At 33.5% G+C, this 71,406-nt stretch overlaps 6 protein-coding genes across 16 annotated transcripts in view; 3 read left to right on the top strand and 3 right to left on the bottom strand.

Moving 5' to 3' along the window:
* The window catches only part of U2af38 (U2 small nuclear riboprotein auxiliary factor 38), a 2,169-nt gene extending 1,160 nt beyond the window's left edge, over nt 1-1,009 (bottom strand). Inside the window, exons 1-3 of the mRNA XM_076763030.1 lie at nt 511-1,009; nt 342-429; nt 61-127 (exon numbers count right to left, since the gene is read on the bottom strand). Coding sequence (XP_076619145.1) covers nt 61-127; nt 342-429; nt 511-554 — 199 coding nt within the window. The 5' untranslated portion in view covers nt 555-1,009. The remainder of the gene's footprint in view (nt 1-60; nt 128-341; nt 430-510) is intronic.
* Nucleotides 1,010-4,689: 3,680 nt separating this feature from the next.
* Pll (serine/threonine-protein kinase pelle) lies at nt 4,690-7,808 on the top strand. Of its 2 annotated transcripts, none has more exons than XM_076762588.1 (4): nt 4,690-5,011; nt 5,084-5,707; nt 5,789-6,228; nt 6,428-6,592. In XM_076762588.1, exons 1-4 carry the CDS (start codon nt 4,897-4,899, stop codon nt 6,455-6,457), a joined length of 1,209 nt encoding a protein of 402 aa, XP_076618703.1. In that variant the 5' UTR covers nt 4,690-4,896; the 3' UTR covers nt 6,458-6,592. The 2 variants fall into 2 exon arrangements, with proteins under 2 accessions (XP_076618703.1, XP_076618701.1); XM_076762586.1 differs by having other exon boundaries at nt 4,691-5,011; nt 6,310-7,808.
* Nucleotides 7,809-8,234: 426 nt separating this feature from the next.
* Nucleotides 8,235-32,425, bottom strand: LOC143340520 (scavenger receptor class B member 1). Of its 3 annotated transcripts, none has more exons than XM_076762583.1 (11): nt 32,132-32,425; nt 29,208-29,306; nt 24,621-24,712; nt 24,375-24,535; nt 23,907-24,051; nt 21,593-21,793; nt 15,433-15,593; nt 15,033-15,319; nt 14,209-14,327; nt 12,525-12,650; nt 8,235-9,953 (listed from the first exon to the last, which is right to left on the bottom strand). In XM_076762583.1, exons 2-11 carry the CDS (start codon nt 29,239-29,241, stop codon nt 9,663-9,665), a joined length of 1,617 nt encoding a protein of 538 aa, XP_076618698.1. In that variant the 5' UTR covers nt 29,242-29,306; nt 32,132-32,425; the 3' UTR covers nt 8,235-9,662. The 3 variants fall into 3 exon arrangements, with proteins under 3 accessions (XP_076618698.1, XP_076618699.1, XP_076618700.1); XM_076762584.1 differs by lacking the exon at nt 32,132-32,425 and adding an exon at nt 31,745-31,765; XM_076762585.1 differs by lacking the exon at nt 32,132-32,425 and adding an exon at nt 29,626-29,644.
* A 9,381-nt stretch (nt 32,426-41,806) lies between these two features.
* LOC143340519 (HEAT repeat-containing protein 5B) lies at nt 41,807-54,199 on the top strand. 4 transcript variants are annotated; one of them, XM_076762579.1, is made up of 35 exons: nt 41,807-42,210; nt 42,448-42,625; nt 42,710-42,921; nt 42,999-43,146; nt 43,209-43,319; nt 43,390-43,573; nt 43,859-44,019; nt 44,087-44,336; nt 44,414-44,557; nt 44,634-44,884; nt 44,972-45,083; nt 45,181-45,433; nt 45,515-45,624; nt 45,710-45,873; nt 46,136-46,168; nt 46,463-46,537; nt 46,618-46,893; nt 47,023-47,304; nt 47,383-47,572; nt 47,786-47,955; nt 48,029-48,350; nt 48,429-48,695; nt 48,770-48,951; nt 49,032-49,277; nt 49,370-49,589; nt 49,676-49,936; nt 50,013-50,175; nt 50,252-50,367; nt 50,455-50,739; nt 50,996-51,232; nt 51,336-51,487; nt 51,561-51,774; nt 51,883-51,897; nt 52,021-52,166; nt 52,250-54,199. In XM_076762579.1, exons 2-35 carry the CDS (start codon nt 42,494-42,496, stop codon nt 52,424-52,426), a joined length of 6,261 nt encoding a protein of 2,086 aa, XP_076618694.1. In that variant the 5' UTR covers nt 41,807-42,210; nt 42,448-42,493; the 3' UTR covers nt 52,427-54,199. The 4 variants fall into 4 exon arrangements, with proteins under 4 accessions (XP_076618694.1, XP_076618696.1, XP_076618695.1 ...); XM_076762581.1 differs by lacking the exon at nt 46,136-46,168; XM_076762580.1 differs by lacking the exon at nt 51,883-51,897.
* A 254-nt stretch (nt 54,200-54,453) lies between these two features.
* LOC143340522 (prostaglandin reductase 1) lies at nt 54,454-56,411 on the top strand. 3 transcript variants are annotated; one of them, XM_076762591.1, is made up of 5 exons: nt 54,454-54,557; nt 54,636-54,826; nt 55,260-55,554; nt 55,644-55,920; nt 56,012-56,411. In XM_076762591.1, exons 2-5 carry the CDS (start codon nt 54,721-54,723, stop codon nt 56,351-56,353), a joined length of 1,020 nt encoding a protein of 339 aa, XP_076618706.1. In that variant the 5' UTR covers nt 54,454-54,557; nt 54,636-54,720; the 3' UTR covers nt 56,354-56,411. The 3 variants fall into 3 exon arrangements, with proteins under 3 accessions (XP_076618706.1, XP_076618705.1, XP_076618704.1); XM_076762590.1 differs by having other exon boundaries at nt 54,454-54,566; XM_076762589.1 differs by having other exon boundaries at nt 54,460-54,572.
* A 4,054-nt stretch (nt 56,412-60,465) lies between these two features.
* Nucleotides 60,466-63,313, bottom strand: Ada2a (Transcriptional adapter 2A). 3 transcript variants are annotated; one of them, XM_076784403.1, is made up of 3 exons: nt 63,010-63,272; nt 60,830-61,010; nt 60,466-60,708 (listed from the first exon to the last, which is right to left on the bottom strand). In XM_076784403.1, the coding sequence occupies exons 1-3, from the start codon at nt 63,074-63,076 to the stop codon at nt 60,534-60,536; spliced, it is 423 nt and encodes a 140-aa protein (XP_076640518.1). In that variant the 5' UTR covers nt 63,077-63,272; the 3' UTR covers nt 60,466-60,533. The 3 variants fall into 3 exon arrangements, with proteins under 3 accessions (XP_076640518.1, XP_076640516.1, XP_076640517.1); XM_076784402.1 differs by lacking the exons at nt 60,466-60,708; nt 60,830-61,010 and adding exons at nt 61,059-62,644; nt 62,728-62,825 and having other exon boundaries at nt 63,010-63,313; XM_076784401.1 differs by lacking the exons at nt 60,466-60,708; nt 60,830-61,010 and adding an exon at nt 61,058-62,825 and having other exon boundaries at nt 63,010-63,313.
* Between the last annotated feature and the right edge of the window lie 8,093 nt (nt 63,314-71,406).

Here is a 71,406-nt window from a genome sequence, read left to right as displayed (position 1 = left end):
TTAGCATCAATTTTTTCCCAACAACTATGTGTGAAACTGTACCACTAGTATTAAACTCACAATGAGATCCATCTGCACTTTTTGCTGAATTTTGAGGGTTTACATAAAGATTCTGTAATAAGCATGTCTGAAACAAACATGTCTCTATGTTAGTTTATTCAACCACATTAAGAATATATGTACAATCAATAATTTTCACTTTTCAAATTTCAATTATTGATAAAAGTTTAAGAATAAATAAAAGAAAATATAAAACGAGATGTTTAAGAAAAATAGATCTATAACTTTGGAGTAGTTTTACAGAAATAAAAAAAATAAAAGGTTAAGGATAACTTTTTTACCTGACTGAAAGTTGGTTTATTATGAATTCGTGAGCATCGATCTCCATGTCGACAGGCACCGATTTTGAAATAAAATGAACAATTTACTCTGTAAAAATGAAGAATCGTAATAGTGTTGAGATTTAATATGAAAAATTCAAACACGTACCAATTAAATAATAAAACTTACTTGTCTTTTTCAGTACCAAAAATTGATGCCAAGTATTCTGCCATTGTTTATTTTTTCTTGGTATTTAAAAACAACGATGTTATGGTTTCTAAAGCGTGCAAAGAGCCGCTTTGCCACAACATATACAACGTTTTGCGTGCGACTCCGATTTCAAAATGGCGTATGCGGTGTTATAAAACGCTCACTTAATAACTTTGCTAGTGATTATTGAAGATTCAAAATTTTTCCCTTAGAGGGCATACAAATTTATTGTTCTGTAAAACTTCATTATACATATATGTATGCGATTGCGTGTGTAAAGCGAGTTCGTATTGGAAATATCATAAAATGACAGACATCAAGAAACCAGAAAATTTATGGTTCCAGATAGAGAGCGAAAGCTGTTTCAAAATCTGATTGGCAGTATTCTAAATTGTAACTACAAAACCAGCGTGGCCAGATTTGGTATCATTGAGTGCATCGACGGCAACACTAGTAACGACGAACCTCCTTAGCATCTAACGAAGCCGTGGGAAAAGCCTACATATCCTACGCACGAACCATATTACGTGAGCTTGGCAATTCGCGCAACTTCGGGAAATCGAGAAAGAAGGCCAGTGCGAGCCTTTCCTTCTTGATTTTGAACAGCTGAAGTCCGTCCTCGCGTCAATAGCACAATTTCGAATCTAGAATACCCAGGTATTTTTACGTTCCAATCCATATAAGCACATATATATAAGTAAACTCCATAATGAAAAAAAATGTACACGGAAATACACGTTTTAAGACTCCCTGATCATGATTTAACTGTTGAAAAAAAAAGAAATTATTTTTATTATTCCTATGAATGAGCATATGTATACATATGTATGTTATTAATACGATTGAGTATAAACAGATGATTTTGCTCATGTTCATGTTCAAAGGAACCAGAGTTGTTCGTTCTGATCGCTATTTGCGAAAGATCTTTGTTCAGTAAGAGATGTTCAAGAATTGTTCCGTACCAAAGTTCTTAAGTACCAGAGTTGTTCGTAACATGAAAAATATGATTTTATTCATCTTGAAAGAAACCAGAGTTGTTCCTTTTGACAGCTGTCCTTGAAAGATCTCTAAATCAGAATTTGACTATGCTGCGTAGGTGCCACTCTCGCTTGACCATCTTCGATCTTAATTGAAATTAGATTTGTTACTGATTACAGTTACGTCCAGCCAGTCGCAGAGTTTTTACAGGAATGACTTAGAAGCAAGCGTGCCCATATTTATAACTTCGACGTCGATGAGTTATCCCCACCGCCGGGCTCCGTGCCAATCAGCAGCGAGTGGCTGCGATTGGTCGACAGTTGCTACAGAAATTGTATAAATACCACGCTCCACTGACGCCCGCGACAGTCATTAGTTAACCATCAAGCAAAACGGATCAAGAAGTAAGCTCAAAATTTTCATTGAAGATTCCCATTGATTCAAGATCGAAGATGGTCAAGAAGATGCTAAATTGTCAAAATGCTGCAAGCAGACAACTCGGGGTTCTTTCAAGATGAAGATTGAAAAAGACATTTGTTGGAACAACTCTGGAACAAAACTTGAACATGGTTTATAGGGAACAACTTTAATAATGAGATTCAACATCTCTAATACGAAATAACTCCAAAATAAAATTGAACATGATATATTTGCCTATATGTATAGGCAAAAAAGATACAAATAAAAATTCAATGAAATATTAAATAAACATTCCTTGTTATAAAATTAAAGAATTATTATTTAAAATAATAGAATACTTAGAAAATACATAAATTGTTTGAAAATAATTTCTAAAGTCTTACTTTATAACCTATATTCAAATGATTTATTTGCAAAGTTTTGTATTATTTCAAATAATAATGCTTTAATTTTATAACAAAGAATGTTTATTATTAGTCCTTTCGTAGACCAAACAGTCTTAACTTATACCCTTAACCCCACTGGAGACCACTGGAATCGTCAGCGGTACTCGATCGCAAATTTTTTGTTTCAGTGAACCACTAAGTTCTGCCCACTGGTAACTATTTGTCGACAAGAAGCAAATCTGCACCCTTCCTTCGTATTATAAGTATATAAAATTTACCAGTTTATTTTATTTGATTTTTAAGTGTTAATTAATTCTTTATCTATGATTCTTTTCTCATTTCAACATTATTTATTTAATCAGTTTCATTGTGTCGATATTTATTACATTGTATGAAAATACTAATGAAATATTGTGTTGTTTCATGTATCATGGTTTTCATTTGTATACTAATATTTTACTAATATACTTTCATTGATTATTTTGCTATTTTTACTTTTCACTTTCATTTTGTGAATTTTTGTCTGTTCTACTGGTATAGGTAACTCTTTGTTGGATTTTGTTATTTCTGTCATTAATTAATATTTTTATTTTGTTCATTTGTTATTTTTAGGGTGTTAATTAATTCTTGACCTATGATTCTTTTTCTATTTCAGCATTATTTCTTTAATCAGTTTAATTGTGTTGATATTTATTACATTGCATGAAAATACTAGTGAAATATTGTTTTCTTTTATGTGCCATGATTTTTATTTGCATTTTATATTTGAATCTGCGATTAATTAGTACTTTTATTGTGTACATTTGTTACATTTGACATTTATTTTTAAGCCGATTAGACATAAACCTCATCACGAATTTTAAAGGTAAAATTCTTTTTATTTTAAAATCCTCCAAAATATTCGCATGGAATTTCAGGGCAACATTTCTAACCTCACATTACATTTTCGGAAAAGAATTTTTTTCTCGAAAATGCGTAGGGCTCCGGGGGTATGTCTGTTAACCAAAAATGATTGTAATTGACCCCCGCAACCGAAAATAATTTTTTCAGAATGATTTGAAATATTTTAATTTCGCCGAAAAATTTGTCTACCTACTCGAATTTTTTTCTCGAAAGTGCGTAGGATTTCGGGAGTACGTCTATTAACCAAAAATGATTGTAATTGACCCCCACAACCGAAAATATTTTTTCCAGAATGATTTGAAATATTTTAATTTCGTCGAAAAACTCAGCATTTTTTTTTCATTATGATACATTGCTTATATACGTATGTGTGGCGGTCAGATTTTGGCCACACAGCGTTAGTTTTCGCTTGCTGACTCGTTTGGTTGGCTGGCTCGAGTATTTAAATTAATCTCACTATCTATTGCTTGAATTAAAGAACTGTAATTACATTCCACAAGACGGTAAAATCAGATGTAAACGGAGATAATTATGTGACCAAAATTTCATTGGTCTGTTATGTTGACCTGATGCTTTTGTTTGTAGGTTTAATGCACAATGATTTGGAATATTTTTATTTTTGTTACTTTATTTAATATTTTTTCTTATTAACATAGTGCATATATTTTTTGTTCAGTATCCCTGCTGTAATTGTAATACAGTGTTCTTAGATGTGTTACGCATTTGCATGACGTAGGGTTTATGTACATACAGCGGCGCGACGGGAAATTGCTGGAACTGGTTTTCTCACCATCGAAGCTGCGATTTGAGCGAGGGAGATTCAAACGAAATCGCGTATTGTAATGCGTAGTATTATTGTAGGAAATTCAACGCGAGGAAATCCAGGCACAAACCGAGCATTTGTAGACCGTTGACGATACTTTGTGCATACAATGTAGTTTTGACCGTTAGAGGTAGGCTGTATGCTTGTGGCGCGGATATGTGTGTGTGTGAGAATCGCTCGGTTGGCCATGTCGCCGGTTCTCGCTCGAAGGATCGGGAATTCCATGGCACGCGCCGAAAACTTGGCAACCGGGGAAAGGAAGAAACAAACGCCGATCGGGACGACTGGATATATAAGACCGAGCCCGCGTGGCCGGGGCTCTCTCAGTCTATACGAGCTAACGTGTTGCGCTAGAGAACGTTTTTCAATCGCTACTTAGAGAATCTAAAGAACAATACTGAATAAAGTTGTTAAAGTATTTTTAACGTATTGAGTTGTTTGATTTCCGCGCGCCTCGCCGAGCAGAGCGGTTCAGCGCTCCACGGGCACCGTCCCACGACCCTATTTCCCTACATCACCGACCACGTGATCGCGGTACAGATGCGATTCAGGATACAGATTTTTCAGTCAAGTGTCCTGACCGAGTCAAAATGGGTATCATATATAGGCCCATATTTGACTATATAGAAAATAATTATATTTAATAATATGATATATCTATATCTATAATAATAATATACATCGTTTACAGTGTTACCACATCGGTGCACCCAGTGTCCGGTCTGGTAACACTGTAAACAATTTATATCTAGTGACTTTAAACGAATGTATATTTACGTTTAGTATGAGTTGTATGTAATAATTTTCCTTACACAAGTATAATTGTAGTTTATAAGGAAAAATCTGTTATACAATATGACTTCATCAAGCTGCCCAGATAAAATCAAATATATTTATCAATTACCATTTTTCGAACGATCGGAATTTTGCAAAATACTTAATCAAAATGACAAGTGGGAAGAGCTAGCTGGTATATTATAGAGATTAAACATTTAACATTATTCACGTATGTTTCAATATATTACTAATAGTTTTGCTACAGGAACATGGATGGAATATGATGTATTGACAATACAATGTTTGCGAAAGGAAAAGAATCCAACCGACGAATTGTTAACAATGTGGGGCCATCATAATCATACAATATTGGAATTGTTTGTTTTATTATCTAGAATGCAACATTATCAATCTATGGTGCCTTTAAAACCATTTGTTGAAGTTAAATTTCATAAGTTACTTTATAATGGAGAAGGTAACCTTCAGAGAGTTCTAGGGAAACGACTCAATAAAAATACTAAAGATTTAAAGATAGGCACACAAAATTTTAATCAAGTCGTACCACCAGAACCAAATGTACCAAAACTTATTATTAAATCAAACACCAAGGAAGAATCTCTTAAAATATTAAACCAACCTATGCAAGCTATGCAAATTGGAATTTCTCCAAGTAATTCCAATAACTTACTTGTTGCTTCTCTGGCAGCAGGCTATCCTTTGCCACCTTCTGCACATAATGAATCTAGTAATGGAAAACATAATGATATAACTATTCCTCGCACAGAAGCGACCCTACCACATGCTACTTATAATGAATTATCCATAGCTACAAATGAATGGAATAAGCATAATATACTAGGAAAAGGTGGTTTTGGAACTGTATATAGAGGTATAGGAAAAAATAAAACTATGAATTTATTTAATCATTAAGTTTATTATATGTACAGTATATCAGTTATCTATTTTATAGGTACTTGGAAAAATACAGATGTTGCTATTAAAAAGATAGAAAAAAGAGGAGTTGATTCGGATGAAAGTTATATACTACAGCTTCAGCAATCACTTAGGGAAATAAAGATTTTAAATTCTTGTCCACATGAAAATATTTTACCATTATACGCATATAGTTTGGATGGTAGAGCACCCTGTCTTGTATATCAACTAATGAAGAATGGATCTTTGGAAGACAGATTATTAGTGAAACAGAAAAGTCAACCATTAACATGGATACAGCGTCACGAAATTGCTAAAGGAACTGCTCGTGGTTTACAATATTTACATACAATTGGAGGAAAGCCCTTGATACATGGGGATATAAAAAGTGCTAATATTTTACTTGACAAAAATTTTGAACCCAGAATTGGTGACTTTGGCTTAGCAAGAGAGGGCCCTGAAAAAGATTCCATAAAAGTAATTTTTTCTGTTTAAGAAACATGTTGCTATGAAGTAAATTTGATAACCTTTACTATTTACTTGTAATATTTTTTCTAGGTGAGTAAAATTCATGGTACTAGACCATACCTTCCAGAAGAATTTTTACATGGACGAAAATTATCTACAAAGGTAGATACTTACAGTTATGGTATAGTTTTATTTGAATTGGCTACAGGTTTGCCTGCTTATGATGAATCCAGGTTAGAAAACAAATTTCTGAAAGATTTTATTGACAGCTGGGAAGATAGAGATCTTCCTTTATTAATTGATAACAAAGCAGGTGAGAAAGACAAACAGGTTTATAATAATTTAATGGTTTTGGGAAAATGGTGTGCTAATCGCATGGCACAAAATAGGCCTGAAATGGATTATGTATTTAAAAAATTGAATGATTTATAATTTTATTGTGCTTTTATTTCTACTATAAATTGTAGGAAGATATTATTTGTTGTTAAAAGTGCATTTAGAATATTGCATACCGTGTATAGTTTGAGAATATATAGGATGAGTTATCAGATATTACTGATATTAAAAACAAGCAAGTTATTCCGGGCAATAAAGTTAGATGGGACACCCTGCACGCACACACCCATAAACACGAAAGTATATAGTCATTCTTGATTTTCGTTTTATTTTGGCATGTATTTAGAATCACCTTTAGAAGTTTCTGATATCTATCGTGTGAAACGTTTGATATATTCTGATAGTATGTACTCTGTAAATGATATTACTTTTGATATTGTAATATGTATTTTATTGTTACATTATCACATACGTTTTTATTTAACAAGCTATTACCGATTCCTATGGAATTCTTCTCTGTAATTTTGTCAAATTGCATGGCTTGTGTTAGTTTTGTCGTCGGCATAAGTTTTACTTCATGAGTTATACATAATTTGTAAATACTCTTTTTATTTGTACTTTGTGTAAGCAGATTTTATTTCATTTTGTAGTATTTACACTTAAACTGTAGAACTATTCACAGAAATGTATGTATTTTGTATATAATAAAAATATTTTTTAAATAAACATCGACATTGTTAAATAAGTATACAAAATATCTGTAATCTTATGTATTTAAGCATAAGAATACAAAGAGCGTAAAAGTGATGGTTTTAGTAGTTTTGAGTAGAAAAGAATTGGTATAAGTATAAAATGTTTTTTTAAATTTTTGTTCAAATTATCAATTGTATCCCAACTCTTTTTTTTTGGATATAGAAAATTATGTAGATAATTATGTTCTATATTGATATTCATTAAGGATTTAAGTAAACATGAAAGTAATTTAGGCTGTATAAAGACATGTAAGATTAAAACAAATACGTAATAAACTATATTTTAAATTTTTATTATGAAATTTTAATCATCAGTATATAGACATATAAGTGTATATATTTTTTCTAAAATTTGTACAATATGTAGTTTTAATTTCATATTTATGTCTCTATACAATGATAAATTGACTACATAATATGAATGACATTATGGTAATGAGGAATGTAATACAACAATAAAATGAAATATTGTATTACAATTTTTTTTTTTTGTCTATATGTTGGATGATAAATAAAAATAGATGCAATGTTTTATAGAATTATAAAATACAGATTCCTTAAAAAAAAGCTTAAATATTATTCAACTTTCTACTATTTATTTAAAATACTATTTATTTACACACTATTTATTTAAAACATTTAATATATTAATGATAATGTTATTATGAAACATACTGAGTGTGTTTTTTAAACAAATCATATGGTATAAAAAAATGATAATAAATTAAAAATAGCATGATATACAATTTGAATTGCATTAAAAAAAATCTTTAAACTATACTACTATAAAAACTTTCCAAACTTTTGTTCAGATTTCATTAATTGTAATGTGTACTCTAAATTATAAAAGATTAACCAAAAGTTAGAGTTATATTTATCTAAACATTTCCCTCAATGTTTACTTAAAATATTTGTGACATGGAAAACAATATTTGAAAGTATTATATTTTATAAATTTGAAGTATATTCTTATATTTTTAACACGATTACTTTTAACAACTAATCCATTTAGTAGTAAAATAGAATATTCAATTGATTTTTTATATTCGTTAAAAAGTCGAAATTTTTCAATAATATCTTTGTTGAAAAGTAAATAAAATACAAAATGCACTAATACGTATAAAAATGTTTCGTCCGAATACTACAAGGAAAAACGGAAATTTGTCAAGACAATTCAAATTTCGATAAGCAATATCAACGAAAACAGAATGTAATTACATCAATGATCATTACTTTAAAATTTTTTGTTCTTGCGATTGCATAATTAGTAATACATATAAGTGAAGTCTTTTCTTTTCAACAAACTATAATATTCGTCTGTTGTACCGTTACATTCGAGTATATTGCTAATAATATTCGTTTTTTCTTCAACTTATTGTATAATACATGAGCATGTAAATATGTTTTGCATTGATTATGTTAAGGATGTCACAAAAGAACGAGACAAGTCAAAATATAAAAATTTCTCATTTTAAAACAATTATATCTTGTAAACGAGATGTCAGATTGCAAATTAAAAAAATTCCAATCTTGTTCGATACGAGAAACTCTTGTTTCAGTTAGTCCCATACAAGTAGTTACATACATATGTACCTAGATGGAGCATCCAGTAATCTGTCAAATGTACACGGAATATTAAAACAAATGTTCGTAAACTTTGAGGGCATATATTACTTACTAAATCACGTAATACGTAACTACGAAGATACGAAGCATGCGTGAAAATGGAAGGACATTTTACAGATATCAAAAGTTTACGGTAAGATAATTTCTTCTTTCAAAATCGTACACGACGAAATCATTTACGTTATTAAGATCGGAAACCCTACTAACTCTGACAACATTGTTTCTTTCGATCTATGTCCTCAAAGTTTAAATCCATCATTAACGTTTGTGCGACTCTTCCCGCCTAAAACAAGGCGATGTGGAGTAGTTTCAATTATCCCAACTTGACAGATGCGATCGAATGCGTTTAGGTTATCATTAAAAAAACGAAAAGAAAAGTAAAATAAGTTGAAATATTATGAATCAATCGGAATCAAAAAAGGGTTGAGGCACACGGTAATAACGTCCTGGGAGAATAATATCGATCCACAAAGGGAATATTTTTAGCACGAAACCCTGAATGTGTACCGTAACGTAGAATACACCTTATACCTCCGTATTCCGAGTCTGTTAAAAGTAGTCGAGAAACACCGCGAGAACAAACGCGTACAAGAGCTTACGTCTATCTCATTATTATTATTTTGTCTTTTTTTTTATTTAAGGAATGCAAAGATATTTTTTATTAATTTTAACGTTGTAACACTTTTGTACGACTTTTAGCTTCGATAGATACTTGCGAGAGACAGTCGATTAACTAAACAGATCGGTTTTTGACGTGATCTTTTTGATGGCCGGTAAAATACGCATTGTCGTGTATTGGCCGTAGTTCAACGGTATCCTTAAATCGGTGCTGTCCCTCCTCTCATATAGAAGCGGTGTTTGTTGTTGATTGATGGTCCTCACCATGATTGGTATTGATGACACGATCATCGTGACCCCTGCGATCGCCAGTAACCACATTATTACTGTCTCTGCTATCGGAAGCACATGAATGGCCAATCTCATGATAAGAAGTATGTCGTCCGGCACCGTAAGTATAGTCTGCAAACAAATTTTTAACGATGCAGTGGTTTCTATATTTATAATTATACAGTCCTGCTATAATGTCTAATCGTGGTTTTGATCGTCAAATAGGTCATCCGCCATGACAGAACAATTCCACTTCGGTGACTTTACGAACCTGGCCTCTTTCCCGACTTCGACATTTATCTTATAACGTGTCCTTCGGGGTTTTACCGACTTTGTGATGTGTAATGTACAACAGTAGACAGTGTAATGTAAACTCCGCCAAATTGTTATAAGAATATTTCTATGGTATACAGTTGCTGTAGTACTCAGCGACGGTTACAAGGGCACAGACATTCAAACCTCCCCTTGGCGAAAAAAATCAATTATCTGAATTTTAATCCCTTCAAGCGTTTTTCGTTTTGTTAAACATTCATTAAAATTGTAATACTTTGCTATTTATAATTTCTGGGGATGAGATTTTTGAATCCTAAAAATAATTTGGTCGTTTCACGCGGATCTTCTCTTAATGTATGGAAATATGCAAAATCCGGCATTTTATATGCACAAAAAAAAAATAAAGTCTCTTTCAATGCTGAGAGCGCATAGGGGAATCGGCAACTCGAAATGCATTTGATCCGAAAAAGGACGTCGAAATATTTGCATTTCAAGTAAAGACGTAGAGGTGTCAAGGTTAACTTCGTTTCTTTAAAAGGAATGTTGTATCATTCGTAAGCAAGTTCAATGACTTGTCACACAAGTTCGTTGGAAATCAGATGCGTACAGTGAAAAAGACCTTGAAAGCGTACCGTCTACCAGCACATTGCTTAATAGGTGGTTCAAATTTCAACTTAATGGGCGATAATATCGTTTCGATATGGCCTTGAGACCTTTACACGCCTTCAGTGACCTTGTATCGTTGAACTGGAACTCACTATAAAACGTTATTTTACCAAAATTTTTCTTAGTTTAAATAAACATGCCTTTGAACTGTGAAGATTATTTTAATCATTTTGACTTTTGATAAAAATTGATAAAAATAACATTGCATAATTCACACGGGGCCGTTGTTAGAATATCCGTATCACTGATATTGTTTAAGGATTCAAGATCAGGATTCGTAAGGATTTATTTTTATTAATCGTGTTTGTTAAAATTTATATTCACGTAGTCATCGAAATGGTTTCGTGTAGCCAATTTCAGAGACTTAATGCATTATTGATTCAACACTGTTAATAAGAGCAAGGTTTACTGGATCAACCTTAATAACGAGCCCTCCAGAAAAATCTGGACGAACAGTCAATTTACTTTTGTAATCTCTTTTATATGAAGCTCGAAACCTGGTTCGATTTACATAATAAATTACGTACAGTCCAGGACAAAAAGATAGCAATTGTAATCAAGTTTGAATTTGCTTACTTGATAAACTTTCAACATAGTTTAAAATGTGACGATTCTTCTTTTTCATAACACAGATGGTTGTCTTATTAATTCCATATACAAGGTGTTCGGCCACCCCTGGGAAAAATTTTAATGGGAGATTCTAGAGGCCAAAATAAGACGAAAATCAAGAATATCAATTTCTTGACTGAGGCTTTGATAAAAAGTTATTAAAAAATTAAATTAAAAAATTTCAAATCGTTCTGGAAAAATTATTTTCGGTTGAGGGGGTCAATTACAATCATTTTTGGTCATTAGACATACCCTCGAAATCCTACCCACTTTTGAGAAAAAAATTCGAAAAGGTGTGAAATTTTTCTACAAAATTAAAAAATTTCAAATCGTTTTGGAAAAATTATTTTCGGTTGTAGGGGTCAATTATAATCATTTTTGGTCATTAGACATACCCTCGAAATCCTACGCACTTTCGAGAAAAAAGTTCCTTACCGAAAATCTAATTTGAGGCCGGAAATAGTTCCCCGAAATTTCATGCGAATCTTTAAAACGTCATAACTCCTGAACGGATTGGACGATTTTAATGTTTAAAAAAGCAAACTACGCGTATTTTGATGGAGAATATGTACAAATCGCAAAAATATTCGAAAAGTTGGTCCTTGACCCCGCAAAATGAGAAAAACCCCATAAAAATGGTCCACTTTTCCAAACAGCCATAACTTCTGCAATAGTGAATATATTTCAGTGAAACTTTTTTCTAAGGTAGAGCTCATGGGTGCCTACAAAAAAGTATTAGACAACTTTTCTGTAGGGTGTCAAACAAAATTATGAAAAATCAAAAACGAATTTTTGAGAAAAATCGACAGGGGGTAGGTGCCCGAATTTTTAGGCGAAAAAAAAAATTTCAAATCTTTCTGAAAAAATTATTTTCGGTTGCAGGGGTCAATTACAATCATTTTTGGTCAATACACATACCCTCGAAATCCTACGCAGTTTCGAGAAAAAAATTCAATACGGGCGGAACTTCAAACGTTAATAACTTTTTAACGAAGTCTCCAGCAACAAATCAGTATTCTTGATTTTCATCTTATTTTGGCCTCTAGAATCTCCCATTAAAATTTTTCCCAAGGGTGGCCGAACACCTTGTATAACTGTTAATATTCTTACGATACAAATTTTCTAATGAATGAAAATATAATTAAAGGTACTCACCAGATCGCTCCAGAATAATGGTATCGTCATGTCGTTGAAAACCTTGATTTTGGGGTTGTATTTCGTAGAATACATAACCAGGTTGATCTGTATTCTCGAGTTAACTTTCATTGGGATGCCAATCGTCTATGGAAAAGAAGGCAAAACGTAACCGATTAGTCATTGATTCGAAAAGATCAAGTTCGAATCGGATGGTCTTTTCTGAGTCGACTGAAATTTCTGAAAACGATTTGCAAGGTCGACGTTGTCGATGATTGGTAATGGTTAATGCTCCTGGTTTTACAGGCAGTTAGTTGTTATCGGTGTCCGATTAGGTAACTGACAGACTTCGACTGGCTTTCAAATGCGTTCTTCTTGCATATCGTGTTTTTGCTTGTGAAATGTTTAGCAATACGGCGGGTTTCTTGTCGCGGAGAATGTGATCTTGATAAAAATCCTGGGCGACTTCAAGCGTTTGCAGCGGTTTACGTTTTTTAAAGTATACGAACAAAAACCGAGTTACGCATAAAACGACAACGTACGACCAGTTTCACATTAATTCCCTGCTATTCGCAACGAAATATTTTATTGTGATGTATGAAATGTCAGGGATTAAGAGAAAGATATGTATTTCAGATTGGGCATTCGATAACACCGATTCTATCAATCTTTTCTCAGAAATTGAAGACTGTAATAGATATTTTCTACGCCGAGAACGTCAAGAATTTTGAAAAAATTGATTTGGTTAATAGTTAACGAGTAGGTTTGCTATAAAAGCAAATTAACCGTAGTGGAGTAACTCATCGTAAAAGCGGGTTAACTGGATCATTTTTCAACGGAAATTTAAGGTCATTGATATATTTTTAAATGGCAATTTATAATTTTCTTTCGATATCTTTGTAGATCAGGGGTGGCGAATTGGAGGCTTGCGCGCCAGTGTGGTCCCTTCCCCTACTTTTCTGATCTGCTTGCGCGCAGAAGATCTTGCCCCCACTACGTCTATTGTACAGAGCTCGCCAGGGCATCTAACTAGTATAGAACCAGACGGGCTGTCTAATGGTGGGAGAATCGGTTGGCTGGTAGTGGGACTCTTGTGGATCTTGGCGGAGAAGATTGTTACCCCTATCCGTAAAATATGAAGAAACAAATCTAACGACCTTATAAACCATATTGTTTCTTATCATTCACTCTCAAGAAATGTTCATTTTACTTATATGATCCGAAGTTACTAGTAAGAGAAATTTTTCTGGAGGTACAAACAACGTAAGTCGAGGAAACGTAAATCAGGGTGTGACTGTATTCGTCTAAATAGGATAGGAAGCAAACGTTTTAGTGCAAATCTATCAAAGAGTAACTGTTTGATAATGTTAGAACATATTAATGTTAATTTCTCAAGATCGAATGATCGAAACAGTATGGTTTATGAAGTCGTTGGATTTGTTTTACCATGCTTCACAAGGATATCGAAACATATTATAGGGTAGCATTTAAAGAATTATCAATGACCTTAAATTTAAACAGTATACCTTTATTCTAAATTTTTTCGTTGAAGAATAATGGAGGTATTCAGGTGTTCCCATTTAAATGCCCTGTTATTAAATAATTTTAGCACGTTTCCTGAATAAAAGGATACATGCATGTAATCCGATAAGAAGATAAACGTTCTAGGCAAACTGCTTCATTACTCATTTGTAAGGTTACTCACTGGTTCCAGAATGATCTTCGCGGTGTGCTTCTCGGGATCGGGATTGAGGCCTTCGACTCCTTCGAGTAAACTTGGATCGGCATTGAGGAAATGTGGCAGAGACATTGCTGCTGGGATACCTGTAAGCGATGCAAGATTATGTACAATTAGAATGATTACGTACGCAAATATCAATTTTATGAAGTAACTTATTATTCCCACGTGGAAGAATACTGAAGTATCAGAGAACTTAAGATAAGCTGTAGGATAGATCTTAGCGATAAACGATCAATATTCGTTTTGTGAATTATTTTTTATCTTCGAAAACGTATTCAGGGAAGAGATCTTTTCATAAATTTATTAGACCAGCAAAATGTTCTGTAATAATGTTAAGCATGCATTCGCCCTGTAAACTCTGTTTGTAAAGTTCAAACTTTGACATTTGATGTTCCAGTCTGGCGAAGGTTCGCTGCCGGAGTTCCTCCATTGTGTTTAGGATGCTAAATGCGCTACTTACGCGGAGACCTCGATAAGCAGTGGGCTGGCAATTCGAGGAGTTCAGGGAAATCAACGTTTGGTGAGTCATTTTTTTGTCAGAATTGTAATACGATGTTTAATTCGAGCGATTCATAGTTGATCTTTTATTGCAACGACTTTTAACTTGTTTTATTTTGTGACACGCCTATATTAATACTATTTCTACCGCAGGCATTAGAATTTTCTAAAATCATTTTTTCTTGACAATGTAAAAGGATAATGGAATTCACATTAACGATTATTTGCATTCGAATGCAAAGGTGTCTTTTCTTTTTTATTTATGATATTGTTATTAATGATATACTTACTGTAATAGCATGGTGTTATGTCGGAAAGTCCTTTCTTCAGGCATGTCTTCAATTTTCTACAGAAACACTTGTTGTCCGGATTCTGATCCGGCGGATCCAGGAAATCATCCGACATGCTGTAGAGATATCCCTCGAATCCGTTTTCCAGCAACACTTGCTCTTTGAAAACGATCGGTATCGCTCTACAAAACGATTTTCTGAACACTCTGAATATGGCGTGCTTATCTAAATTCCTCGGGAACAATTCTCCTTCGGTGGAACCTTGAATACGATTACAGATAGTGTTTCTGCAACACGAACGATTCACAGTGATTATTAATAATATTTTTGTGATACGGACCGGTTCACATTGTTTCACACGATGGAAATTCTCGATTATGATAATGCCATGCATTCTTACTCTGGATGTGTTTCGTTTCCTTCTGGTTCTTCGTATCCCCATTGAGACATTCCTGGACTACCATTGTACGTTTCGATACTGAGATAACGTCCATGCTCGTCAGTCATATTTTTGTTGCCCTCGACGTTCATGAAGACGACATTCTCTCCTTCGTCGTATACCTGTACGGGAATCATACGTTCCTTTATTAAAATAATTATATTTTAATATAATTTTAAGAATCCTATGAATCCTCAAATAGTAGACGTTCAAATAGTAGAATGTTCAGATAGTTACACATTTGAATAATGTAGATTTAATTGTAGCGTGAACGAATCTATGAGCACAATAGATGACGCAAAGAAACGAATACTAAATACACTGAATACGAGAGGATAGTCGACAAGAAAGACAGATTTATCCTGCATGGACTTCACGAAGTGTGTCTAACTGGATCCCTTTCACGAGTGAAAAGATCAAGTTGCGAAATACGAAAATGCCTAGAAATGAATCCTACAATAGTTGAGAAACGATAATGAAATCAATCGAACGTGCAATAAGATTCTTAACGCACCTTTTGATCGTCTCCGCGAACAGGATTATAATTAATTGGAATAATTTATCACAGTCAACCTTATAATTTCCTATAATCATAAAACCCCCCGCCTTTTAATATTTTTAACTACGCTTTAGCGAAGTGCTTCCATCGGCATTTAAAAGTTTCCAATGAATGTCAACTTCTGTTCTTTCTATCTTAGTAAATTAGCTAAGAAAGCTTGTAAGTTCCCTGTACGAGACATAATGATGACTTCAGGAAATTGAATAGGATTTATTTTATTCTTATAGCTTTCGTAATCTCAAATGTTGGAAAAGTTGTTGTTTAACCCCGTCAAGTGAGAAACATCCTATAAAAATGGTCCAATTTTTAAAGGACCATAACTCTTACAATAGTGAGTGCATTTTATTCAAATCTATTTATGAAGTAAAGCTTATGAAGATCTACAAAAAAGTATTAAACAACATTCCTGTAGAGCATTAAACAAATTTATTAAAAATAAAAAACGAATTTTTAAGAAAAATCGACAAGGAGTAGCTGTTGAAAATTTTCGACAAACAAAAAAATTTCAAACCGTTTTGAAAAAATTACTTTTAGTTGCAGGTGGTAATTACAATCACTTTTGGTGAATAGACATACCTCCGAAATCTTACACACTTTCGAGAAAAAAATTCAAGTAGGTGCTCAAATTTTTCGACGAAAAAAAAAAATTTCAAATCTTTCTGAAAAAATTATTTTCGGTTGCAGGGGTCAATTACAATCATTTTTGGTCAATACACATACCCTCGAAATCCTACGCAGTTTCGAGAAAAAAATTCCTTACCGAAAATGTAATTTGAGGCCGGAAATAGTTCCCCGAAATTTCATGCGAATCTTTAAAACGTCATAACTCCTAAACGGATTGGACGATTTTAATGTTTAAAAAAGCAAACTACGCGTATTTTGGTGGAGAATATGTACAAATCGCAAAAATATTCGAAAAGTTGGTCCTTGACCCCGCAAAATGAGAAAAACCCCATAAAAATGGTCCACTTTTCAAACAGCCATAACTTCTGCAATAGTGAATATATTTCAGTGAAACTTTTTTCTAAAGTAGAGCTCATGGGTACCTACAAAGAAGTATTAGACAACTTTTCTGTAGGGCGTCAAACAAAATTATGAAAAATGAAAAACGAATTTTTAAGAAAACTCGACAGGGCGTAGGTGCCCGAATTTTTAGGCGAAAAAAAAAATTTCAAATCTTTCTGAAAAAATTATTTTCGGTTGCAGGGGGCAATTACAATCATTTTTGGTCAATACACATACCCTCGAAATCCTACGCAGTTTCGAGAAAAAAATTCAATAAGAGGACAAATTTTTCGACGAAATTAAAAAATTTTGAATCGTTCTAAAAAAATTATTTTTAGTTGCAGGGATCAATTACAATCATTTTTGGTCAATACACATACCCTCGAAATCCTACGCAGTTTCGAGAAAAAAATTCTTTACCGATAATCTAATACGAGGCTAGAAATGCTTCCGTGAAATTTCATGCGAATCTTTAAAACGTCATAACTCCTGAACGGATTGGACGATTTTAATGTTTAAAAAAGCAAACTACGCGTATTTTGATGGAGAATATGTACAAATCGCAAAAATATTCGAAAAGTTGGTCCTTGACCCCGCAAAATGAGAAAAACCCCATAAAAATGGTCCACTTTTCAAATAGCCATAACTTCTGCAATAGTGAATATATTTCAGTGAAACTTTTTTCTAATGTAGAGCTCATGGGTACCTACAAAAAAGTATTAGACAACTTTTCTGTAGGGTGTCAAACAAATTTATTAAAAATAAAAAACGAATTTTTAAGAAAAATCGACAGGGGGTAGGTGCCTGAATTTTTCGACGAGAAAAAAAAATTTCGAATTGTTCTAAAAAAATTATTTTTAGCTAGGGGGATCAATTGCAATCATTTTTGGTCAATAGACATACCCCCGAAATCCTACGCAGTTTCGAGAAAAAAATTTCTTATCAAAAATGTAATGTGTGACCAGAAATGTTTCCTTCATGCATATGTTTAAAAAATCATAATTCCTACACCGATTGTAGGATTCTAATGTTTTAATATTTAGAAATTCTAAGAATATTCGAACACTTGTTTATTAATCCCGTAAAGTGAGAGAGATCCTATAAAAATGGCACAATTCCTCGTTTTTATTACTTCATATTTAGGTATAGTCCAATTATCCGGCATATTTGATTTGCTGGGATTGCCCCAGTCCCTAGTATGCCGAATAATCGGAATTTTACTGTATCTGACATTAAGAACCAGTGGTTTAGTATATATATGAACGGTTAACCACTTAATGGCCGATTAAAAAAAAAATCAGTTCAATTCTACTAACGACCCTATCGTAACTATTTGCTGTAGATTGAATTGGCTGTAGTAGAACTTTAATGGCTTGCTTTATTAAAAAATAATTCACATTAAATCGTATAAGTATGAACGAAAAACTAGCAATTTTTGCGTAAGGCCGTTGTATTTCTTTTCCTTCATTTGCCATATTCATTAGTGTTTTTATAAAAGATTTTTTTTATAAAAGATTCAAATGCAATTACTTTTTGGTGAATCCAATATTACTTTTGTTAAAATTAATACGCAAATGTTGAGTTTCCGTTCTCTGCTATCGGACTACCCTCTTAACGTCGCCAACAGCTTGGGAACAGGTAGCGTGTCTGTCATAATCGTTTTTTTTGTGTGTGCAAGAGTCGTTGACACTAACCTCGTGAACCCTGAAACGTATGCGTAAACAGTGAAAGGATCAACTGCTAGAAATAATTGCGAAAACTGTCGAGTTCGGTACAGTCTTGGCATGGGTATGCAGGTACAAACACCGAGGTGCAGTGTCGCGTTTGTTTGTCCATGCGTGTGTAGAACGTTATTCCGTTCGCCATCGCGATTTCAGGCCGCGGAAGCGTGTACGTATCATTCACACGAGCAGGTGTGTTTAGCAATAGGAAATTTAAAATGATTTGGTCGATTCACGTGTGGACAAGGTTAGTTGGTTGTGTCAATAACCGGTATATTTTTTTTTCCCTTCATTTTTTAGGTCGTTTTTCTGAACGTCGATAGTTTAACTCGTACGCAATACCAGCGAGCTCTAAACTCGTATATTTGCGTCGAGTTAATGGTCTAAAGCTCGTGCCTGCATTTGTGACTAATTATCGTGCTTTACCCTGTCATTTTCCTCGAATATTTCTTTCAATTTGCCCCGTACGTGTTCGCGTTTTTGATAAATTACCTACAATGTAGGTGGAACGATATTCTCGTTGCATCGTTGTATATCATTAACTCGTGAAATATCGTTACTAAAATTATTGTATCAGAGCGAAATTATTTAAGGAACTCGAAACTGTGTCTAGATAAATAAATTAGATGAAAACAGAACACGTGAAAGTAGACCTGTTCTTTACAGTCGCTTCTAGTTTCTTGAACATTATTGAGACTAAATGAGAAAATTTATATAAATGAAACAAAAAGAAACGTTTATTCTTGTTTGGGAAACCTTACTGCTACCTATACAAAACATAAAACGATCTGGTTGGCCAAGACCCCGATCCTGAAGTGACGGGTAAATGAAAACATGAATTATTTACTTATTACTTGGATTTGTCACAACATAAGTTGTTCATATAAGTCCTGTATTTGTTACGGTTGTATTTTGTCATTTTTTTATTTAATTAAAGTATAGAATCTATATTTACGCGCAAAGTGGAACGTTAAAAGTCGATGATTATGGAAAATGTAAAAATATTCAAAGACCCTCCCTTATGTAGGCAAGAAGTAGTCTTAAAATAAACTCTTCGTCGTAATTGATGCAATAATCATTAATTACGTTCCTTAAAAAAATTATTTTTCTAGTATTTATCACATGTACGATTATTTATCTACCTCGTTATAAAACAGAAACATCTTATCGACCATTAATAACTGATAAATACCGGATATGTGCACTAGAAAAAATGTGTTCTGACTGAAAAAAACCTGTGATGTCGTAAATATTTAGCACACTAGCTACTATGTTCTTTGTTGATTAATGCCTCGTAAATTGTTGAATATTTAAATAAACGGCTAAATAAAGATCAAATGGTTTTCGATTTTCTATCTGCGTACGAAGCCTTATTAAAATCCATGCGAAAAAGTAACACGTCTCATGGCTCCCTTGTAAATGCAAATCACAAACATAAATGATAATTTTGGTCGTTCACGTTTTATTATACCACCGATTACATTAATAAAGCGAAATGGTTTAATAAGTATGTAAGCTCGAAACGTGTCGAATCGACTATTTTATCTGTGTGTTCCTTTAAAAATTGTCTATATGCTTTCGTCCAAAAGTGTGTCTAAATATTTTACTGCAAGGACACACGAGTGTTTCTGAAAATTTATGTTCGGTAACAAAAATTCCTCTTTGCGCCGTGAAATGTTTGCAAACAGCAAATACTTGTTTCTTTGTTCAACGGGTTCTGCCGTACGTGAGCGTTGTTAATGAAATTTTTTATGCGATTCTGTGTAACCAAATGACACGCAGCTTGATTGTAGTTTGTAAACAATTGCCGAACAAAAGCTTCTATAGGTTGTTGCAAAGTTTATTGCACTCTTGCGGCATAAATCGTTTTTTCAGATACGTTGCGTTGATCGAATAATTATATAAAGTCGAAAAATTCCTAAAATTTTGTAGATCTCCGTGGACAGTTTCAATTTATTACACAGAAAGCTGTAAGAGTAAAGTTTGCTGAAACTTGGACAGATCTTCTCGTAAGATAACTGAAAAATTTTGTATCCTTGCATTGAGTTTACAACCGATGCGTTCACAGACGGACATTACCCTTTCAGTTTTATTCCTATCGTAGATTATAGATTACCGAAAAATTTATCGCATTTGGGTAACATAAATTGTTTTTGATATACGATGAGTTGATTGAATAATTATGTTAAGTCAAATTTGCCACGATCCTTTGACATTTTAATTAATTATTCAGAAATTTTATATCCCCCTTTGATCCTTTCGAAAAGTACTTGCAAAATTTTATAACTTCTCGTTAAGTTGTTTTCAATCGATCACAGAGATAACATTGCGTTTAATTGTTATTTTCATAGACAAAGACTTCTACGAAGGATATACAGATCATTATTTAATTAAATCAAAGACAAGTTAGAACCAGTATTACGCTACGTCTGACAAATTATCATAATTATTTAAATGAATCGAAGACGTATTAAAACCAGTACTAAGATATATCTGACTAATTATCGCATGAACATCATTTATGTATGTTCTGAAATGACGTATTATGTTCGTAGTAAAAGTCAAACAGAACTAATTTGTGATTACTTAATGAACTATTTTTTACTTTTTACTCGTTATCTAACAAGATGATACCATCTTTAGTGATCTCATAAACATTTATTTAATAAATTTTCGAAGAACGGAGTGACGCATTCCGTCAAACGATAAAAAACATTTGGAAATTGCATCACAGCTTCCATTTTTTTCTTGCGATTCGATAAACGTATCTAGAATCGTTCGTCGTCGTAAGTAATAAATCGTTATAAATACAGGTTTTTATAAACTGATTACTCACCCTGTCGAGTAAACCAAACTTCCGGAAGTCGATGAAGCTTGGCAGGACGGTGCTCGCTAAATCAATCAAAGTGTCATCGTAGCCCCAAAGATAATCGTAAACGGTGATGTTCAGAATAGGTTTGCTGTTCACTAAATTAACCAGATTCGCCCAAGGATAATTTACGAAAAATCCGGCATCGTGCAATGTCGAAGATAGACCCTGTAATCAGTTTTAGTTTCACGCTTTTTTAAAGTATCAGATCAAAAATTTCAAGTTGCATCTTCATTAGAGTGCTACGTCACTATTTTGTCAAAACATTTTTCAAAAATATTAGAATTTCTTAGCACGGAAGATCACAATGTTTGGCAATACCTATAAATATAGATACTAATTTTTAAAGATATAATTCAGTAAATCAATAGTAAGACCAAAATTAACAGGTAAACATTTAGAGTTCAATTTGAGACTTGTTGCACCATCTGTTTCATCTGTTTCAGTATATTTCGAGCATTTATATTCGAGGTCGTATAGCACCCTCTTTTTTTTGTTATAAGGATCTTCTAATAAACTCACTACTATTCGATTTCTATTTATCGATTCAGCGATTTTTCTATATAAAATACTTTTTTGAATGTGATTATAGAATTGTATCAATTTCACAAATGTCTTTAATAACTCTTAAGAGCAACGTGAAAAATACTTATTCTACTTTGATTACCAGCTTTATGAGATTAGAAGCGCAATAAACGACACGACACTACAAAATATGTAAAAATATTACTAGTAATCACGGGCATTTTGAAAAAAACAATTTTTTTAAATGTAATTGTTATGGTAATTCATTCAGTGAATTCTATTTATGTACATCGCACTGCTTGTGTTGATCTTTGATTCTAGATTTGTAGTACGCTTCTACTTATAGTGGTACACGATTACGACAAATTATTGTTTGGTGCGTAAATGTGCCTTTCCTTACATTTATATTATCATTAACGTCATTTTTTTTTTAAACTTTGAAGAAACCATGAATAATTATTCCTCAAGGAAGAAAACCTTGAAAAACGAATTACGACTACCGCGACACGATGATACTGCAATTTTATCGAGTTCCTAGGTGTTTATTCGATGACAATAAAACGTAAGGTGAACACGTGTTGTTTAATTGTATAACAATCGTTGCAAAATATTTATTATCAAAAGATTGTTACTGCGAGTTTGCACTCGTCAATCCGTGAATTGTAGTCTAGTTTTAATTTATAATTATTCTTGTATGATTAGTATGTGCTCGGAAATCGAATAAAAGAAAATAATTAGTTGTCAGAAGTGAACGTATAAAAAACAGTGGTAAAAAAATCTTGCTATAGACAGTATTCTATATGCAAATTAGCGATGGCAATTGATGAGGATTCGTCACATCATATTAATGTCCAGACATTATCGAGACGCGATAATTGCTAATAAATTAATAGATACTTTCCATAAATCATATATTACTGTCGGGCTTCTTCTTCTTTCAATCAATATGTCATAACTAGACTCCGGATATACATATATGCATTTATAGAAAATTTAAATTTTCAGAAAGCTATAGAATGCACTTAATATGCAAAAATATAAGAAATACTTAAAGTAAGATACGAATTATTATATTTAGGGGTTGAGACAACTTTTTACAAAGCTTCCATTTCCTTAATTCTATTAATAAAAATATGAATTTGCATAAGGATCCCCAGTCTAGTGATAACGTTTTCCTTTATAACTATGCTTCGTTATATGTCTTTATTAAAATATAATTTACAAGTATTTATTAAAAATAAAATTCATAGTTTCGAGCATAGTATTTAATATTACAAATTAGACGAATCTATTATCATATGTTTTGTAATACTAAAGCCTGTAGTTTTTTTATCAATTTGCATTTATTTCTTGTTTACTTTTGATGCATGTCGGACGATTATCATCAATTTTGTGTTCTGAATGACTCACGTCATGATTCAATGATACGAAAGGTTTTATTTCTTTAATTATACCTTTGCAAAGTGCAGTAACGATTAGATCAGTGGCTTTTAACCTGCGGTCTGCAGACCAGAAATTTTATTTTCATTTATAATTTTTTTTAAATAATTTTTAAATAAAGATCACGAAACAAAATGGCAAATTGTATCATTCATCGAGTTTTATGTAAAATTGGCAGGATTTAATATATTTATAAGAAAAAACGTGGACGAATTTATTACACGACCTAATATTCTGAGAAACGTTGCATAGAAATGGTTCATGAGTTCGATTAAATTTAAAAAAGGGTTCGTGGAAAGAAAAGAAATTCACTTACCAACATGGGTATATTTGGAACGCGTACCAAATCCTTTTCTGGATCTCCTACAGACATTTCTGGGACGTACACTACCGTTCTTTTCGGTATGTACGAAATCGTGCCGTTATTGTGCCACGTGACATTCTGATTTTCTAAGATTTCCCTGAAAGCAGAAATCGCGAAATATTTGCGCAATTAAAGTCGTGTGTGCATACATAAATTATGTCGAGAAGATAATAGAGTGTAACTTACTGACAAACTAAGAGTGCAATATTATTTGGCGAAACACGTATCAAAAGTATGGATTTAATTGCTCGGAAAATATTTTCATGTTTGACATTAGCAAATGCTACATTAAACGCGGTAAAACAAACTAGAAAAGCTATAATTGTACTTGTGCAGTCTACTGTGCCATGTGTATTCTATTAACGTTCAGCTGGTATAATCGATGTATAATGCTATTGCTATAGATGTTACGTTACTCACTGATATACATAGGGTCCGATTTCTTCGACTTTCAATTTTTCTTCGCCTTTGAGGAATTTTTCTTCGTTGGTAATGTTGAATAGATACATTTGAACGTATACATTGATGGGTGGTTTTCTCCATAAATTGAAAATCAGCGAATTTGGTCTTAAGTGCAGATTCTGAAACACGTGTGCACATAATTGTTGCAACGAATCTTGCACAAAAAAAATTTTGTTAAATTGTGTAAAGTTTGAGAACACTTACATATTCTAATATTGTTTTTACAGGATTAATTATGTAGAATATGTATGCCAAGATGCTGCAACTAGTGCCCAGGAGGAACAGTATTATACACTCTGGAACAGGAAAAATTACTAGTCAGGTTTAAATAATTTAAAAATTTATTATGTTTCATGAGCACTAACAGTCCAGTTTGTGAACTGCTTCACTATCTCATATAACTTCATTTAGTTTCACGCTGCATTAGATTCAATCAGACGACATTTATAATATACTTTTTCGTTTCTTTGAAAGCGAAATCCTAGTTTTAAAGTACACGTAATATCCAATCATGTCTTTTTGAATGAAATCAATGGAAAGAAATTGCGTAATAAATCGAAATCGGAATATTAAATTATTTGAAAGAGAATTTATCAGTGAATTCATTAACCGATAAAAAATTATATTTTACATCCGAGATCGGGCAGATAAATTTGCTATTCCGCGGCGTTTCGTAATAAGTTATATCGGAGTCCTTTCTCGCATATTCTGTCGTAAAACACGATAGAGCATAATATACGAAGGTTGCTGATTTAATGACTGCTCTTTCCATGAAAATAGGAAAAATAGTGTAGTGTGCTTTCGTGCGTGTTTTCTAGCTTCTGAGGTCGTCGCGATGTTAAAGTCTGATTCAATTTATGGCCGATTCAATGGAAACCCGCGATACCTTGACAAAACAGTAAATCTTGTCGCATTGAAAATCAGTTATCACCTTACATTCTTACACCTGCCAATAATACGTTTGATATTTACATAGTCATTGCAATACAAGCAAATTGATACGTGTTTAACATGATCCATAATAGCGATAGTTATTTCAAATAAAATAATATATTTATTTGGATAGTGACCAGGTCTTGTTTATATATCTATTTGTTTGTTTTTTCATTTCTTTTTAATGTGTCTGATTATCTACTAAACTGATTTCAATTAAACCATCTCTGTTCTGTTCTGTATACGCATATCAGACGTATAGATCTCTTCAAAGCAGATAACTAATGCACAATTATAAATACAATATAGTTGTGTCTGCTCGCAACCGTATTGCAGGAAAACGATTCGAGATTGCAACAAAACTTAGAATGTAGCTCTAAAATAGACCAAGACAAAATATCAAATACGTAACATCGCATAATTCTTGCCAGGAGGAAAATAACTCCAGTAATTAGTAGTTTTACTGGATCATATAAATTCTTATAAGGTTTTCAACGTGTTAAAATGTTTTAAAAATTCCGACGGAAATTGCTTCCAATCTACTTTCCAATTCTACTGACTCTAGTCAACAGCGAACAAAAGAATATAACTGTTCCAAGCACTGCAAAGTGTTAGTACTTGTTCGAAGCTTCCGTTTAATTCGTCAAATAATTTTAAATCATTTTAACAGACATTACAATGCAGATTCGAATGTAAAAATTTCGAACGTTCGTCAATTGATAAATGTTTAAAGATTTTAAGATATCCACGGAAAGATTTGAAAATTCAAGTTGCGAATGCCGTTGATGGGTGTCAATCATGCCCTACGACACGTTATGTGATTCACAGGTACCGGTTCACCTTGACTCAAATTCCAGATTATTCGATAACTATCAATTAAAGAAGACTTGTTTACAATCAAAATCATTGATTTAATCGGTTACAGACGAAATGGGGGGGAGGAGGGGAATTGTTCTGCTTCGTCACGTGGCGCCGGTTCACTGGTTGTTCGGTATTGGCTTTTACTTTCAGTTGCAGGATCTTTATTGCGGTTTAATGGCGACGCGATCTGGTTAAGTAAGGACACACTTAACGACGCGTACGTTTTTCTTTTTTCCTTTAAGTATTCGTCGATTACGGGTTAATCTTTTCGCGTGTCCGCGCTGCAATTTACGATTATTTACGAGATAAGATTGTCTTATAACATACGAGTAACGACAAAGTGTTTGCAAAAGTTTCACGATGCACACAGTAGGCTGAAAAACTCGAAAACGTGACCAAAAATCAAAGCTTAATAAATTGATACATGAAAAAAGCAACTCAATTTCTGTATAGATTCGAATGACAAAGTGATATTAAACCGGTGTATTTTTGACAGTTTATTTATTCTAAATATGAGAAAGCAAGGATTGCAATAACTCGACTCTACTTCCTCGTTTCTTCGGTAACTTCTTTTTTGCTTTCGTTTTAACGCCACGATGTCAAGATAGATGTGTATTATATCGCAGCGTTCATGTTACCTTTATGACAGGACGCAGTCGTAACACGTGCTGTCACCGTCTACTACTAAGTATTTGTATATTAAAATAGCGCGTGCATCAAGCTGTAATGTCATAGCGAAAGCGCGGTATGTTAATGTCGTTGTGCTTGATCTTATAATTGTCGCGGCTGACAAATGTCGTTTACTTTTTTAATTCCGTCACGTGTACCGAATAGGAAACGTTTCTCGATCAATATTCGTCGATTACTCACGATCAAAAATTAGAACGTCTATTATTATAATGGAAGTCTTACACAATTCTATAAAAACCAAGTACATAGAAATAGTTGTAACGTACATATATAGAGATTCTATCGAAGTTTTATATTAAAGAATTAACAATATTGCCGATATTGTAAGGACAAATCGAGAACGCATAAAAACGTGGTTTATGTAGATGGGCAAATTAGCTGAAAATGAATTTCACAAAAAAAAAAAAACATCGATGATGATCGTAATTTTTTATCGAAACTGAAGCAAAAAATGAAGTTAATGGAACATGATTAGCATGAAGAAACGTTTACTTTGAAGTAATGTGCACATTATTTGCTAATAACATGAACGGAATGAATGCATCGCGACGTACCATACCAAGTTTGATTTATTCCAGCTGTAGTTCAAGGTTGTGAGTTTCAAACTGATTTTTCCAGCGTCGAGATAAAAGTTAAAAGTATATCCGGCGATAAGGGAGCGCGGAAACATTCTAACGTTGAAAGAATGAAATTACACATTAAATATGGAAGGTTATCTCGTCTACAAGACATTAGCTGTTTATTAGACCACTTAACGGTTACACAAAATTGTTTACAGTCATAACACGAGGTATTTAATTTATACACGAACACGTATACAATGTTATGACTTCCCTTAGATATATGTAATGTTTTACGAAAGCTTGTGCGCGATTGCGTTATCTAATTAGGGAATGCTAAATAATATACAACGAAATTGATCAATGACCGAGACTTTCTACGGGGATGTTGCTTCGTGATTAGTGTTGCCGGATTCGAAGTCCGTTGAATTTACCAACGAATATGCAACAGACAACCTTGGCGGAATGTTCTTTGATACTCCGTACATTTGGACCATTCCCTGATTCTGTGTTCGATAATTTATACAAGGATTCGTTAAGGGGTTACGTCACCTTGGCGGCCTCAGTTCTACGAATAAAACATGTAATGCCGCAGAAAAAATATTTATTATACATTAGACGAGGGTAAACAAAATGGCATTGTTTTTAACAACAGTCTCTGTGTCCATCTTTCATGGTTTTATTCTTTTCTTTTTTAAATATATGATAGATAACGTGCCTAAAGAAATTAGCGTTAAATTTTATCGAAATCGAATTTACGACATTAGTATTATCTGGGACACTAGTATAAAAACGTAGTTTCACATTAATATTTGCACTATCGCTTTAAGCGTCGTGGATTAGTTCTATATTATTTTCAAAGGTTCAAATTATGATTTTATAAAATCAAATTTGGATCTCTTTTTCACCGAGAAGTGGCATGACTCCTTAATCAACGATTCGAGGCTATAGTTGTTTAGAAATTCCAAAACTGGCATTCTCAAAGCTGAACATCCTTAAGATTTAAAAATTTTATCCTTAGAAGTATACAAATATACTTATCAATAAACTATTGAATATGCAACACAGTAGTTTCCGGGAAAAAATACTTTGATTTATATTAGGACGTCGTATCAGTGGTTTCAATATCGTAACTTAAAAATGATAATTGAAATTTATATTTATCGCCAATTATTATTGGAATAGGAATATGATCGATGCAAACATGTTTTTGTTTACAATAAATGTTTCTACTTTCGGTTTAGGTCTTCCTTGATACAAAGAATTATTCATTCAGATTATAATATACAAGAAACGAAGAAATAAAGCCTCTGTCTACGTAAAACTAGTTTATCGAAGGAAAATGTTCAAACGATTATTTACATGTAACTATCCTTCCTTACGGCAATATGCGACACTTAATTGTCGGTAAATCATCGGCACCTTGACATTTGTCGACTTATTCTATATGATGCTTGCCATATTTTTTTGTCCGCATCTAATATGTATTTTTTTCGACTAATACTTTACATATATCGCTTTATAATTCAAATTTCCAAGTATGTTGCGCAAATGCAGCAAGAACCTCCGGTATTTGTAATTAAATTATGAAATACCGTGTCCGAACAACTTATCAAAGATTGATAAACGCATTTTAACATCGAAACGAACATTTATCGATGGCTTTGGGTTAGATTCTGGATTATTATATTTCCCTTCTTTAACACGTTCACCGTATTAACGTCCACGCATGCAGGTGATTACTCACTCTTGAATTGCTGTAGTGGGATCGTCAATTTCATGGTTATGACCTGATTTGTTTAACTTGTCCCTACTCGTCTTTTTTCGTCTCCTTGATCGCAAGATCCTGAAACAGAAACGAATATATATATATTTTAATCGATATTTTTCTACCTCAATTTCATTAGTCAATTTAAAGCTACTTAAAAGCATTAATTACGCGATAAGGATCGCACTTTATCGATTCGAAAGGTACCAGTAAACGTATGCAAAAGTAAAAGAAGCTTCGATGTTCGAAGATTAACATAATTACAGTCGGAGTTAATTTTTCACATATTCGTGATAAGCATTACATTGCTTGTATTTACGAAAATAGAATGTACTCTTTTGCGAAGCGATTCGAATTTGCAAATGGTTTCCGTTAGTGTAAGAACACGAGTACACACGTTTTGTTAAAAATGCATATTTGCCCTCCATGAATGAATAGAACAGGAAGATCCAAAATAAAGAAGCGCTAATAGGTTGTGTCGTGCGTGATTCGTCGAAACGTTAACTGAAATTCCTGTCTGGATGTACGAAACACGGTATTTAACTGTAAGGTATGTACAACTTCTAAACACCTCGCCGCGAAGTTGGTCGAAGTTATTGACGCTTAAGTCTGTGTTTGCGCGCCGGTTAGAATAACTTTTTCTTTCCTCAATCCGGGGGTTTTGTTTCTTAATTTTTGTCCGTTTTTTGTTTTCCCCTGTCCAATGGCTCTCCGTGAGTCACGGCTCGAAGATGCATTTACGTCGCGTTAATGTAGATCTCCGTCGCTGTTGTGTATTAACGATTTGCAATGTTAATCGCGACTGGTATTGCAGCAATAACGCAACGAAACATTGCTTCAAGAAGAGCTTCTGAACTTTTATCGTGCGTATGAATAATGGATCGTTTCTTACTAGAGATCCGACTGAATATTAAACTAATTAACAATCTTTGAATATGTATGCGTGTTGTTGACGACCGTTACTATAGCATTAGAACGGAAGAATAAAAATGGCAAAATTGAGCGTCAATTAATTAAAAATATACAAATCAATGACGAATATCGAACGCAAACTTTTTACTAATCGGAAAGTAAAAGGATTCACTTTTGATTGCATGTTTCGTGTTCTTACACATTTAAATTCCATGACTGTATATTTTATGAATTGAAATAATTATAATTTCTTTTGTATATTAGTAATCTAATAGATGTAGACGCTCGTATATCATATAGTAATACAATTCTTTTTATCGCTATAAAGAACTGAGTCAGTTTCATAATTGTTTCTACCTCGATTAATACGATATTAATTTATATTTCTTTCACATATATTGCAATCATTAATTGATACATTAACAAAAACATGCGAGTTGACGTCTGCATTGGTGTCAGGTGTCAGTTTCTTTTGTGTAATACTTTCATTTTGATAAATGCAGAATTAGTAAAATAATCTTTTTGGTAGAGAAGCTAAAAAATAAAAATTGTTAAAAAGTGTTAAAATGTAGTAGTCACGGTATGCATGAATGCAGTATCGGCTATCTTTACAATCGTATGAATATTCATTAACGAAGACGTTATTTTTAATCGTGCCGTCGAATCTTTCGCGGACTGTGTTTAACGTAAAAGTACGGAACTGGAAAATTAAGATGAACGTTGAAATCGCGTGCATTCCACTCGGCGGTTCTGAAGTCGAATTCATCCGATGATTTTAACGTTTGGTCAAGCGAAAATCTTTACGTTGAGAAGCGTGCAACGTTATGAAGCGCGATTTCTCAATCGCGAAGGTAGAATAATTCGCGTTAGGTATTTCCAATCAACGTCATGCATATCGATATCAGATATTTTCAAAACTGTTTAGAATACGCAAATCAACCGATGCATTGCGCGAATGAGAGATTTGGTGTTATCTTTACGGAGATAAAGATTTGTTAGTAATTACAAAGTGCAAAGCGTTTAATAAGACGATTTCCGTTTGCCTATAAATCTCAACGCGAACAAGCATCGACGATTAATTAACAGTAGATTTACGGACATTTCGATGTTCGACGTATTCACATTAATCAAATTCAATAGAAATTGCCAATAAATAATATTTACGAGTTCTGTGACTGCAAGTGAAATCTACGAGTTCAGGAAATCTGGCGTTAAAGTCTCAATTTTTCCTCGCGCGCGCACAAAATAGTAAATCGACGAAAACACTCCTTATTTCACCACATTAAAGTTTCTTTTTGTTTCACTTAACTGTTTCATTTAATTTCAAGTTGACGAAAAACATATTCGTAATTCTTGTACACAACGATTCGTAGGTATCGATAGTCTATGTTCTCGATCGTGGTTCGATTCTTGCGTCCATTACAGGAGCAAAGCAAATTTGCTTGACGCGCACACGACCGATAACGTCTTTGAAACACAAGAAACTAAGTAGCCTGACCAATACGAACTATCTTGTCATCTTTCATTACGCGTCTTGCATTAATGTCAGGACATAAAGGAAAAGAGAGTGCAAATGCAGAACCGTGCGTGACACGGGTATCTACCGAGATCTTTCGGAGGAATCAGAGCTGGTCAAAGAGAATATATTACGATGCTGGTCAACGGAAATATGCCTATATTCCGTATATTTAATTAATTTTCCGCAATTTTGTTCCGACGTTTACAAATTTATAATGAGCCACGGGTATTTATTCGCCGACCGAGGTGGAAAAATAATTCCTTCGTTCTCGAGGAACTTATTAGAAGTGAACACGTTTTACGCACAAACGCCGACGGTGTTACGTTTACAAAATTAATTTATCGACGATCACGCGATCGACAAATTTATCACTCACTAATATTATTTGTTAAATATTTTAACAGCAGCTTCGTTCACTATTGCGTCGAAAAGACGTTATTCGGGAAAGAGATCGAAATTCGGTATCACTTACTGAGAAAAATGTCTTCCGTGGTATTCACTATTATAAAACACCTGACAATCGGTCGAACGAAACTGCACTGTTCACACTTCCACAGTTCTTCCGCGAATGACTGATTATTAACCTTTAATGATGCAGGTCAGAAGTCGTTCGTGCAAACGATCCTCTGATCTTTTCAGAAACGTAACGCGACTATCGCGCCGAATACGGAAATCGGAAATTCACGGTGTCTCGTTAGAAGACGCTTTATATCGTTTTGTATGTTACACTCTCCCTCTGTCTTGTTATTAGTGAGCACGAGACTTGTGTTCACTCTGCTTTATACCGTCTCCTGATCACTAACCCCCATACGACGCCGGTGGAGACAACGTTCAAGACTTTTCTCTTTGCCATCGGTACCAATAGCACATGACACGATGCGAACGAGACTTCGCACGGTGGGGTATTTCTGTCGAAAACGCTGATAAAAATCGACTTCGACAATTTCTATTCAAGTTTCGTACAAATTTTTGTCAATTAAAGTCGATGAATACCTAAAGGTATCCAGCAATTACTACATATTTTAAACAAATTGTCTAGATTCTCTCGATACAGAAGCTTTTCAAATTGGCATATACTAATTTTAATATAATTTTGTTGCAGGTTTTCTTTTTTAATACATCAGAGAAGATGCACAACGCGGTCGATGACACTTTGGATCGAATCGATCAATTATTAGAGTCTACGTTTTATTTATTCGTTTGTTTGTACAAATGTGCTTTTTATAGTTTTAGAAAAATCATTTTCTTTCCTTCTTATTTAAAACTTAGGGTGAAAATTTTCGTTTCAGAAAAATCAGTTTGCTTGAGTATCTCGATCACTGATTCTACAATTAAAGTATGAAGATTTCTCATACGTCCTCTTTTCTATAATTAATCTAATATTATAATTATTTTAACTACGATCACCTTTATTCATTTTTACAATCTCAGGTTATTGGAAAAGATTACAACACGAGCAAGTTAAACCCTGACAGAACTGGTTTTGTCCGAGTATTCATTTGATCGTTGTTCATTACGGAATATAGGGTATTTACTAATTACCTGACAACTTTTTCGTCCATGATTTCAACACGATTTGCTCTTTTTTTTATAACATCAACGAACGACAGCACCTTTCGTATTATATGGGAAAAGAATACTGTAATAACCCTCTAACAGGATTTTAAATATTTTGTTAATGTGTTAGATATTGTGTTACAATCTTATTTTAACTTACGTTAGTAATAAATTTAAAACTTACAATAATTATTTGTTTAAAAAATTTATAACGCGACAAATGCATCGAATATTAAAAACATAGACTATTGTCCAACCTTTTAAGGGTTCGAAGCATCGTTTCTTGCATGATATTGCAAACGTTTTTGTACAATGAAATTTACAAATAAATCGTATCGATATGTTGGTAAGAAATTCATTGAAATGTCATGCAGTGATAAGGCCTTGCTGGATCGTCCTCGTTCGATGATCAGGAAAGTAAATTTCATGTGGAATCGCATTTTCAATATCACGCTGTGTTGGGTTCAAGAAGCTAGTTGCGTCTAAAAAAAATATTTGTAAAACTAATGATACGGTAGATCGTTTTTTTGTTATTCATAAAATCGTATATTCCATGTTGATTAAACGTACATAAATATCGCTCAAGGCCTATTGACAATCGATAAAAGCCTCTTTATAGTAATTAGTAACGAACACGATAGTATTTGTAACTTGTAATTATTTACGTCTCGTATACGAAATAGAAAAATTTATCGAGTAAATTCATCATTTTTATATACGAACAAACTTTGTCAAACTTTATGGAAACACGCGATTGAACGTTGTGCGGTTTTTAAAGCAAATTGTGATCGTACAACTGAATTTTAGAATTTTTTCTGTTTCACAATCGGTAGTTTTGAAAATCTTCACGTCATAGTGGATTATTGAGTATAATTATCATTCGCCGCAAATCGAAGTAGAAGCATATGAATCCTGCCCGCCATATGTCGAAGTAGAAGCACAGTGATAACAGTTGATCGAAGAACGTCGATTTCATTGAACTTTTGTAAGTTAACCGCATACATAATGATGTCTCTAAAATGTTAGGCATAGTTACATAATAGTTTTAACAAATGATAGTTGATAAATCGCAGTTCCTAGGATTCATTCTCGTTGGATGAAGATTTTTCTTTCTCATAAATTTTACTACGAGAATACGGAAAAAGTAGTAACTAATTATCGTACGTACAGAAAAAAACATACAACAGCCTGACACAAACACATAATAAAACCTTGTTGGCATACTTATTTAATTAATCTTGATAAATCGTTGATACATGAATCTTAATTCAATCGGATCTTTTCGTAATATCGCGATTGTGAATAATTCATGTTTACAGAATGAAATAGACGTCACAGAGTTGGTAGAGTCGAGTGCATTTTAGTGGTAGAATTTTAATGTATACGTGGATAAAAATCAAACAACGTTTTAATGAGAAATCAAGAAAGTCTTATAGAGACGATACAGTGGCTTTGCCAAAGAAATGGAAAGGAGTTGTCGAACGAGAAGGGATTTATTCTTTTAATAATTTAAATATTCTTATCGAAAGAGAAGACCTTAATCCAACCTTGGGAATACAAATGTTTAAGATTTTTTAGTACCCAGGCACCCTGTATATGTTTCTGATCTGCTTCTTTATCAGTTTTTGCAATTGTCTGCGTTGCACCATTTTTTCTACGATAAACAAATTTTTGAAATGGAGCGTTATGAATAAAATGATAACATGCTCGATGAGATCGACGTGCAATATGTTTTTCTATTGTGTTATCGAGAATCGAACTATATTCTGACGTGTCGATCATAAACAGTGCTAGGAAAATCAGTTTTCAACAGCATATTCCACTTACCGAGACCAGTAAAAAACTTATTAATGTTTAATGCTAACCACACAAAAAAAATGTAACTAATTTTTGTTAAAGAGTTTCCGTCGATAGGCATAATCTCTCATTTTTATAAATATCCACGATTTATCAATTACGATTAATCATTTTAATATGATTATAATTATGGTTATTATACTAAATATGTACTTTATGAAATCCGGTAATTTATAATTGATTCTACTTCATTGATATACTGCTATGTTGTCCAGTGTAATTAAACATGTTATTCAACTGAAATTATTGCCTGCAATTCATTTGCATTTGAATTATGCAGTTAATTCAGATCGCAAAAAATTAAAATTGTTAAAATATACTATCCGGCTAAAAAGCGACTAAAAGAAAATTAATAAAGTAAAATGTATTGTACATCAAATTTTAATCTGTAAAATTGCAGTATTACAATCATTCTAATTACGTTTAAATAAACAAACATATTCACCCATTCACGATACGTAAATTACATGATGATAAAATTATTATGGCAAAGTTAATCTTACACTGGTTGATACTAGCAGTGGGCTCATGTTTATAAACATTGTAATGCATAGATTAGAGTAATGCGTATTAGTACACGAGAATATCTTAATGAAAACGAATGGTCACAGCGCAGTAATTTAATAAACTTTTAACTGTAATAACTTTCGAAGTCTTAGATTCAGAGCATACGTGGCTCAATACATTTTTGTATAGATTAAAAAACAGCGTCGAATAATGTAGCAAACATTGTACAGATCTATTTTTAAAAAAAGTGCAATTGCATTTTTAGGCGCGCCAATGCATCAGATTGTATATCATCGCAGAATTTAAATATCCTTACAAATAATGAGCATCGAGAAAAAATATTTTTGCTCTAGAATCGTCAGAAGAAGTTTAAATAAAATCGGTATCACTGTGATAAGAGCTATCCAAATTTTGATTTTTTCGTTACAATGAATGTTTTTCTGACTCCTCGACAGATATTACGTTTAATTCGAGTTCGAGATCTGGGTATATCGTCTCAGAATATCATCCACGGCACACAAATCACCAGATCGAAATTTCACAAGTCACAATTGACGTTCACGACCGAGCGTTCCCCGAACTTATAAATTTTTGACAGCCGTCGTTATCTTATATTGCCCATTTACACACAGCTCCACGAATACGTTTTGCCAGAGACATCTTCACTCTCCGATATTCCGTAAAATGTATGTTTAACTTCTTCAGAAATCCCACTGTTTTACCATTTGAACGCAACAAACTTGGAAAAACCCTGCGCAGCTTGGAGGTTCTCCTGTTTAACACAAGTAGGTCAAACATTGCATACGTAAAACCAATAAAGATTTTCTATAGGCTTACATATACATATGTATATTGTGATTTGATATAAATCGTTCATTTTCACTATCATTGATGTATCTGATAATTGATCACTTTTTTTCTCACGAGTCCGATTGTACCGATCGCATTTCTTACGATCGTGTTACATTCGTATAATAATATTTCGATTTGTTCCCGCGCGTAGATATTGACAAACATATTGTAAGTAAAAGTCATGCTACGATGATAAAAAGAGAACGACCGTTAGCCAGACAGAAAAGTTACAGTCTGTTAGATCATTGCATGTACCGTGACCGTTAGAACTAGCTCAATTCGCTAATTATAATTATCTGGCACTAAAAGCGTGTTATTTCAATAGGATATGGTGTAACCGGCGTCTGATATTCAAATATTTTTATTATGACTAATTCTACGCATGTGGTCTTTTCACAAGGTTAGATTGATCTTGTAATTAGCATACCACGTGGTCCAAATAAAATGCTGCACATTGGTTTCTTGGAAGTCGACGAAGGTGTCGATTTAATTTTTCTTTTTTTTAATTAAATGACAAAGGAGGGATTTGATATTTTCAGGTGCAACAAATTCCTTTTCGAAGTATCGTAAATCATGTAAATTAGTTTAAATAAAATAACGTGGGATTGTACACTCGATAGTTTTCGCAACATCGAAGGTCGACGTGTTTCCTGCATAAAGTCATCCTGTATAGAGTTCGATGAGCAATTTCATGTTAGGTCCAAGTTTTACTGTAGGTTCCAACCGAAACTTTCACTTTAGTGGTTATTTTTCAAAAGCATTACTCATCGTCGTTCTTAATATCTATTTCGAAAACAGTATTCCCCGAAGCTCTGTCTTAATCGTCTAATAACAACTACGGCTGTTCTTCCCCCCACTAAATATTGTAACGAGTTCGATATTAGTCCGGTGACAGTTCACAGGCAGCTAAAACATAATTCAACGCGTTTAGTTTAAGTATTTCTTTCTGTCGAGTTGCTAGAAGAATTTAAAAATCTTCAAATTTTTTTTATTTCTGAGCATTACCCTATGTTGTAACCAAGATTATTTAATGGAAATATTTAAATTGTACGAGCAGCGTTGCGTTTGAACGGTTCTGATCAATGGTTCGATAGAAAGAGTATTTATTGTATAAGAGAGAGATTTATTATATAACAATTGTGTTATGGTAATACTTGGAAGTCGCGGTTGAACGATCTTGTGTATTGATTTTTGCTTTCATTCCTCGTCGTGTGTTATCCTTATTATTCGTATCCTAAAACTGAAACATCGCAAAACTTTTTCATTGTTATTTACGAAAAAAGGTCCATCGCATAGTATAATTTGCATAATTATTAAATTGCACTTTGATTCCTTTTAGGAACAACATCTGTCATCGTCGATCGAGCACTTCTTTCCTGTGAATCACAGTATTTCTGCAAATAGGTGTATTTTTATAGGTGATCCTTTCTTTTAAAGGGGAGTCTTTACATTTTTACAGGAATAAAATCATATTACGTTTTCTCTGACGCGAATTCTCTTCAAATCCAGCCACGAATCTTCGAGCACCGTAATCTGAATATTTTGCATCGATTCGCGATTTGTAAATCGTGCAACAATGAAAAAAGAGAATAGGGAGATATATCAACCGTTGAAACGCATGGAAAATGTGTTTGTGTACTTGTTACATAAATTAAAGATGCAGGAAGCGATGGTTTGCAATTTTTCTTAAATGGTTCATAAATAACGCATAACCATGATTGAATAAAACATATATTCAAAGTTTGCTTCAGCTTTTTACACCAAACAATGTGTCAGTGTAATCGAGTAACATGATAATATATGAAAATCACTGTCGTACGATTGACCTACGTTAAAGTTAATACCTTGAAGTGTGTTTCTTTACCAGAACTATACCGTGGCTATCCGGAAGACTCGAGGCTAATTGGTTTTTTCTCGTAAATATTTATACAGATTTCTTTAAACAATTAATATTCCGTAAGTGGATTGAAGAAATGCCTTACTAATTTCGTGACGATTCGAGAATTTTAACGAACAGAAATGTATTTAACTGCTACGATTGATTTTATACTCACTACTGTAACATCAACAAATGGACTTAATAGAGTATTATGTACTCTCTTCCCCTTTCCATTATTAGCTATTCTATTTCATCCAAATGTGTATCCTGGTATTTACACAATACAGAATGTTTTACAGTACGTGGTGCCTGCTTTGATATTGGATAAAAGATAATAAAACAATGGAGAAAGTTCATAGAAACATGTACCTTACAATCTTGTTCTCAAGCTATAACTCTTTTTGTGCTCCAGTAATCATTAATCGCAAATTCAGCTAGTACAACTTATTCTACCAAACTGTTTGCATATAACGTTCGATAACTTCTTGCTATCTTTCGACCTTATTGACCATTACACGAGTCAGTCTAGTTAGTTTAATAGCAAGTTTGATACAGTGATTCTCAACAGGGACCCCCTAATGGGTTACATATCACAAAAATATCGTTTGAGGTAGATGCTACTAGTGTTGGCATCCAATTCTTCAGTTCTCCTGAAGAAAGGTGGCCTCCGTTTATCAATGACAACTATGCTTTTTAAATGGAAGGAGAGTGGTAGAATTATACCCTTTTCACAAACGAAAATAAATTTAACATCTTTCATTTAGATGTGGAAAACGTTCAACCTAACGTTAAACACGATGGGGCGTTCTTGAGTGATTAAAAATAATAAAAAATCGAATATTAATTGCAGTGGGGGGTTGTTGCCTTGCACCCTCCACCCTTGGATGCGTCACTGCTATCGTCGATCATTTTTTACCTAACATTCTCTTTTATGGATGCATTCAGTCTGGAGGTGGCCGTTTGAGGCACTTCCTATAAAGATAAGCAATTGTATATTATTGCCGCACAAAAATGGTTACGACCGGAAAATAAAAGGTCAAGTGGGAGACATATTAAGCCATTGCGTACGTCGTATCGTTTATTTAACGCTGCATTTAAATATAAAACAGCAATACATAAATCTATCTTTAATCATTGATGTACTGATAATCGTTTATCAATGGCTTCCTCCCATCTCTCGATCTACTTTTCAATTCCACTTTCAATTTGGCTGGCGCGTCTGCTCATTGTCCATTGTTTCTACTTATACTGATCTACACGCGATCCCATATTAGTTCGAACTCGATTTTCTTGAAAACGAAGCCTCGTATGAAAAAAGCATCTTTTCTTTTCATCTTATTTTTCCACGAATCGTAAATTACGATAATGACGACACAACTTATATAATTGCCTAACATTGCAAAACATTCTGCATATATAAACGTTTTCTGAGATCCTAGGCCAGATCCTTTTCTCTGACTTCAGGCTGTTTGACCCCTGCTACAATGTATTCTCTGCATACTGCACGTGTATGTCGAATCAATTACTAAATTATATACTGTTCAGTTATTTCTCCAGGCATTTCAAATGGAATAATTTCCTCAAAACATTATTTCTTCAACTTATACTGAAAATGTAGAGAGAATTTTTTTTGGCTAAAATTATAGGCAATTTATAGGAAAGAAGATTTTCTTCTCGTGGTTCCCCTCAATAAAGGATAATTTTTAACTCCTCAGAGTATAATTGTATTGTAATTATATTTTAACATTTTAACACGTTCGCTATCACGTGTCACGTATTTATGACAGCCAACGTCACATATGTGTGACATTGTTGATTGTCTGTTTTATATTCCTATGAACAAACGACGTATGAACTGTCAATCATTGTCGTCACATTATATGGATAACTGCAAATGTAACGTGATCTGTGGCAGACAGTTTTCAAATTAATGGTGGCAGTGAGCGTGGTAATATAATTAAATATTGTTAAGAAAAATTATGTCCTTTCTCTTGATGTTGCTCAATTGAGCTTATCCACGCACACTTTACGTATAATGCCAACGTCGACGAAGTATATGTAGAGATAAAAAAAAATAAATATCCATCTCAAAAGGAAACTACATACGGCATAAAATATTGCTACAGAGACACATATTTTTGTAAAAAAATTTCAGAAAGTTAAGAGTCATTCTTGTGTTTCCAACAGTGTATAAAACGGAGAGATCAACAAGTATCAAGGATTAATATGACTATTTCAAAGCAAAAACGTATCGAATTCTACTACTCATCATGCATTAGTGTAAAGAAATAAGAAACATATTTTTGCGCTCGCGGATGCTTATTTAAAGACAAAATAAATCAATACAAATTGATAAGAGAAAAACAATGTGTTTGATCATCAGCATATATCAAACTTGTAAGATTTCATTGATGCTTTATAAATACTATGATGTAAACTAGAGATTAAATTATATATTTGTTGAATACAAATTCTAACGTGGTACAAAGTAAAATGTGTAATATTTATTTGGTTTTATAACTTTCACCAAATATTTATTGTAATTAAGCAAGTGTTCCAATATTTTTGAGAGGGAATGTACTTCGTGTGCTCTAAAGCGATAAAAGGTTTGATTTTAGCCTTTGTTATCAACAACTTTATCTGCACTTTATTTCATTTCAACAAACAAATTTGAACAAAAAATACAACAGTATTTAAATAGACTTTTACTTTCTTAAATATGAGTTTTCTTATAAACGTTAAATAATCCGACTGAAAAAAGGTGACTATCATCGTCGATTAATCCTATTCAAATATTGTATTTTTCCCATCAAGATGGTATTTTAAACAACGAATATACTTTGGAATATTAAAATATATATTTCAATTATCTGTCTAAATGATATGCAAATTATAAATAACTTAACGAACAGCATAAATGAATATATTAATCAAAACATTCTAGACCAGTATACATATATTAAATGGTAATAGAAAATAAATAGATTATTAGATCGAGTGAATAGTCGCCCTGAATAGTAAACACATCTAAAAGTTTTCTTTTGATACGTCTTAATAAAATTATATGTATATTAAATCGAAGGAAATAATTTTACTGTTTAATAATACATTTTTCGAATATATCATCGAATAAAAAGCAAATGGTCTCTGTTTAGTTTTATATTAAATAGTAATTCCCCCATTAAAAAATTGTTTAAGAGAAAAATTTTTTTACATCCAGAATGGGTTCTATGTCTCATCGTGTTACATAGTTTATGTTCAGTAAATTTCTTTTTTTATAATTATATTTTTTTTAATGCTTACGAGTAGTATGTATAAAAGAAAATAAATCTATCGTTGATAATAATACAATACAAACAATTTTGTCACTAATTCAACGTTAATGGAGACTGTACAAATTCTCCAGTACGTTTTATTACAGAATCAAAATTTATTGCATTACAATATATTTACATTGCAATATATTTTTTCTATTTAATTGTTGCTTTTTTTCAATATAACCATCAACAAATTATTGAAAACTAATAAACAGCTTGAACTGTTGTAGGTGCGATAAAGTAACTGCGTGTAGGTGGTCTTAGTCACTCGTTGTCAACGTTTCTCATCCTGATGATTACCGATCCACCCTAACCTAAATCAAGTTAAAATTTCTGAATTACGCAAAGAAAATAAATCGTTATTCTAATAATTCATGCTATTATTAAAAATCAGTGATAAGCTATTTATAAAGTGATTAATTTTATATAGTTCAATTTCTGAGCGTGAAACGTAAATAAATATGAATATTTACCTAGTTTCATGTCAGTGAAATTGAGTGATTTAGTGTAAATAGACCATATAAAAAGAGAAAGAAAAATTATGTTACTTCCTATGCACTGATGACATCGGAAGTGTTTTTGGTACTTCATTACATATTCTCAAAAATTTCGTTATTGTTATCAGTTCATTTAAATTCCATAAGATTTGCTGGCAATGATCACGACAAAATATGTGTATTTTAAGATGTTAATTTATTTAAGTTACCCGAATTTTTACTTGATTCTAAAATTATGAATTAAGTTATTATGTCGTTGTTATCCGTGACCATGATATTTAACATACATTTTGAAAGGAATGTAATGGTAATTTTATTACAGAAGAACAGTAAAAAAAATAAAGCTGTTTATAAACTAACTTATTGAAATGATGATGGAGTTGAGTCATAGTTTGACCCTCAATGAGGATGCCCTTAACCAAATCCCTGAGGCTAAACGACCAGTTTTTATATTTGAATGGTTACGATTTTTGGACAAGGTTTTAATAGCTGCACAAAAGGTATTAGCTACACATTTATCTATCACAATATTTTCTTATTATTGGTATATGTAATTATGCCTTACAACGAAACAATACTTTTAGAGTGATATTAAAGGATGTCAGCAAAAGCTGGTGGAACAATTGACTAAACATATGCAAGGAGCTCCTGGTCCTCCTACAAGGCGACTTATTGCAAGATGTCTTGCCACTTTGTTTAGTGTTGGCGATACATTTTTGCTTTTTGATACTGTCAATAAATGCAATGATATTCTGAGAAATAAAGATGATTCTCCAAGTTTTCTCCCAACGAAATTGTAAATAGACATTTTTTGATGCATTTATTATTTGTGTATGGTACAGCACAATATGTTTACTTTTCATCTGCTTATAGAGCTGCTATATGCTGCGTAGGATGTATGTATGAAAAACTAGGAAGAATGATGGGTAGATCGTACGAAGAAACTGTACAGATTTTGATAAAGTCCTTACGTTCTGCAGAGTCACAGACTCGAATAGAAATTATGCACACGCTTGAAAAGGTAATTTGATTAGATAAGATGCAAGGTTATTTCTAGCATATTGTATAAATTTAATTTACTAGGTATGTGCTGGCATGGGATCTGCAATTACGAATGTTCATAAAGAAATATATAAAGTTTCTAGACATTATCTCACAGATAGAGTAATGGCTGTAAGATGTGCTGCTGCAAAGGTATCTATTACTTGTGTTTTTGACATTTAGTACATGCATTGAAAATATATATTTCTTACAATATTTGCAGTGTTTACTGGAAATGTTAAATCATGCATCGTTTTTATATACCACTGAAATAGAGAGTGTTGCTACACTTTGTTTCCGTGCATTTGAGGGGTCAAATTATGAAGTAAGATGTGCCATTGCAAAACTATTAGGTACACTAGTGGCAATGACCCAGATTCCAGCCCCAAAAGGGAAGAATCCTTCAGGTATGTTGATAACACGTGTATTTAATTACTTATTATTAGGGTTATGCGTGTAGCCCGAAATTCGGGGGTTCGGATTGTCAAAAAAGCGACGAATTTTGGCAAAGTCTGATATATTTTGGGCAATTAAACGTGGACTATTCCATGTAATTCAGCCCGATATGTATCGCGGTTTGCCCTAATTCGTCAACTGCTTGACGGCCCAAGCTTGTATTTCGGACTACCCGCGCACCCCTACTTATTGTGTGCTGGCAAGAAATACTTAAGTTAATTGTTATGTTTGTTTAGTGACACAGAGCAAAGGCTATAAACAAATTTCACTCGACGAAGTACTAAATATTTTAATGTCTGGATTTTTAAGAGGAGGAGTAGGTTTTTTAAAAGGTACTGGAGAAATAATAAAAGGAAATTCCAGTGTAAACAGAGATGTTCGAGTTGGAGTCACACATGTAAGAAAGAATATAGAAATTGTATAAAATTTTATGATTAATAATTTACATTATTAACATTCTGCAGGCATATGTGATATTTGTTCAAATGTTAGGAGGTTCATGGCTTGAACGTAATGTTGGCGCATTAGTCGCCCATGTACTCGATCTTGTAACTAATCCAAAAGCTGCTAGTTCACACGTTGATGCTGTGTATTCTAGAAAATGTGTTAATTTTATATTACATGGCACTGTTGGAAAGTTATTGGGTGAAGGAGCTCAAGCTGCTGCATGCAAAGAAATAGCACACATTATTCTGAAACAAATGAATTCTATTGGTAAAATAGTTACGTTTTTATTGTTACAATATTTTAATGAATCATGCTTATATTAATCTTCACTTTGAAATTTTTAGATTTTAGTCCAGAAAATGCTAAGGATTGTAACCAGGAAACATTATTTAGTCAACACTTATTAGTCTGTGCATTGCAAGAAATGGGAAACTTAATCTTAGGGTTGGGTACAACAGCTTGTAATTTATTGTCAGATCAATCTTTAAGTATGTACTTTATATTCAAAATTTCTAAGTAGTTATTTATTTTTTAATAATTATACTAACATGTATGGTGCTTCAGGTTTAATTGATACAATCATGGCTGTTCTGATTCATCCGTGTCAAGCAGCCCGGCTCGCAGCCTCTTGGTGTTTACGTTGCATTTGTGTAGCAGCTCCGAGTCAAATAACACCGCTAATTGATCGCTGTGTGGATGGAATTGAAAATATGCGTAGTTCACCGGAAGCAATAGCCGGATACAGCAGTGCATTAGCTGCAGTTCTTGGTAGCGTTCGTTTATCGCCGCTTGGAGTTCCTCACACAAAAGGAAAGGTAATTGCTGTTAAGAGACTCTTCTATTTATTTATGAAATAAACATTATTATATTATTAAATTATACTTATCCATTTCCTTTTATAGATCATTTTTAATACTGCAGAGGAACTTCTAAGGAGCGCAAGCCAAAACAGTCGTTTATCGCTGAATAGAACACACGCCGGATGGCTTCTAATTGGAGCTATAATGACACTTGGTACGATATCAATAGTTTGAATTTATTAAATATAATGAATAATCTTGCTAGATCTGCGCATATAAAATGGTACAAAAATATTGTTTTAATTATTTAGGTACAGCTGTAGTGAAAGGATTATTGCCTAGGATGCTACTACTCTGGCGAAATTCTTTTCCCCGTTCAAACAAAGAACTTGAAAGTGAAAAAGCCAGAGGTGATGCTTTTACATGGCAAGTAACCTTGGAAGGTCGAGCTGGCGCATTATCAGCAATGCACAGTTTTCTATTGCATTGTCCAGAGCTTTTAAACGATGACATTACAAGACGACTTCTAACACCAATTGAGTCTGCTTTGGCAATGTTAACGAAGTATGTTAATCGCTACTTTCTCTTAATGTATAGAAAGCATTTATAACATTACGTTATTATATATTAAAAATAATATTTTAGTTTGTCACCTGTGTTAAAAAATTATGGACAACAATTGAAAGCTCCAGCTGCTATGGTTCGTTTACGTTTATACGAAACATTGTTATTATTACCGCCACAAACATTTGAAGGTAATTATAATTACTTATGATTTTGAAATCCATTTAATCTTGTGATGTTACGTATAAACGTTTAAACGCATCATAAATTAAATAGGTTCATACACGCATCTTCTAAGGATGTTGGTATCAGAGTTTACCTTGACTGAAAATCCTGGAAATACTACAACATCACTGTTACGTGCAGTTTGCCATGCCAATGATTCTGTAATACTTGGTACATGGTTGCAAGAAACCGATCACCGTACAATCGAAGATCAAGTAGGTACTTTAAATTATATGTATAACATTATGGAAGTATATTTTCTGATATGGCTTCCAGATTTTTTTAAAGTTATTCCACATCATTACATGTATAATATAACAGCATAACAACACATGCTATTAATATAACATTATCGACATCTATTGATATAAAAGCGTAATCAAATAATTAAAGCAGACGTATTGTAAAGAGTGAATTTCAACGTGACATATGTTACATTGTTTGAAATTAATGTATAATATTTGTACTCGTGTCTAGATGGAACCAAACAGAAGGGCAGATTTGGAACATGTGAGTAATGTTCTATGAAGCCTTTCACTATTTTGTAATACTTTCCTTTTATTCTAAAACCGATGATTTCACTTTCTTTCTTAGTTTCCTAAGTACTCATTACATTATGTTTTGCTTTCATCTTTATTTATTTTATGTAATTAAAATTATGTGAAAATGATTTTAATTTATTATGAAAAACTAATATTGATTAATTCTTTATTCATAGATTGTGTTGGTATCAATATTTATACTCGTTTACTTTGTATTGTTTATAAAAAATAATGGTTTGCCTCATATGCAAACTTATTTCAGCTGCAACCCAACAGTGCTGCAGGATCTGGAGCTTTGGAACATAATCCATGTTGTCTTTACAGACCAGTGCCACAGGTAAATATTTTAAAACATTGTTAGAGTCATGTTAAAACATAAAATCGTACGATCTTCAGTTCGATTAATATTGCTTTTAGGATGAAATAATTCCTGGTCCTTTACCTTTGGGAGTTGCAGTTATTGATCTATCAGTATCGTTGTTTGGTCAAATCTTTCCGCGCGTAGCGAACAAACATAGATTACAAATGTTAGATCACTTTAGCGAGTGCATAAAACATACGAAGTCTGGTAGGCAAGAAGCAATACAAATGAACGTTTTCACGGCTGTATTAAGTGGCTTGAAGGGTCTCAATGAAGCAAAAACTGGATTTGGTCAAGAAGATGTAAAGAAATCCGCCACTAATCTTATCATTGTAAGAATTCGCTGTGTTTCTTATTGGTTATATTGAAGTATTGAATTTTCAAACTCTACTACGCGAAGAAATCAAAGGATAATATAATATGGAATTCCCATCGAACGTTCGTACTATTTTATATTGCAGAGTGCTTTGGTTAGCAGTAATTCAATACTGAGATGGGCAGCAGGGGAAGCCGTTGGAAGAATGGCTCAAGTTATTTCCGATCCCAAATTTACAGCGGAGTTGGCGCAAACGAGTTTCGATCGTTTGAAATCTGCTCGCGATGTTGCGAGTAGGACTGGTCACTCTTTAGCGTTAGGGTGCCTTCATAAATACGTGGGTGGGATGGGGTCTAGTCAACATCTCAACACAAGTGTCAGTATTCTACTTGCACTTGCCCAAGATAATACTTCTCCTGTAGTACAAGTATGCACCTCTATAATTTTTGCTAATTACTCATGGTCAAACTTAAAAATGAGAATTCAATGTTATGCTCTTACTCAGGTATGGGCTTTACATGCTCTTGCGCTTATAGCTGATTCTGGCGGACCAATGTTTCGGGGCTACGTTGAACCTACATTATCTTTAGCATTAACTCTACTTCTCAATGTTCCTCATTCCTATATTGATGTACATCAATGTATAGGGAAAGTACTGTCAGCACTTATTACAACAATAGGACCAGAATTACAAGGTTAGTACGTACCTTTGCTCTAGCCAGCCGTTATTGACCGCTGAGACGTATATGCGACTTTATTGTTTCTATCGCAATATCATCTTTCGTTCAAGTTATTGAGTTTGTTCAGGTTCAATCCTATGCCATATGTTCATTATGGTATCTTTATTATTCATAAATAAACATTTTGACGGCAATTTTAGATCCCCTTTCGTATGATTATATTTGTAGGTAATACGTCAACAATTTGTATGGCACGGTCGTCATTTTTATGTGCATGCGCCATTATGCAAGATCATCAAGATCCTCTCGTACAAGCTGAAGCCACAGGATGCCTTCAACAATTACATTTATTCGCGCCCAGACACGTCAATTTATCGTCTCTCGTTCCTACACTATGTGTAAGACATATTATACAATGCACAAATTATACGAATAGCAGTATTTTTTATATTAATATCATTTTATTTGTAGCGAACTTTGTCAAGCAATCATTTGCTTTTACGTAAAGCTGCAATATCTTGTCTTCGCCAACTTGCTCAACGAGAAGCAAAAGAAGTATGCGAACATGCGATGACATTAGCTAATGAAAGTCGAGACACAAATATAGTTGAAGGTCTTGTTATAACAGAAACTGGTCTTCCGGGTGTTTTGTTTAGCATGTTGGACACGGAAACCGATAGTAAATTGATCAAGGATATCCATGATACGTTAACCAGCATGTTACAAATTTTAGCAGCAGATAATTTATCTCAGTGGCTGTCTCTGTGTAAAGACGTTCTTACAATAGCTTCAGGTACAACGATGTAGTAACAGAATTATGCAGGGTGTCAAATTAAATGAGACTGCAAAGTTTTCATCTTTTATTATATAGAAACGTGTACTAACGAAGAAGGAAATACTATCAATGTCGAGGACAGTGCCGCGGAAAATGATAATGCAGATGCAGAAGGGGACGATGATCAAGCTGAATTTCACGCCGATGAATCCACAAAACAACGACCGACTATCACTCCACGGTGGCCAACTAGAGTCTTTGCAGCACAGTGTGTCAGAAGAATTGTAGCTGCTTGTGTAAATAATAAACAAGCACATTTTGACCTCGCCTTAGCTAAGGAGTTGCAACTGTCTAAAGGAAAAAGTATGACTTGTTTTAGCTATTCATCGTAATCACGTATCACAATTGTATCTTTCACTAATCTCTTCTAATTTTAGGTGACTTTTTGGTATTACATCTTTCTGACTTAGTGCGAATGGCGTTTATGGCCGCAACAAGCGACTGCGATCCATTACGACTCGAAGGTCTAAAAACACTTCAGGAAATTATAGATAAATTTGCAAAAGTTCCTGAACCAGAGTTTCCTGGACACTTATTACTCGAGCAGTTTCAAGCACAAGTAATTTATAAATTACAAGCATAACAATTATAAGTATTTTGTAAGAATTTTATATCCTTATTTAATCATTTAATTTATAGGTTGGCGCTGCGTTGAGACCCGCATTTTCTGCAGAAACAGCATCGCATGTTACGGCTGCAGCTTGCCAGGCGTGTAGTGCTTGGATTGGAAGTGGAGTTGCTAGGGATTTGAATGATCTTCGTAGAGTTCATCAATTGCTTGTATCTTCTCTGGAAAAATTAAGAGAGGGGCATACACGACCTCAACTTTATAATGAAAGTTTATTAACGCTCGAAAGATTAGCAATATTGAAAGCTTGGGCGGAGGTAAACTATAAATGTGCAATAAACGTTTAATGGTAAAAATAGTATATTACATGTAATGACTATTCTACTTTATACGTGTATTTCTTTTTTAGGTATACGTAGTTGCTATGATAAGAGATGGTGCTGCGTTAAATAGTAAAGATACGTTCAATCAAAATTCGAATCAAGTCGATGATGGGAACGATGAAGATTTCGGGAAGTTTGAATTTCAGACTGAAAGTTTATTAAGTTTGGTACAACCGGAATTGCTGAGTTTAAGTCAGTATTGGTTAGCTGCCCTGAGAGATCATGCTTTACTTTCTTTACCACCAGGTATAATTATTCTTGCATGTTGTATAAAATTTGTTAAATTACATGTAATGTTACATTATTAATGAATCAATTTTTTGTATTATAAGAATTTTCCAGTCAATTACCACACGATGGGGGTGCTTTTTATACGACAGATACAATGGAATCTGCTCGACCTCATTATGCAGTATCGTGGGCACCAATTTTGCATGCTGCAACACTTTGGCTTAATGCGAAAGGGTTCGGACTAGAAGAAACTAAGAATGAAGTAAAAACATCAAACGCGACCAATAATATTAACAATAATAACAACGACGATGCCTCCTCTAAAACTAATACTAATGTTGAACGTTTTCACTTATTATTTGGTAATTAGAACTTGTATAAATACTATTCCGCGATGATAAATATTTCTTTGTGCTTTATATTTATCGAATATTTTAGGTATATGCATGGAAGCTCTATGCAGCCCTCGATCTTCAGAATCTACTCAAAATATAGAAACATGTTTAAATGCTTTATATACTTTATTAAATTCCACATGGGCTCGAAAAGTACTGATTACGGATCGTTCGTTACCAATTGAATTGTGTAACGTTCTTCACAGGTACATTTTTTTGAGATAGATATAACTGTATATTAAATGTAATATTTGTATACGTTCACATGTTTTATTGTCTCAGGATGCTATTAACGAGAGAAAGTTACGTAATTCAAATGGTTGTAATGGAAGTGTTAAAACAAGTAATGAAAGCAGCACAAGAAGATCTAGTTGAAAGAAAAAAAACTAAACTAAAAGGTAAAATATAAGATGTTTTGATTTTCGTGCATTAAAAACAAAATTAGTCATATACTAAATTTATGTATGTGCATTATGTTATGACAGAAATAGCACCAACACACGAAGAAAGTAATGAAACTCAAGAAGTAGATTTATTAGGAGAAGGTGAAGAAAATGGCGAGCTCATACCTGGCAAATCATTGGTATTCGCAATTCTGGAAGTGTGTTTGTGCCTGTTGGTTCGACAAATACCGGCGTTGAATCCTAATCCTGGTGGTACAACAGCAATTTTATCTCAAAGAGGATACATGCCATCCGAAGAAAGTGGAAAACTGATAGCAGCTGCACTTAATATAATGGAGTCTTTGCCTACTCTTTGCTCTCCTCAAGGTAAACATGTACCATTAATTAAATTTAAGTATATGTTTCGCGAACCGTACGTGTGTCGCGATTTGGTATTTCTTGACCGCGCGGATTCTTTTTCCTCACTCGGGGTTGTAAATCCCGAAGACTTTCGCGACGAAGTCACGGTTCCGCATCCGGCAACATAAAAGAGCGGAAAAGATCGATTAATCGAGCTAATCGATTAATCGAGCTGATCGATTAATCGAGCTGATCGATTAATGTGTAAATTATACTGTTACAGGGGCTGTAGCAATTTTACCAACATTGTTGTATCTAGCAACTGGAGTAATAAGAGAAACTGCGATACGGGCTGACAATGAATGCAATAAAACAGGCTCAGATATACCGGTTCATGCAGCTTTGCATTGCATGAAGAACCTTACTACAAATAAGTACTCAAAGGATCATAGAAGTCAAGAACAATGGACAAGTCTTTTGCAAAGCGCTCTTGCTAAGATCATCGATCTTGCTAAAACAGGTACAAACAATTAAAATCAATATTGGCCAAATTTTAATTGAACTAATAATTAACGATTACAATTAAAATGGTTATTATGGCATTATGAAAAATACATTTATAGGTAACGAGGAAACAAAAATGGACGAAGTAGCGATGATATTAGGTATTGCGGTATTTGTTCTTCATGCTACTTCAGAAGTCGTAAGTGCGCCAAACTTACAGTTCCCTTGTATCAATCATTTTAGACATGCATTCCAATCAGAAAATACGATGGTAAGTTTTGCAACGTTTTAATAATGCCTTTAAAATGATACTTATAATTTATTTACATTTTACGATGTTTCAGGTTAAATTAAAATGCGTTCAAACTTTGAGAACAATATTTTTACATCCAGAACGTACAATAAGTACACCTTATATTCATGCGTTAGCGCCAAGATTAGTAGAATATCTATACAGCGATAAAAGTAAACAAGTTACAAACGATTTAGAGATGTCCTTTACTTTGGAATGTATTAGCACCGTTGAAGCTCTTATAGGGCTTGCCGATTTATCTCATCGTAAGTAATAATTCTTATTATACTTTCATTACTATATTTTTTATTTTATGCTAAGAATACCTAGTTTATTAAAATATTAAAATTAAAACTATGTTACATGCAATACAGGAGATCTTCTCCAAGGTGTGTAGAGAATAGTAGTGTATTTAGAATTTTAAGAGATAAGATCTATTTTATTTTTCATGTTACGAAATTTTATTTTTATTATTAAAGTGATTATAATGTGGTCCGTTTATAAATAACTAGGTATACAGATGCTGACATTACTTGTGCCAATTCTAATTAATTATTTATTGGAGGGAGATCAACTTCAACACGCTTCCAAATATCAGTTAAATCTCCATCAACAGAGCTTTCAATGGCTCAACAAGATAGGACCAAAATATCCTCAGGTATATTATTTGTATCGTTTAAATAATTATCTTTTTGTATTAAGAAATATATAAATATACAAAGCATCTATTTCTTATTTCAGGAATTTAAAACGTTAATGTCGCAATCTACAGAACTGAAAACTAAGTTAGAAAATGCCGTGAGATCTACTCATCAGCAAGCACAGAGGCACACCCGACCGGTAGATCTTGTAAAACCACAAATTAAGATCTCTACACCATCCATTAAGCTCAAAACAGATTTCTCAAATTTTAATTAAAATTTCTTGTAGCATTATTTAACATACTGTATACCTAGTCATTATACCTACTGTATACCTACTCTGCAAGCTATGCAATCTACAACATAACTAACAGATCTTTTGTACCTGCTAATTTTCATTTAAAATTTCATAAATTCCATTTGCGTATAAATACGTTTAAGATAATATTTCGAAAGTGAAGTTTCTAGTCTGAACCATAAATATTCCCATACAAACAAATCTAAAAATAAAGTATGATAAACATTTTCGTGTGTGGTATACAGTGTGTTAAAAATAGTGTTAATAATAATATTAACAAGTAGTAATAAATGATTATCGTATTAATTCATTAGCTGACACTTCGTAAATGATAATCAGTAGAGCAAATCTAACTCAATATTTTCTGTACAAGGTATATTTTAATTACGAGAATCTTTATCTCCGCAAGAATTTCATCGAACAGGAATTTATTTGTTAATATTTATTTATTTAGCAAATATTAATACTTTAAGAGAGTAACAAATATTGGATGTAAATTTAAAGGGGATGGAAGAAATTAGTAAGATAATTTATTACTTCAGAAATCCTGCTTCTCTGTTTCGATTTATTTATATTTTTCTAAATTTAGAAAATTATTGGTTTCAACAATTTTAATTATTTTTCTAAATTATGTAGAAAAATATTACACCATCTTAAAAAATTGTATATTAGAATTGTATATTTATATTTATTTAAATATGTAAAATTGAACCTTGTAGAAACCATCAACTTATTCTGTTAATTCTACTTGACTCAGCGATTGTTATTAATCTAAAGCACAAAAGAAACTCATAAACAAATAATGAAAAATCGCAAATATTTTATAGTAAATTTGATGCAATGAATCTAAGTTATTTTTCCTACAAGTCGATAATATAAAAATATAATACACTATTATTAGTATAGTGAAATGTATAATGTCAACAATGAAAATTATGTTTCTCGTAATTTTTAAATATCTTTTAAAGTTTGGTTCAAGATAACTCTTAAAACCAATTTATAGAACTTAATTTAGTATTAATAAGAAGTACAAGTAATTTAACTTCTTTAACGAAACAAATCAATGATATTAATTTCTTTTATATACAAATATGACTATGGTGACTACAGGCTACCGTACGATATTGTATACTGTAAGATAAATTAATTAAATAAAAATGCTATTATATGTCATGAAATTAATAAAATACCATATAAATGATATTGAAGAAACATAGAGACAATAGAGTAAAATGTAACTATTAAATGCAACTAAACTTATGAAACATGAAAGATTTCTTCCTCTTAGTATGATAGTTACTAATAAAACATGAAGGATATTGTATCATCATTATTGTTACACTAGATAACTATTCAAATATATTTAATACATGTGCAAATATTTAAATATCAAAAATAGATGTATTAATTGAAAAATTTACTTTATAAGAGAGAATTTTTGCAATAAATTACGATTGCATGCATGCTCAGAACTTTAGGGACATTTGAAATATTTATTTAATGAAAAGTATAACACATTGAAATTAAAATGATATTGTATTAATTTAACGATCTATATTTTTACATTGACAAAATTACATTCATTTTTAGTGGAAATCTTATATGCATTAAAATTATAGAATTATTTATACATTGGTCTTAGAGTAGTTTTACATTTAATGTACTAAATAATACACATTTTAATGATATGTATTATAATATTGTATAACGTATGAATAGTAATATAATAAAACTATACTATTAGTAGTATTCTGGAATTTGAGCATTATTTTTCAGAAATGTGTAATTTACCATATTATACATTGTACATTGTGTAATTTTAAGAAAATTTTAAATGTTGTTTAAAATAATGCACTTCATTAATTTCATTTTACTTCAAAGAACGTAACAAAACTTTATTTACGATGTTATCATAAAAGTACTAATCCTATGAAATTTGGAAAAAAACCTTTGATTGCTACCAACAATTACTCGGCTGATTATGTATTGCGTAAAAAGGGGGGGGGGGAATAACGATATAAGAAGCAATTTTGTGATTATCATTGTCAGTTTATCAAAGGCGTTTTACTGGATGTGGCGTGGTCGAAGAATTCTCAATAAATCAGCAAATGTATTACATGTACACGTAATTATATCAATACAGTATTATTAATCGATAACAATTATCACATTTAATATTATTATTTAGATCATTAAATCCTATAAAACTACAACAAACTTTTAAGATTTTTACAAAATCATTCCGTACTATTCGCCGGGAACAGCTGAGTACAATGGTGAAAGCGAAGAAATTTGTGGTAGTGAAACATTTTCAAGGAGATCCGAAGCCAACGGATTTACAATTAGTCGAGGAAGATTTACCATCTCTTCAGAATGGAGGTAAAGATTGTTGGATACACGTATATGTAATATCTAAGGACATTTCACGAGTCAAAAGTCAAGATGTTGAAGCGTGATTTCATTTTAACATATCATTGCCGTGATACGATACTTTATAAACTAGAAAATACTGATTGCATTTGTTGATTTATTCTTGTTATTTTACTGTTTTTAATAACAGAAATAATATTATATTTATTGAATAGATCTATTGCTGAACGAAATAATTATACATATATGTAACTATGATCGATCGTGATCAATCCTTCGATGTTTTCAAATCTACGAGCGCTGCGTACAGTTCTTTCTTTATAAATTACAGTAATGATTCAATATCCTTCGTATTGTGAAACTGTACGATTGTATTATACGATCTATCGTTTAAGACTTACAATAGAAATTTCAAATCTTTAGTATGTCAAATTATTTTCAGAGTTCCTTGCTGAAGCAGAATATCTTTCTGTGGATCCTTACATGCGTCCTTATGTTCAAAGATATCCATTGGGTATTACAATGATCGGCGCGCAAGTGGCAAAAATTATCGATTCGAAGAATTCAAATTTTCCGATTGGAAAAAGAATTGTTGGTTATTTTGGATGGAGAACACATACAGTTGTTAATCTGCAGGAATTCTCTGATAAAGATGCTGTATTACAAAAACCTTATCTTTTACCTGATTTGGGGGATTTGTCACCATCATTAGGTTTAGGAGTTTTAGGAATGCCAGGGTAAAAATTGTTTAAAATGCAAGAGACAATTCTATATTGTTTTTCTTCCATTGTGCTTGCCTTAATCATTGACACTTTGTTTGTTTCAGAAATACTGCATACTTTGGCCTTTTAGAGCTTTGCAAGCCAAAACAAGGTGAAACTCTTGTTGTAAGCGGTGCAGCAGGAGCTGTTGGTTCTCATGTTGGTCAGATAGGAAAACATGTTCTTGGAATGAATGTTATCGGTATTGCTGGTTCCGATGATAAATGTGATTGGCTTGTCAAAGAGCTTGGTTTTGACTCTGCTATTAATTATAAAACAGAAAATATTGCAGCTGCATTAAGGAAATCTGCACCAAAAGGAGTCGATTGCTACTTTGATAATGTATGTTGCAATAGTGTATTAGAACAGTATTTTAATTTTCCTCTTGAGTTATGCAATTGCAATTAGAGTTTTGTTTATGTTATCATTGTAGGTGGGAGGAGATATTTCCACTACAGTTTTGTATCAGATGAAACCCTTCGGTCGTGTAGCTGTATGTGGAAGTATTTCATCGTACAATTCTGATGCTTCATCTTTGCCAAAAACAACTATTCTTCAACCAGCTATTGTGTTCAATCAATTGAGAATAGAAGGTTTCATTGTATCTCGTTGGTCCGATCGTTGGTCGGAGGGTATACATAAAAACGCTCAATGGATAAAAGAAGGCAAACTTAAATATCGTGAAACTATTACAAAAGGTTTTGAAAATATGTTTGATGCATTTGTTGGCATGTTACAGGGCAAAAATACTGGCAAAGCTATTGTTCAAGCTTAAGAAAAAAATTGTAAAAAAAATACGTTTTTAATTATACCATTATATAATATAAATGTAATACCCTTGTGTTAATACACTCCTATTTAAATTCTGTTGGGGTTCGGACGCAGATATGTAATTTTATATAATCATATCTTGCCTCTTCTAAGTTATGGACATACATTAGAGTTAAAATTTTAAAAAGAATTTTATTTCAATTTGAAAATAATTCTTTCTTTAAGCGTTTATAAAAATTATTAGTACTTGAGAAAACGGGATCTTTGGTTTGGTGGCGCCGAACTTATCGCCACTAAAATAAATATAAATAAAACAAATACATATCTTTTATTTTATCGTTTTACGGATTTAGTATTTATCAAAATGGGGAGGGGGGGAGGCATCGACTCCGTAGAAGTGATAAGATATACACTTGTCTTCTAAAATTTAAGCAGGTAAAAATGTTAATAATAATTCATCCACCTTGATTAGTTACGAGAAATGTTATAAATATATTCCTTCAATTGTTTTCTAGTTGTTCGACTCTCTCTGATTCGTTATCAATGGCGCCATAATTGATAACAAGCAATTATTTCGTTATAAGGCCTAAAGCAATGCACAAAAATTTACACAAGACCAGGATACAAGGTAACGTCATTACAATTATCGTTAAATCATTGAACGCTCAAGGAAAAATTTCCATTATTATGTCATTTAATCTACTAATGTAGTCCAAATTTATATACAGGATGTTCATTTAAAAAGTTACGGTCGAAATATTTCGACCATAATTTCGAAAATATTTCGCCATTGATTCTTATCAAACATTTTATTCTGCCGAGGAAAACAACAGAGAAAATGGAAACTGTATACAATTATTCAGTGATAATGCGCGGTTGTGAGTAACATTAGCATGTTTTCTTCCGTAAGATTCTTTTAGCTCGTTGTTGAGCGGCAGAATTATGTAATCGATCTTTATCTTAATGAAACGGAACAAAATGAAAGAATGTATCTCGTGCTTCGATAAATTAGTTTTGAATAAAAGACTGTCGATTCATTCTTTTTACAAAACACAGTTATATCTACAGTAGTCGCCTTACTTGAAGTCCCGCGGAAGGAATGCAGGAGAAGTAAAAGGGATACACGTATGTATTCCCACATATACATTGATCTCTCGCTCGCTATTCGTCGCGGCAGTTACACACACATGTGGCTCGAGATAAATGGGTGGTCCGACTCCCTTTGCCCCTGTGCCGTTCCGCGAGACTTCAAGTCAGAAGACCACTGTATGAAAGACCTCGGAGGGTCGACAAAGACAAAATGACATATGCACTCTTTCTCGATTCACCGAAACTGCCCAAAGTAAGTTCGGACCGTCTCGTGGGAGTCGAGAGAGAAAGGCTCACACTTCCCTTCTCGCTCTTGAACAACTAATATCCGACCTCCCGTCAACAGGTCTCCACTGGCCTCTGCTGACCGTTGCTGACCACTCCTGGAATTTCTGACAACGTATAACGATTACGACTTGTTACTGGCAGCCTCTGCTGACCTCTGCCAGCATCTCCTGGCCTAAGCTGGCCTCTGTGAACATCTTCCGACGTCAGCTGACCATTGCTGACCACTACTGACCGTTGCAGGCAACTTGTGACATGATATAATATAATATAATATGTTTATATGTATTAAAGTTTTGTATAATGTAAATTTATGTCAATAAATGATATAATTTAAAAGATTTCTATCTGTTGTCATCATTTTTGACCGTTCTTTCCCTTTCCAAATCATTCCCTTAGTTATAAGACTCGATCGACACTCCGGATCTTTAAAAATTTTCTAAGTTCTTCGGAAAGATTTCAAATCTCCTGCCGCCAGAAAATTTCTGGGAATTCCTGGAAATGACGTCATTTCTAAGAATTCCTGAAAGTTCTCGGAATCCCTGGAACTTCTCGGAAACCCTGAAACTTCTCGGAATCCCTGAAATTTCTCGGAAGTTTCAGGCTGCGGCAAAAATTCCAGCCTGAATTTTTCGACAAAAATTTTAAAGAGCCCCCCCCTGTGAAATCTTTCCCGGGAACTTCGAAATCTTTCCGCCAAGCGTGTTTGTTGTCTCCTGCCAGCCGTGGGACTTTGAAATTTTTCTTGCCAAGTGTTTGTTGGTCTCCTGCCAGCCGTGGGAACTTTGAAAATTTTTCTGGAAGGACCATCCCGAAAATTTTGCAGCGACCCCCCTCCCCCCTCCCATTGGGTGGGAGACCGCCACAACGCCAGACCTGGCCGAATATCCCCCCATCCTCCCTCCAGGGGAGGACCCACCACAGCTCCAGCCGGCTCCGCGCTGCTGCTGGGAGATGTTGCTGCTAGGAAGGTATATCATGAAATGGCCCATTCAGAGTTGGGTTAACGAGTGTATATATAGAAACGAAGGCCCGAGCGAGCGCTTGTGAGAAAGCCCAGGCGGCGGCAGATTCGAAATTTTTCCGCGGAACTTTGAAAATTTTTGCCTCTGGCAGCTATTACGCGGAGCTGGCGTTTACCTATCGACCGTAGCTATGGCGCTGACGGTTTCAGATACATTTTAGACTTGAAAATTTTTACCTCTCGCAGCTAGTACGAGAGCTGACGTTTACTGAATGAATGAATAAGTATCTCTAATCGACCATAGGTCAGGCGCTGTCGATTTTATGTCCATTTTAGACTTTGTTATCAGGAGGGGATGGTAGGAGAAGAGGTGGCACGTATCTTATAACTAAGAAAAGGTAAAAATGATGAGGACACATGGAATTCTTTGAAATTATATAATTTATTGCCACAGATTTACATTATACAAAACTTTGATACATATAAACATATTATATTATATTATATCATATCACAAGTTGTCAGCAACGATCAGCTGTGGTCAGCGATGATTAACTGACGTCGGGAGATGTTGGCAGAGGCCAGCTGGCAAACAGTAGCACGTAGTAATCCTTATACGTTGTCAGCAGTATCAGGAGTGGTCAGCAGCGGTTAGCAGAGGCCAGCGGAGGGTGGCAGAAGTCAGTAGTAATCGTTATACATTGTCACAAGTGTCAGGAGTGGTCAACAGCGGTAAGCAGAGATGGGCAAAGGCTGGCAGAAGTCAGTAGTAATCGTAATACGTTGTCAGAAATATATACGGTGGTCAGCCAAGACCAGCAGTAGCAAGCAGAGATCACCAGGGGCGAATAGTAGCAAATAGTAAGCGTTATATGTTGTCAAAAGCATCAGGGGTGGTCAGTAGCGGTCATCAGAGATGAGCAGAGGCATGCAGTGGCAATCAGAGATCAGCAAGAGCGAACAGTAGCATGTAGTAATTGGTGTAAGATGTCAGAAGCATCAGGGGTAGTCAGCAGTGTTCAGCAGAGACCAGCAAAGGCATGCACAGGCAAGCAGAAACCTGCAAAGGCAAGCAGAGACTTGTAGGGTCATGCAGTAGTAAGTATTAATCGTTATATATTATCAGAAATACCTGCAGTGGTCAGTAGCGTTCGGCAGAGGCCAGGAAAGTTCAGCAGAGACAAGCACGCGCTGACAGAGATCAGCAAAGACCAACAGAGGTTAGCAGAAGTCAATAGTAATCGTTATAGGTTGTTAGAAATATAAGCGATGGTCAGCAGAGTCCAACAGAGGCAAGCAGTAATTAGGAGCAGTCAGTAACAGTCGCTGTATGGTGTCAAAAGTTGTCGGGAGTTCTGTACTTTTGTCAGCACTGGTCATCGGAGGTCATCAGAGGCAAATAGAAACCAGGAGTAATTTGCAGAGTTCAGTAATGAACTCTAGGAAAGGCAAGTAAAAATACCTGGGCAGTCGAGATTCCAAATCGTATGCCGTAGACGGGAGGTCGGATTTCAGTTGTTAAGAGCGAGAAGGCAAATGTGAGCCTTTCTCTCTCGACTCCCACGAGGCGGTCCGAAATTACTTTGGGCAGCTTCGGAATAATTGAAAAAGAGGGCATGTGTCAGTTTGCCTTTGTCGACTTTCCGAAACTCTACGAGCTTACGTACGCGTGATCTGGTATGTGTGAGTAAGGCACCGGGTGCTGAATCTGGCATCTCTGCCACTGTACGTATAACGAAACAGCATTAAATGGGGTTTATTTTATATTCACACAACTATAAGAAGGTAAAGTTTTATTGAAAGATATATAAAATGATCACAGTCATTTATCAAAGAATTGTTTCTTTTAATATTGTAGAGATCGTTTGGTTTGTATATCGTCTAATATCGTTCTAAGTTCTTCGTCTTCTAAACGTCCTTCTAGACTGGGGATTAATGCTTTTGCTTCTTCCGGTGTCTCAGGGCAAAGATTCGCGAGGGATGCTAGTTCAAATTTATGAAGTTTTTTCTGTATAAGCAAACTAGAACAAAGAAATTATTATAAGTGATCGTTAGAAATGTCATACTTAATAGTGTAATTTTTTCCAGCGCACGAAGTTTTTATTCGTTATAAAAGTTCTTACGCTTGAATATAAAGCTTACCTTCTAACTGCTGCGATGGTTTCTTTGTTTTTAAAACGACGAAATCGATTTGTATAAGTTAAGCTCTTCATAAAAACTTCGGAGAATTCTTGTTCTTCTTCGGCGGACTCATTTTGCGCTTTTCTGTGTTCCAATAACATCGATACTTCCGAGATTAATAATGTCTCTGCATTTTCAAATTCTAAAGAAAAAGAAACAAAACTAGTATCATTAGTTCGATGAAAAATATTTTAGCTATTATTTAAAATTATCGGAGGGTGGTTTTTTTTTATTAAATATATCCATTTAAACATTTTGAAACATATTTTATTTACGTGATTTGTTATAAAATACATCTTATCCTATCATTAAAAATTGTATAAAGCATAAATAATATATCACATATATATTTACACATATTTTATGTATTAAAATGCGCGTTATTTTATTAGTTACCGTATTATTTCCACACTATCATGTATACTCACTTTATTTTCAGTCGATTTTTTCAATTCTTAAACTTGGTTAAGAATTTAAAAAATAAATCTTAATATGTAATATCACAATTCCGGCAGTACTCACAAAATATAAAGTGTTTATAAAATTTGTACATTTCTGCTATATTACTGAAGCATATATCATTGATTTGGTTTATTTATGTATCCTTTTTCTGTAAGAAAATCGTATATTTTACGCGTTTTATTTACATCAATTTTAAGTAGAACCCTAGCTTGTGCCAACCTAAGATAACCATTCTTTTTATTTTCCCCTATCAGAAGTTGTTTAAAATCAAGGTAATTAGCAGGTACTATACGCGTAACTGAACAAAGTTCTTTTTCAGCAGAGTTAAGTTTCTCATACCCGGGAAGACCTTTAATACTAAGAGGCGGCGCCGATTTTCGTTGTGAAATCGTATTTGATATCGAAGTATTAGAGTTAATATTGCAACCAGGTAATATAGACTTCCAACTATATTCAGGATTATTCAAGTATTGTTTTCTTTCCCTTTCATTTTCTTGTCTAAGTTTACTTAATTTTTGAAACATCAGAACACTGTGGAAATGCTTTAAACCATTCCTACGAAATTCAAATAATTTGTTCAAATAATTCTTAAGTTCTCCAGTACGATGTAGACCTTCCATGAAATAGTCAAACTCTATACCACCCAGTAATTGCATGAAAATTAATAATCTTTCAGCAAGTGTTCTAGTTATTGTACATTCATATCTTTGTATCCATGATATAGTTCTTCTAAATGCTATCAAACCATGATTGCGTATAATTTTTCTTCTTCTCATACGTTCTTTCAATCTATTATTATATGCTTGGACTATAGCTATTTGTAATGCTTTACCTAATCCATAACTACCATCATTTGTATCAAATTCGTCATAGTTCAAGTCAGAAATTAACAATTCTGCATGATTATCAAAATTTACTTCAAAATCCGACCTTGCTGGATTATACCCAGCCAAAAGCTTACAATTAAGAGTATTAGATGCAAACCGAGGTGGTTCTTCCAAATCTTGTAATTTGTACAAATAGGGAGTAGGCTCAGAATAGAACAAACTTGTTTCCGTTTCTTTGATTTTTGGTAATCCTGGTAAAGATTGATTATCAATATAATATTGAAGGTAATGATTTTTACATTCATCTGCCGATTTTCCTTGCATTCTTTTCGACATATCTACCCAATTGCCAAAACCACATTCCTGTATTATATCTAAAAATTCTAATTCTTGCTTTGCTGTCCAACCGCTTCCAATAATCAAAGGAAACTCATTCTTTATGATAATATAATCATGATCGTTTTTATGATCGCCGATTTCAGATCCACTGGAGAAACAAGAGGGACACAATTCCGTGTTATTACATACAGCACAACGAATGTACGGTTCCGTCAAAATAGATTTGCATACGCGGCATGTTGGGTCTGAAGTAATGATTTCATCCTTCACGACTGTCACGTCGAGTTCTACGTCATACTCGATCATTTCTGTTCTACTCGATGAGCAGTCTGAAAGAGGAAAATCGTTACCTTAGGCCATGCCGCACAATCAAATACAAGTCGTTCTTGACGCGTTATATTTGTCGTTAAACGTGAAATGTTACAAACGAATTTTTGACAAACGTCATCAAATTGAGGTTAGAAACAGTCGTGAAACTCCTACTTGTTCCTTTACTTTATAAACGAAACATACCTTTCGGAAACTGCAGATCAGCCGCGTCTTCCTCCGTCATATCAGTCAAATTTGGATTTGCTGCCATGGTGCTTTATATATTTTTAAAGTGTTTATTTATACCTCGCCTGTGGCTTGATGAAAAACAACCTCTGAAATATTTACTATTAATGTATGAACATGTGGTAATCGGTGTAACTTAGGAAAGCTATACAAGATGGCAGTTGCATTGCCGCGTTCTTTGTCGGTAAATCTTTTAACGCAGATGAGGTATACGAGCAGATCTTACTCTTTACGGACTTTCGTGGTTCAAATTGACTGTTATACCGACCTAAAAATTCAGAGCTGATTTTAGCGTCCTCTTCTCATGTATGACGGTCAGTTGAGGAACTATTTACTGAATTAGTGTTGACGGGGCAACAGCTGTAGTGACTTTTACTAGATCCTATCAAGTTCGTATTTCAATTCATTTGTGATACGTGTCTAATGTAATAGCATCAACAATGTACATGATGAACTAGGCAGTTTTATATTAGAAGACTTATTCTATATTTATTATGTGTAATGTTTTACTATACTTTGCGAATATTCTCAGTTATTATGAACGTTATTATTTCGTGACACTGACCTTGTACTTTCGGTAATAAGAGATGAGCGTTGGGCATAGTTCCGGGAAAGTCGGTAATCCCGGGAAAACACTTCCACGGAAAATAAACAAACGAAAGAAAAACTTGTCAATGCCGGTCACGTCGCAAGACGTCGAAATTTCTACCTGAGGCACCCTGGATCGCCGTTATCGTTCGAAATTCCAGGCCTAAGAGTTTCTTCGGAAAAACATCGAGTATCAGAGACGTTGAACCTTTTCCCCAACCTACCGCTTAATTCGCGATGTCGCTGCTAATGGTACGAGGTCGTTGTCATTCGTTCCGTGGATTTTGGCGCAATCGAACGTATCGGCAATTTCTCGACTAATACGGTACATACGTTTCATTTATCGATATCTAAACGCTTCGAATCACCATTATTACTCTCTATTACACTCTAACGGTGCCTTCGTTTGATATTAATTATAAATTTTCTCTAACACTCGACCGGTGTTAATTATTAACATGTCTCGCTGAATTTAATTACGATCTCTTGGAATATGGTTAGGATGTAATCGTTACTTAATTATAATAATCGTTCATATACTTTAATGCGTTTTCATTTTGTTCCTGTTAGAGTCTTTTATTGGAATTCGAAGTCAATGAATTCCTTTTCGAAATATGTATAAGCTTCGCGAGACATCGAAGCTTCCCCCACCCCTCCAACTAATTCGCGAGCGTTGCTGGGTACAGCGAGGGGTCGTCATTCGTGCTATGAAAATTGGTCTAGTAAGACGTGTCAAGACGTGTCGGCATTTCGCGATCAACAAGGTACGTATTTCTAACCTGTTGATATTTCCTTCTCATTATTACTCCCATTTACTGTCTAACAGTGCTTTCGTTTAGAATTAATACATTTCTACTATAAATTGAGTCAGAATTGTGACAAAACCTGAATCGGGTTTCGCGCGTTTTCTTCGATATCTAACCGGCGTCGATTCACTGTATCTCTCTAAACGAAATTACGTATTTCATACATATTATTTCAAGTTCAGGCATTGTTTAATCATGATTAGGCACGTTTGCTATAACGTATTTGAGTTTAATTTGTATTTTATTTCTGTTTCAGTCTCCGATTGGAATTCGAATACAAGAAGTAACTGGCACGCAGACGCCATGACACTTGGAAACATGTAAACTGCGCCAATTTCAAATGGACTAACAAGGATTGGTAACATTTAATATTTATTATTATAATAAATGACATATATATATTTTTTTTTGTATATTTATATCTTTTTACCGAGTTTTTATTTTTCGTAAGCACGATATATCAATGTTGAAATATAAATAATAAATCATTTTTTAATTTCCTTTACAATCGATTTCGATTAAGTGGCAAATTATTGTTATGTAAATAACAGTAAATTGGAATGGTTTATATTTAACTGTGTTCTGATGGCGAGTATTATTTATTAAATTGATTGTTTATAATTCTGTCTGAATGAATTGTTGTAATTGCAATTTGCATAGATATTTCGATACAGGTTTAAGAAAACGTAGAAACTACGTAGTTGGAATATGCTATTCAATAATTAACGAATTTTAATTTTCGCAAATTTCTAAATATTTATAAAAATTACGATATATTCAAACATTCGATAAAATAAATATAATCATTCCTACAACTGTAACTGTGAAAATTGGTGATATTTATAAATTGAATAATTACTTGTACGTAATTATTTTCCTAGATAATATTTTATCGTTGAAATTCTCATTGATTGAGAATATTTCGCCTTCGTGGCATTGAACTTTTACGTGGCAACCTATGTATACAGTAGTATTAAGTAAAGCAGTATTTCTGTTGACGAACTTTAGTAAGAAGAGAAAAGAAAACCAGTAGGCTAAGCACAGGTGTGCTTGTTGTGTTTCTTCCATCCTGTCCTTTTCTTTTCAGCTCTTTTCTTTCCAGGAAATTTGTTGGCCGCGCGCAATGTGGCCGGTAGATTCAGTGATCGCGCGTAGCAACAAGTTTGTTTCTCGAGGCAAAGTGACCCCGAGTACGTTGTCGTTCACGGTGTTAGGCAAACGCGAGAATAGAAGCAGTATTTCCTACGCAATATTACATTACTTCCAGAGCATCGTGGCTCTTCTTGTTTTCTGAATCGCGATAATAGAATCATTTGTTCGCCGATTTCAACCTTCGGTCGCGGTAATCTAATTTAATACTTTCTATTCAAAGTAATTATTTTTTCAATTTGAAATTTAAACTCCTCGTTACCGGAATTAGAGTCAGTGCATCACTGAAGAGGACTATTGGGCGATGCTCCACGAGCAAACAATGTAAGTATAAATTTATACTTTCAAATTTTTAATTAAAAATCTCTAGAATTTTAACAATAAATTCTAATTGTTTTCTTACAGTTTTCTTACAGTCTCTGGATCTCATCCTGGAAACCAGTAGCAGTACCCGGGGGGTATCGGGCGATGGACCACAAGCGAATAACGTAAGTATAAATTTATACTTTGAAATTTGTTAATTAAAAATCTCTATAATTTTAACAATAGATTCTAATTGTTTTCTTGCATTCTTCTTACAGTATCTGGACCTGATCCTGGACCTAATCCTGGGCCTGAACCTAACCAGCAGGACCATGCTGACTGAGGGATGACCGATGATTTGCAGTCATCACTAGTGAGTTGCATGTTGTTTGTGTTCCTCTGGTCCCCAACCATGTTGTAGGATGAGAGATCCGAATCAACACGGGTGACCAGTTGTATACTTAGTATTTTTGACGAGTTAGTGACCACGGGTATTTTCAATACCCGTGAGTAGTAACATCAATTGTTATATTTTTTAGAGCAGGTTTTAGGGTCTTCTTGCACTCGCGTTTCTTAATATTACAAATGAATATTACACATTATGATCATTATAAAATTTCTATAAATATATATAACACAATTTTTATAAAATATATGAAATATTTTTATTAACTTTATATGAATTATATGATTGAGTAGAAAGTGAATTAATATAATGTTTTCACATTATATTTATTATATGATCGAGTAGAATATGAATGATAATTAATATGACTTTGTACAATAATATTTACAACATTAATATAAATCATTAAATATTGACCGTTTACTTAATTAATACATCGTATGATGTATTTAACGTGCAAGAAGGCATTTCGCGACAGGTCGATTTTTGAGTCAAAGTAACATGCATTTTACATTAACTTCACCTTTTTAAAAATTTACTTTGACGACAGAATCGACCAAGGATAATTGAATATTTTGAATAACAATTTAATGAATTCATTTCAATTTTTAAAGTAAATTATTTTATCATGAAATCTTAATTAAAGTCTTTCATTTTAAATAATTAAATTTCAATTATAACAGCTTTTTGAATAATAGTATTTTTCAATATTAACTTCTTTTGCTGTTGCTATATCAGACATAACAAGTCGAGTCATTTTAACTAAATATTAAATACGAAATACTGTTTAGCTATTAACCAGTTTTTCTAGTCAGGATTTTCAGACTAATTTTTCCGTGTTCGTTGCCCAAGTTCATGCACATGCCCAGGTGCTACTTGCATGAGCGAAGGCAACGGGCACGATGACTTAGATTATAACAATTTATAATAATGTATCGACGACTGACATTGGTTAGTGAATCGTGCGCGACGTACTGTCCACATGTGTGTGTTGTGGTTAGGTTGCGGAAGTGCGTCGTTTCAGATATTTCTATAATTGTACTTTACATACAGAATTTTATAACATTAGATTTTTACCAATAATAATATCAAATTTCAATTTACCACTTATTTGAAAGTTGTTGATCTTAATGGATTTCAATCTTAATATTTTTCAATCTTCCATAATGATACATCCATACAATATATTTTATTAAAGACTAGATTCCATATATTAAAACGTTCTATACAAATATTTATGTATATAATAAAAATACGCAATGGACACTAGTCTTTGTCAGTCGATTTCAGAAACTGGTATGTACATTTAGAGTATGAATGGAGTGTTATGTCCGGGTGTCGGAGGAACCCCGGGGAGTCCTCTCTAGTTTAGGTCGCGCCCGGACATTGAGAATGAGGACCGTGGAGTGTTTGTTTGCGAAAATGAGTTTTGCAATTTTTTAAATACAGGGTTAGGTAGGTAGGTAGCTTTCTGGTGTGTGTGTACTTAATCTAAGTAGGTAGGGTCAGGGCAGGACTGTCCACATTAGTTATTCGGGTAGGCGCGTTTTCGCGTGGCAGTTCTGTTCCTGTAGTTACGATTTCGAGAGTAGAAATCTTGCTGATTCAAACGGTGTATGCTGTTTGTTTCAGCTTTATTTTCGACTCTTCGAATCGCGCGACTCTTAAAGTCGCTCTCTCGCGCTCGCGGTCGTGATTAGGTCCCTTACGAAACGCTCGTCCCCCTCGAGATTCACCACGTATGCTCGACCAACAATTCGTATATTGTTGGAAGACTACGTATTGCACAAAATCTCGAGCCAAGTTTTAAGTAAGTTTCAGGCTTCGGCAGGACCGCCGAAGAAAGAAAAGGCTCTCAATGAGCTGAAAAGGCCCTGACAAACTGTTTCAAGAGTGGGCTACAACAAATGGCTTTTCATCTTCATCCTCGAATGAGGATGGAAAGTCATTTCTATTACTATTTTGTCACTTAACTCGTCTGTAGTTGTAGTTAGTTTGTTTTTCTGGCTGGCTCACGTATGCATGTACTTTGTACATGATTGCACCATACATGCCAGCCATCACTCCCCTGTGTTCTTTTGGCTGGCTCACGTATGCATGTACCTGGTACATGATTGCACCATACATGCCAGCCATCAGGGCAACTCGCGTTTGTGATATACATAGAGTTGCGAATATGCAATAATCGCGTTTGCTTGTAGAGTTGCGAATTGTTATTTTTCGCGTTGCCTTTTTAGGGTAGTGTTGCGACTTGACACAATTCGCGATTGTTTTCATGCAAACTTAGGTACTGAATGTTTGCTTAAAAATAGCGTTGCGACTGATTAATAAACGCGATTGCTCGTAGAGTTGCAAATTACTATTTTTCGCGTTTGCTTTTCAAGGTAGTGTTGCGAATAATCACGATTCGCGTTGCTTTTTTACTCTTTTATACATATAATGGATGTCAACCGCGTTTGCAATTTTCATATTATAAATTAGCGTTGCGATCTTGATTTATCGTGCGATTGTTTTATTAGCGTTGCGATACTTTCAATGCCCAAATTCAACCCCAACTGTAGTATTAGAAGTAGTTAGTTCGTGGCCAGTACATGTGTACGTACATGTACCATGATTCCCCTGATTAAAGTTAGAGTTGCGAATAATATACAATGCTTGCGTTTGGTCGTAGAGTTGCGAATAAATATTTATCGCGTTGATATGTTAGTGTTGCGACTAAACACGATTCGCGATTGTTTTTATGCAAACCTAGGAACCGGGAGTTTGCTTTAAAAATAGCGTCGCGAATTATTGATAAACGCGATTGCTATTAGAGTTGCGAATTGCTATTTTTCGCGTTTGCTTTTCAGGGTAGTGTCGCGAATAATCACCATTCGCGGTTGCTTTTATTGTTATAAGCCGCGTTTTGTAATTTTTTTATTATAAATTAGCGTTGCGATTGTTGATTTATCGCGTTGTTTGCCCCATAGTGTTGCGATATTTAAAACGTCTAACTTCATCCCCACATGAGCCACTCTACAGTAGATAATAGTAGTTAGAAGTAGTTAGTTTATTTACTACATATCTATTTGCATCAACCATGGACGCCACCAGCGCCTGATCCAGCATATTTGGGCAAAACGCGATTTGCATTAGCGTTGCGAAACATAAATATATTTCCATTAAAGATAGAGTTGCGAATATACAATAATCGCGTTTGCTTATAGAGTTGCGAATTCCTGTTTTTCGCGTTTCCTTTTCAGGGTAGCGTTGCGAATTCCATACGCGATTACTTTTATTGTTATTTAAGAATAGTGTTGCGAATGCACTGATCGGTTTGCTCTTAGCGTTGCGAATATCATCATTCGCGGTTGCTTTTATTGTTATAAATCGCGTTTGAAATTTTTCTATTATAAATTAGCGTTGCGATCTTTACTTATCGCGTTTTTTATTAATTAGAGTTGCGATGCAATGCTCAAAAGCTGGTCAAAACGCTGGCCACTGCACCAGGATGAAGCAAGCTGGGATTCTACAAAGCCTTGAATGGCTCAACATCATTATTAAAATTAGCGTTGCGTGTGATTGAATATTGGTGCACGCGATTTAATTAATAAAGGAACCCTGTGTGGTTCATTTTACGAAATACGAGCATCACTCGCGTATACTTTTTTATTTTATAAATTAGCGTTGCGAAAGAAAGGTCCACTCACGGGTTGTTTGAATTTAAGACGAGTGGATGTTTATTCTAATTATCTGAAATATATCTTTTCTTTATATATTTGTCAATGAAAATACTGCTTGAAAGTACTGTTGTAAATAGACCAATTATTTCCTTTTTTAGAACGTGTTAAAACCTGTAATTTTTATGAATATATTTTTATTACAAATGTGTGATGCATTTCAAAATGCTAGATTATGATTAATTGTATCATAGATTGAATTCATGGTTCCAAAAAATATATATATCACTAATTGTTCATTATTAGAGTTGGTAATTTCTACGGGATATAATAACCTTTGCAATCCAATTGTTATTTATAAATAGTGAATTTTTTTATAAATATTTTGTATTCTTTGCATAAATCAAAGTTTGTTTGCGATCATTGTTTTAATTGATAGAATATAGAATGCTTGCATCAAAAGGGTATGGAAATTGCAATTTGATATTTCATATTCAGAGTTAATTTCCGCGTAGAATCGACATTTTTGTTCGTTATTGCTTTTTCTATACGAAGCTAATTTACTTCTTAATACAGTGAAATATAATTATTGCAATGTATGCGTCTTGATAAATTTTTTATTTGATAAACGAAACGAAAAATAAAATCTACTAATGAATAAAATTTTCAATCTATTTCGTATTTATCTTAACACTGAGACGAATTTAACTTCTCATTCAGTTTCAATTACGTAATATTTATGTTTTTAAATTTTTTAATATCAATTTTTGCTCGCGGAAGGTTTAGTTCAAATATTCATTTTATAATATTAGTTTTACTATAATCGATGACCATGAGTCTATCTTGACGGTACATAATTAATTTTTTCTGTGTCCATTAATACACTTTCATTTCAGCTATTAATCCATTGAACAAGTTCTTGTTACAGGATACATAATCGTTGAAGAATGAAATTAGAAATAGTAAATGGATTCGAACTTCATCGTTCTTAGAGAAATATTTTGTACAATTCTATTTATTGTCTGCGTTTATGTTTCAGGGAATCATCGTGGGATTAACAAAGACACCAAAAAGAAAGTATCTTTTCATATTTCTTTGTTTTATATGAGTTATATTTATTCTATATGAGTGTATGTTTTAGAAAAACATCGTGGGATTGATGATGACACCAAGAACAAAATACTTCCTCGTATTTCTTCGTTTCTACAGATTGCGTTAGAATATAAGTACAAATGTATATACTGTATATACTGTATAAATGTATATAAATGTATGTAGATTATAAGATAAAGACGCGTTCTCCAGCGTTTTATTAAACACTATCGAAACGTGTGCGTAAATTTAAGTGGGATTGATTAATATTAAGGTACATATTAGTATTCTAATATGCAAGGTCCATACGTGGAGTTGCCCATTTCTGGTTGGATACTTCAGTGTCTTATTA

Source organism: Colletes latitarsis, chromosome 3, assembly GCF_051014445.1.
Source record: "Colletes latitarsis isolate SP2378_abdomen chromosome 3, iyColLati1, whole genome shotgun sequence".
NCBI classification, from domain to species: domain Eukaryota; kingdom Metazoa; phylum Arthropoda; class Insecta; order Hymenoptera; family Colletidae; genus Colletes; species Colletes latitarsis.
This window is presented reverse-complemented; position numbering and strand designations above follow the sequence as displayed.

What these genes read in the sequence shown, in the direction of transcription:
- Ada2a (XM_076784401.1), bottom strand. Translation starts at nt 63,076, where the DNA reads ATGGCAGCAAATCCAAATTTGACTGATATGACGGAGGAAGACGCGGCT. An exon ending in TGATCTGCAGTTTCCGAAAG is followed by an intron (nt 62,826 to 63,009) that starts GTATGTTTCGTT and finishes TTCCTCTTTCAG; the next exon opens with ACTGCTCATCGAGTAGAACA.
- LOC143340522 (XM_076762589.1), top strand. An exon ending in ACCATCTCTTCAGAATGGAG is followed by an intron (nt 54,827 to 55,259) that starts GTAAAGATTGTT and finishes AATTATTTTCAG; the next exon opens with AGTTCCTTGCTGAAGCAGAA. An exon ending in TCGATTGCTACTTTGATAAT is followed by an intron (nt 55,921 to 56,011) that starts GTATGTTGCAAT and finishes TTATCATTGTAG; the next exon opens with GTGGGAGGAGATATTTCCAC.
- LOC143340519 (XM_076762579.1), top strand. Translation starts at nt 42,494, where the DNA reads ATGATGATGGAGTTGAGTCATAGTTTGACCCTCAATGAGGATGCCCTT. An exon ending in GCTTTGGCAATGTTAACGAA is followed by an intron (nt 45,434 to 45,514) that starts GTATGTTAATCG and finishes ATAATATTTTAG; the next exon opens with TTTGTCACCTGTGTTAAAAA. An exon ending in CGTTCTTACAATAGCTTCAG is followed by an intron (nt 48,351 to 48,428) that starts GTACAACGATGT and finishes TTTATTATATAG; the next exon opens with AAACGTGTACTAACGAAGAA.
- LOC143340520 (XM_076762583.1), bottom strand. Translation starts at nt 29,241, where the DNA reads ATGAAATTGACGATCCCACTACAGCAATTCAAGA. An exon ending in TAAAAACAATATTAGAATAT is followed by an intron (nt 24,536 to 24,620) that starts GTAAGTGTTCTC and finishes CACGTGTTTCAG; the next exon opens with AATCTGCACTTAAGACCAAA. An exon ending in GGAAACGAAACACATCCAGA is followed by an intron (nt 15,320 to 15,432) that starts GTAAGAATGCAT and finishes TTCGTGTTGCAG; the next exon opens with AAACACTATCTGTAATCGTA.
- Pll (XM_076762586.1), top strand. Translation starts at nt 4,897, where the DNA reads ATGACTTCATCAAGCTGCCCAGATAAAATCAAATATATTTATCAATTA. An exon ending in TTTTGGAACTGTATATAGAG is followed by an intron (nt 5,708 to 5,788) that starts GTATAGGAAAAA and finishes TCTATTTTATAG; the next exon opens with GTACTTGGAAAAATACAGAT. An exon ending in CTGAAAAAGATTCCATAAAA is followed by an intron (nt 6,229 to 6,309) that starts GTAATTTTTTCT and finishes TATTTTTTCTAG; the next exon opens with GTGAGTAAAATTCATGGTAC.